The sequence below is a fragment of the Hippocampus bargibanti genome, linkage group LG14 (assembly GCF_051943395.1).
Source record: "Hippocampus bargibanti isolate YZ-2025 linkage group LG14, ASM5194339v1, whole genome shotgun sequence".
In the NCBI taxonomy this organism is placed as follows: domain Eukaryota; kingdom Metazoa; phylum Chordata; class Actinopteri; order Syngnathiformes; family Syngnathidae; genus Hippocampus; species Hippocampus bargibanti.
In genome coordinates, this window is record NC_142747.1 from 9,341,232 (window position 1) to 9,413,320 (window position 72,089).

Sequence of the window (72,089 nt, forward strand, 5' to 3'; positions counted from 1 at the left end):
AAAATAGTGTGGTGTGATTTACTACAAATCCACTGACTAGAGCAGGGGTCGGGAACCTTTTTGACGAAGAGAGCCATAAAAGTAAAATATTTAGAAATGTTTTTCAGCGAGAGCCACACGCATGCGCGCGCACATACAAACGCTCGCGTGCGCGCGCACATACACGCGCACGTGCGGCCACTTTTCAACAAAATATCAGAATGTATTATTTAAAATAACTTTGTAATAGTACTCACCGTTAACATGGATGGTTTTGCGTTCCTCGTGTTTGGTAAAAATCCAGGAAAATGATCGGAATGACATTCAATTTGCCGGTCCAGAGGCGAAGTTACTGCTAGCTAGCCTGCACACGGCTCATAAGCTTCCACACTTGCTATCTGCAATCTACTTCTCGCAGAAGTAGTTGATGCTAACGTTAACATGGGGCTTGTTAAAATGTCACTGACATTCGACTGTTTCATCGATGGTATTGTTTCATTGCAAATTAGAATCAGAACATTTTCTCTCCTCTAATGCTCCAGTGCATTCAGGCTGAAGTGCACAAGTTGGGCTCATTTAAAGGGGCGTTTACCTGCGTCAACATGACGGCCACTATCATCCAATCAACATGGCGCTTTCGGCCATTTTCAGTCAGTGTCATCCAATCAAAATTGCGCTTTCCGCCAACTGCAGCCCCAACGGGAAATGAACGACGAAAAAAACGACAATATGTATTATAATATGTAATATTTATCGGCGAGCCATAAGCAATCATCAAAAGAGCCATATATGGCTCGCAAGCCATAGGTTCCCGACCCCTGGACTAGAGGGTACCATTAGCCAGGAACATAACTGACCAACCTTTCTTAATGATGTGCATCTTTTCTTGAAAAGTCTGTCTTGAAAGTGGCTTTAACAGTAAATCTCTAACCAAATCCATTTCTTCTCCTTCAGCCATTGTGGGTTGACAAAATCATGATTAAAGCAACACAATATATTTGCTTATGCCGCTCACTACTGATACAGTGTGCGAGCTCTGACTAGTATGCTCTTGTCACTTGCGGCGAGTGATAATAGCAGTTTTCGCAAACTATGATTGGCTAGTGACGAGCCAATCATAGTTTTCAAAAATTCTGACGTGCGCTGGCAAGGTGTTGGAACCCAATTTGGGTTGCCAATTCAAAATCTTATTGGTTAAAGCAACAGTATGATCAACACATTTGATGTGACAGGGCCCGCAGAACTGATTGCAAAGGCGTCCAGGTCGATTTCTGACCCTGGTTACAAATGCTGGCTGAAATATGATTGGTTAAATGCTTAAATACCAAAAAAACACACATCTGGAAGCAGCACAACGGAGGAAAAGCAATGAAAGGAAACTGAAAGACAATTTGGAATTATTTAATAAGAATTCATGGACAAAATATAAATAACATCAGTCTGTGATTCAGATATTTGGAGGCCAGCAGAGAAGGCTTTTCAGGCCTTGACAATCCCTCACTGCTGAAAATATTTTCTGACATTGAAACGTCCGACACCTTCAAAGAAGTACAGATGACGGCTGCAGAAACCTTTTCATCGATGGATCACTCCTGTACGACTGAGCGCTTACACAGACATATTGAACCGGTCTGTGGGACAAAAAAGGTTGGGGCCTGAGTCTTGGCCTCTCCCAATCCTGCACATACTATATGTTACTCAATAGCTCTAGATGGCAGTAGAGTCGAGTCAAACACATGACTGACAGACGTGTGTGTGTGTGTGTGTGTGTGTGTGTGTGTGTGTGTGTGTGTGTGTGTGTGTGTGTGTGTGTGTGTGTGTGTGTGTGTGTGTGTGTGTGTGTGTGTGTGTGTGTGTGTGTGTGTGTGTGCGCGCGCGTGCGTGCGTGTGCGCGCGTGTGTGCATATGTGTGTTTTATTCCTTTCTCTCTCACACACATTCTTCAACAACCCTTAGAAAGAATATTGTTGTCTCCAAATCATATTTGTGCCACTATTTGTCTCCATTGCGCTCGGCAGAATAATATGGTGGTGTGATTACACAATTCCACATCTTGTCACTGTTATTGAATGTCATGATTGACCTGAATTCCAGCACATCTTTTCTGATTTATTCCCTTACTTGAAACCTGCAATTGCATGAGGTAAAAATAAAAATGTTCTCCCAATCGGTGCCAGTCTAAATTAGAATTTTATGGCTTGCTTAATTTCTCACTTGTTGGTTTTTGTTCCTGTTCTATCATGAAGTCGCTGATCTTTTATTTTTGTCATGAGGCTATGTCAAGTTTGTTGCGTCACGCAATGAATAATATTCCAGATTTTATATCGTCATCAGACACAGTAATAATCGTAATTGCTTTCGACGGATGAGTGTGTCTTTGCGGGTCACGCGGGCCACCAGCTTGCACGCTGATGAGCGCTTCATGTAGCGTTGCTGCTGCTGCTGCCTTTCTTTTCTTTTGCCTGTCTTTTCCTCTTTGACTTCTTGTACTCTTTGATCCACCTCCACAGCCACTCTTCACCCACACACACAGGCCCTTCATTTTCACTTGGCCTTTTTCAATGATCCCCGCTTTCACCCATATCCAGACCTTCTGATTACATGGCCATTCTTTTACTCAGACGACTAGTGCTCAGATCATGACACTACACCATTTGTCACATTTCATTTCACTTGATTTTCAGTCGACTTGCATTTTTCATCACATATTTCCTCCCATAGTATATTATTAAATGAATTAGAGGAGGGGTGGGCATTTCCAGTCATGGATGTTTTCCATCTCTCTTTGTTGTAACACACCTTATTCAAATGAACAGGTTCAATATCACTGCCACACTCACTGAACTGAGTACACGCTACACCGGGGGTGTCCAAAGTCGGTCCTCAAGGGCCGCCGTCCTGCCTGTTTTCCAGCTCTCCCAGAAGCAACGCACCTGATTCAAATCATCAGGACCATTTTGATGCTGCTTCAGAGCTGGCTGATGAGCTGACCAACTGTCGAGGACCGACTTTGGACACCCCTGCGCTACACACTGTACTATCATCCTGAACTCTATTTTATCTTTTCATTTTTCTCTTCTTCACAACCTCACTTCAACCTTTTTTATTTTTTTGCATGACAACACTACCTCACTTTACATACTTCACTACCTCACTTTATATTTATAGTTGACATGTACTGTCTGTTGTCAATTGTGTGACTTTTTAGCCACATTTCAGTGCCTTGCATGCTGGGTCTGAGAGGACAGTAATTTCATCTGTGCTGTATGTCATGCATATTAGCATATTTGACAATAAAGCTGACTTTGACTTTTGACTTTGATATTAGGCTTCTGCAAAGCTTCCTGATGATCACTAAATACTCTGTCTGTCTGTCTGTCTGTCTGTCTGTCTATCTGTCTGTCGGTCTGTCGGTCTGTCAGTCTGTCAGTCTGTCAGTCTGTCAGTCTGTCAGTCTGTCGGTCTGTCGGTCTGTCGGTCTGTCGGTCGTTCGGTCTGTCTGTCTGTCTGTCTGTCTGTCTATCTGTCTGTCGGTCGGTCCCGACGGGTCCGTCCGTCCGTCCGTCCGTCCGTCCGTCCGCCCGTCCGTCCGTCCGTCCGCCTGTCCAGCCCGCCCAGCCCGCCCACCCTAGTGCTATCGCCCACATAATAACCGTTAAATAAATACATAAAAAGCAAGCCTAAGCCCATATTTTTATGTATAAATTAATCATCAAATATCACCATAGCTGTAACCACATGTGACATTTGCTCACTGACTTTTCACTATTTGAGAACACGCTGTCCTTCAGCTCAAGGCATCGTTCTGGCAGTTTAATTAGTTTTTAAAATGTTGCATACCATGACACTTGATCATCATTATCATAAAATAAAACTGCTGCAAATGGTTGTTGGAGCAGCCACTTTACAAGCTTGTCTTAGAGCAACATGAGAGAATACTGCTGAATTTATCCCAGAGGTGGCAGTTATGCGTTTCTCGTCACTGTCCTTGAAACATTCGTCAAGTCACACTAAATGAAAACACCTTTTGTGAAATCAGCCACACTCTCTTTGTGACTTCAAGTCTGAAGTGTTCTTGCCTGTGGCTAACCAAGACATATTGGAACACTTTTTAACTTCTCATCTACAGTCGCCCTTGTCTGTTTTGATGCCTTTTGCCAGCATGAACATCTTCATGACTTTTTTTGCAGTATTTTTGCGAAATGAAATGCCATTATTTTCAAATAAAAAGGGCTGTGATTCATGTGGTGGTACGCAGTGGGAGTTAATTTAGAAACGGCTATTCGCATTATTTTGTAATATAGGAATCGTTCACTCCAGGGGTTCAATTTGTTGCAATGATAAGAAATGTTACATTGCAAAAACAGATCAGCCAGCATTTTGAAATAGTTAAAACAATTCACATCCAGTCAAAACCATGGGTATCAAACGGATAATCCATAGGCCAGAACTGGATCTAACCCGACTTATAAGGGAAAGAGACCGAGTCAACTACAGGCAGGTAACTGTTGAGCACTTTTTGTCCATGCGGTCGTTGCAGCGATTACCACTTTAATGGCCCGCTAAATTGACATTTGTAAATTACTGTATTTTTTTCCTGTATAAGGCACACCCAAAAGCCTTCATTTTCTTCAAAAGAAGGCCATGTGTATATCTTATACGCTGGTGTCCCCTATAAGTGAAATAATATTGAGCTGCAACTGGTCTCACAATTTCACCCTGTAGAAGAAGTAGTGGGCCCCAGCTTCTACTGTAGCGCCATATAATGTGGTTTGCCTTATATTTGGAAAACTTTTAGATATTTATATACAGTGATACCTCAGCTTACAAACTTAATTGGTTACCAGAAAGTTTGTGTAAGACGAAAAGTTTGTCTCCCAAACATTTATTCCATTAAATCCATTAAAAATGAGAATAATCCGTTCCCAGGTCCCCTTAAAACATAATTTTCTTCCGACTAAGCCTTAAACAACACCGACGTCTCCGGACAAGTTGTGTCCATAATTTGTAAAATCGCTTCAAATGACTTCTACTGAGCGTATTTTACAAAGATTCCACCGCATATAGCTATATTTTAAGACTCGCGCTGAATATTCCGGAAGTCTTGTTTTTAAGTTGGTGACGAGTCCTCACCCTACGTCACTGAAGGAACGACCCTCACCGAGAAAGGACATACCTTGCCTCACCTCAATGCATTTTTCGGTACTTTGTTTGGTCTGAAAACTTGTTGATCCGTGTTGATGGCGAAATTAGAAGGAAAACACATAAATAACGCGATGGTGAATCATCATGTGTTGCGCCAAGACTTCTACAGTGTATTTAGTGTTCGCTTACAAAACATCCCAGGAGACAATTTACACGGAGCTTTGTCGCCCTCTTCTGCCTTTTTTTGGGTACTGTGAGTACTAAAGAGTTTGTCACTCCAGATGCATCAAAATGACCGGAATAAATTCTTTAATAGATTGCAAACATGTATGCTTTCCTTTTCAGAACTATTTGAATCATATTCATAACTAGATGAGTAACAAGAAAGCATCTTTTCTGATTCTGAAGCCATTGTTTTGATTCTCCAGCAAGACAAGACGTCTTGGGTTGACACCACGAACAAGGGGGCGGGACCTTCTGAAACTGGCCATTTCCGCGTTCAATTTGAAGTAGTTTTTGGAAACTAAGTCATTTTTATTGGTCTTTTGCATTTGACTAAAAATATCATACTGCATGTTTTGGGTGTTTTAGATGCTATTAAACGTTCTTCTGATGTAAGTTAGGAAACAAAAAAGTGATGTCGGTTGTCCGACACGACACAAAATATACCTTATTTTATGTATAATAAATGTGCTATTGTATTGTAATTAAATAAACTATACTATATAATAAAGTCGCTATATATACCTTTGTCCGTCTTTCTGCTAGCCCGTCTGGCTTAACTCATTCGCAGCCATTCCCGAATTTATTTGGGAATTGAAAAGTGTGACGCGGAGCGCCATTCCCAAATGTGTTCGGGTTTTGGTTTTTCTTGTGGGTGCTGGTCAGTCCTCTGACAATGATTTTTTTGCCTTTTGTCCATTTTAGCGCTTTGTTACATCTTCAGCTCTTGTTAAAGCGCTATATAAACCAATATATATGTATTGCATTATATTTTGGACAGCCGCCCTCATTTCAAGCTCAGACAACCCCAGACCCATACACCTTGGGAATTAACTCTTTTTTCTGATGAAAGAAGGGAGTTTCAGGTTTCTTACGCTGAATTCAATGTTTATCTAGTCCTAAAACTCAATACAGTGGGACCTTGGCTTACGCACTTAATTGGTTCCCAGACAGGGTGTGTAAGGCGAAAAGTGTGCATCTCAAAAATTAATTTCCCATTGGAAACCATTAAAATGAGAATAATCCATTCCCAGGTCTCCATAAAATATAATTTTCCACCAAATAAGCCTTAAAACTACAAACAATACACCTTATTCTATAATAAATGTGTTATTGTATTGTAATAAAAGAAATGCACTATATAATAAAGGCGTTTTATTTACCTATGTGATGGTCGTTGATGGCTTGATGGAATGGAGTGGCAGGTCGGAGAGAATTGCTGTTTGAAAGGAGTCACATTCCATAAGGACTGTAATTAAAGAAATAAACTGTACTGTAAAATCGGGAATTTAATGTTCGTAATTCAAAAAGTTGGTGAGTTAAAGTGTTCGTAAGCCGACATATCACTGTATTATATTAAAAAAACTTTTTTCATTCATTGAAGGTGCGTTTTTTATTCCGTTGCGCCTTATATATGGAAAAGGTTTGAAAATACACCATTGGGGGTGTGCCCGATACTCCGGTGCGCCTTATACACCGGAAAATACGGTTTATGCACACACTCACAATAAAGGAAGCACTACCCGAGACAGATGAAACTACTCAGTATCCAATGTGTTTCAGTCAATCACAGGATGAACAGCAGGCAAACATATTGAAGTGGGCACTCTGGCAATCCTTCACCTGAAATGACCTCCATGTTTTTGGACCGTTTGGAGAAAATGAAAGCATGTGGAGGAATACATAGGGATCATTACAGATTACAGCCGGCGCACACCACAAATCATGTCGGAATTGTTCATACCATCACGCTTTATATTGACAGGTAGATTTTTGGGGGTAATTAAATGTTAAGTATACAGTATAGTCGGACAAAGGACTGTTGTCTGATCTTTCCATGTAATTTTGCCTCGCTAAATTACATGACTCTGACGGGAGACACACGCGCACATGCACATACCTCTCTATGCGAGACTTGTATCCTCAGTGCGTGTCATGGGCCCAATGCTATTTGACCAACCATATATAATGTGTGAGATTGCATGTCGCATCAAGAGCACAAAAGAGGTTAAGCTCAGCAGATCACATTAATTACCACACCGTCGTCACTGCCGCCTAATGACATAAATAGCCTTGACATTTCAAAGCAGATTTATATGTCCTTTTATGGCAACCGCTCCGCTGTTGGAGGCTTATGAAGCATTCTTCTTCATACTTGTAAACCTTCTCTCTAGCATGTTGTTATTTGGTTTGTCCTCTGGTCAATCATACCCACTTTTCCCCAACCATGCATCCTTGATTTTAGTCGCCCACTATCTCTTGTTTCTCCATTCTTTTACCTCTGCCTCTCATTGGTATGCCCGTGCATGCGTGTCATCCTTACCAGGCCGGTCTGAGAGTAAGAGGGAGCGGAAGCGAACGGCGGAGAGTCACTACTTAGCAATGGAAAGAAAATCCAGCAGAGGGGTTACAACCCTAAATGACCATCCATCCGGAGCTTCGCTCAATAAGTCACACATGCACACTTCCATTGTGGCATGGGCAAGAGTATTGACTCGAGCATGTAGAGCCATCGAAAGGTATAAATGGGAAGATTTACAAAGGGTGGCAAAGAGCAGGGTTTAGTAACGAAGTGAAAGTACTTGCGATTCATGCATTATTTTCACAACAGCAACCGCATAAGCCTTGATCCAATTTTCATCATGTTTTGGTTGCTGTAAACAGCATGAGCCTTGATCCAATTTTCATCACGTTTGTTGCTGTAAAGATAACTCCATTTTATTGATGTTGCACTTTGACACCAACAGCAGCTGTATCGAAGTGTTACATATCACACACAAGCTTATATTAATTCAAAAAACATTTTCGAAATGTACTAAAGTTTCATTTGCGATCAGAAAACATGAACCACATAGTTGTACACCCTCTTTTTTGTTGCATGTGTCATGAAACAAAGAGGAAAAAGTTTAATTCTCCACAGCATAGATCGATCTATCTATCCATCAATCGATCGATCGATCGATCTATCTATCTATCTATCTATCTATCTATCTATCTATCTATCTATCTATCTATCTATCTATCTATCTATCTATCTATCTATCTATCTATCTATCTATCTATCTATCTATCTATCTATCTATCTATCTATCTATCCGTCTATCCGTCTGTCTGTCTGTCTGTCTGTCTGCCTGTCTGTCTGTCTGTCTGTCCGTCAGTCCGTCTGTCCATCAGTCCGTCTGTCCATCCGTCTATCTCTATCTGTCTATCTGACCGTCCGTCCGCCCGTCCATCCGTGTGTATTTTATGAGTGCAAACGAAAGGCGAGCTGGGATCTCTTGCCTCGGTTGTCACGGAAACAAAAAACAACACAGCTGAACGCACATGAACGCACACGTGCTTCTGCTAAACAACGACCACGACCACGTTTTTACCCTAACTTGAATGAAACGTTTTAAGATTCTTTTCAGTCATGTAACAGCCGGCCTCGCACCCACTATTTTTAAATAACACGTCAGGTGAGTTTAATCTATGTCGCTACTTGATTGTTTTCAATCGTCACAGGCACGAACATTTTTTGTGCTTGCCGTTATGTTACATGATATGTTAGAGTGACTCAATATAATTACACATAATCACGTGTTAGTGATGCAATATAATTGCTTTGTTGACTTGACTGCTTTGGGTGTGGCTGTTTTAAATTAAACAGTCGTTTTAAATTATATACATAGTAGTGCTTGTTTGTTTTTTTGTTGCCTTTTTTCTGCTCATCTCACGCTAATAGCTGATTTTATTTCAGCATATTTGATTTTAACAGTTTTAAGTTTACAGTTTGAGCCCATTCGTGGACAATTACCGATGTGAATATCCCAACAAAGATCCTCAGGTATTTTTTGTGCCGTTTTTTATTGTCTATTCTTTTATATGGTGAATATAGAGACACAACTTAAGAACTAATGACTTTTATTGCAAACATACCCAGAAATTCAATGAGCAAGGAGCACATGTTCGAGTCTTTGTTTTGTTATCGGCTTGGACTTATCTACGTTTCTAACACATTTGCACCCGTTTTTTTCTCAAAGACTAAATATAGTTATGTGTCAACATTTGTAAATACTTGTTTGTCGATCCGTATCTGCCCTGTGATTGGCTGGTGACCAGTGTAGATTTTTGGGGGTAATTAAATGTTAAGTATACAGTATAGTCGGACAAAGGACTGTTGTCTGATCTTTCCATGTAATTTTGCCTCGCTAAATTACATGACTCTGACGGGAGACACACGCGCACATGCACATACCTCTCTATGCGAGACTTGTATCCTCAGTGCGTGTCATGGGCCCAATGCTATTTGACCAACCATATATAATGTGTGAGATTGCATGTCGCATCAAGAGCACAAAAGAGGTTAAGCTCAGCAGATCACATTAATTACCACACCGTCGTCACTGCCGCCTAATGACATAAATAGCCTTGACATTTCAAAGCAGATTTATATGTCCTTTTATGGCAACCGCTCCGCTGTTGGAGGCTTATGAAGCATTCTTCTTCATACTTGTAAACCTTCTCTCTAGCATGTTGTTATTTGGTTTGTCCTCTGGTCAATCATACCCACTTTTCCCCAACCATGCATCCTTGATTTTAGTCGCCCACTATCTCTTGTTTCTCCATTCTTTTACCTCTGCCTCTCATTGGTATGCCCGTGCATGCGTGTCATCCTTACCAGGCCGGTCTGAGAGTAAGAGGGAGCGGAAGCGAACGGCGGAGAGTCACTGCTTAGCAATGGAAAGAAAATCCAGCAGAGGGGTTACAACCCTAAATGACCATCCATCCGGAGCTTCGCTCAATAAGTCACACATGCACACTTCCATTGTGGCATGGGCAAGAGTATTGACTCGAGCATGTAGAGCCATCGAAAGGTAGAAATGGGAAGATTTACAAAGGGTGGCAAAGAGCAGGGTTTAGTAACGAAGTGAAAGTACTTGCGATTCATGCATTATTTTCACAACAGCAACCGCATAAGCCTTGATCCAATTTTCATCATGTTTTGGTTGCTGCAAACAGCATGAGCCTTGATCCAATTTTCATCACGTTTGTTGCTGTAAAGATAACTCCATTTTATTGATGTTGCACTTTGACACCAACAGCAGCTGTATCGAAGTGTTACATATCACACACAAGCTTATATTAATTCAAAAAACATTTTCGAAATGTACTAAAGTTTCATTTGCGATCAGAAAACATGAACCACATAGTTGTACACCCTCTTTTTTGTTGCATGTGTCATGAAACAAAGAGGAAAAAGTTGAATTCTCCACAGCATAGATCGATCTATCTATCTATCTATCTATCTATCTATCTATCTATCTATCTATCTATCTATCTATCTATCTATCTATCTATCTATCTATCTATCTATCTATCTATCTATCTATCTATCTATCTATCTATCTATCTGTCTATCTGTCTGTCTGTCTGTCTGTCTGTCTGTCTGTCTGTCTGTCTGTCTGTCTGTCTGTCTGTCTGTCTGTCTGTCTGTCCGTCAGTCCGTCTGTACATCCGTCTATCTCTATCTGTCTATCTGACCGTCCGTCCGCCCGTCCATCCGTGTGTATTTTATGAGTGCAAACGAAAGGCGAGCTGGGATCTCTTGCCTCGGTTGTCACGGAAACAAAAAACAACACAGCTGAACGCACATGAACGCACACGTGCTTCTGCTAAACAACGACCACGACCACGTTTTTACCCTAACTTGAATGAAACGTTTTAAGATTCTTTTCAGTCATGTAACAGCCGGCCTCGCACCCACTATTTTTAAATAACACGTCAGGTGAGTTTAATCTATGTCGCTACTTGATTGTTTTCAATCGTCACAGGCACGAACATTTTTTGTGCTTGCCGTTATGTTACATGATATGTTAGAGTGACTCAATATAATTAAACATAATCGCGTGTTAGTGATGCAATATAATTGCTTTGTTGACTTGGCTGCTTTGGGTGTGGCTGTTTTAAATTAAACAGTCGTTTTAAATTATATACATAGTAGTGCTTGTTTGTTTTTTTGTTGCCTTTTTCTGCTCATCTCACGCTAATAGCTGATTTTATTTCAGCATATTTGATTTTAACAGTTTTAAGTTTACTGTTTGAGCCCATTCGTGGACAATTACCGATGTGAATATCCCAACAAACATAGTAACAGATCCTCAGGTATTTTTTGTGCCGTTTTTTATTGTCTATTCTTTTATATGGTGAATATAGAGACACAACTTAAGAACTAATGACTTTTATTGCAAACATACCCAGAAATTCAATGAGCAAGGAGCACATGTTCGAGTCTTTGTTTTGTTATCGGCTTGGACTTATCTACGTTTCTAACACATTTGCACCCGTTTTTTTCTCAAAGACTAAATATAGTTATGTGTCAACATTTGTAAATACTTGTTTGTCGATCCGTATCTGCCCTGTGATTGGCTGGTGACCAGTCCGGGGTTTACCTTTCCTCTTGCACAAACATAGCAATACAATACAATACATATTGATTTATATCCCAGGAATAGTCTAATGAAAAGTGGCAGACAATTACATTTCTAAATTAAAACATTATATGTTACTTTATTGATAGAGTGATGTTTATCCACTGTCATGACAATATTAACTATTTATCACCTTTGCTATACTCTACTCTGATCTCAATAATTGATGAGTACCATATTTTCCGGTGTATAAGGCACACTCGTAAGCCTTCATTTTCAAGATGCGCCTTACACTCCAGTGCGCCTTTATATGTGAGAAATATTGAGCCGAACAGGTCTTGCAACTAATGTCAGCAGCCAGGACTCCATTTCACTAGCCCCTACTATAGCGCCTTATAATGTGGTGTGCCGAGTATTTGGAAACATTTTATATATTTATACATTATATTTGGAAAACTGTTTTTATTCATTGAAGGTGTGCCTTGTAGTCTGGTGCCTAATATATGGACATAGTCAGAAAATACACCATTCATCGGGGGTGGGCCTTTAACTCCGGTGCGCCATATACACCGGAAAAGACGTATTTTGTCAATTGAGGCAGCGTAGTGTACGAGTGGTTGTAGTATTTGACAATCTATTGATGTGCTTCATTGTTCAGAGGTTTTGGATTAAAATCTCAGATTTGACCTCTGTTTGTTTTCCTTGATCTTGATTGGGTTTTCTTCTCTTGTTATTACGGCGTGTTCCCCTTTTGAGTGAAACTTAACAACCAGCATTCCAAAGCCTATATCCTTTCATCTGTGCTTCTGGCTCCTCCTCTGCTCTCGTTATCACAATCCACCCAATATGTCTCACTTAACTAATTTCTCAATAGAACTTTAAACAATTACTGCCAGTTGTTTTAACTACTCAGCATAGCCATTGGCAACTGTCTGCACTGTTCGTGGTTTCTCAGCAACATCCATTTTGTGGTCATTGACAACAATCCTGTACTGTGTTTATATTACGTCAGTGTGAGCATTCTCTTAATGGCATCACGATTGGATCTGATTGCAGAAGTAATCTCATCGTATTAAAGACGCAGGCCACTGAACCCAAAAGGAGACATGAATTTAAACAACTTTGTGGTGCTTCCCAAAGCAAAATCTTTCCAGTTCAGTGCCAGGTAAGCAAACTGCCAATGATGTGATAGAAACAAGAACCGTTGTGTAATGAATTGATTACTTTCCATATTTATGTATTGATTTATTCATTTATTTATTTGTTTGATTATTTATAGATATATATTTACTTAATTGGTTAGACATACGATTTCAGGGACGCATCTGGGCCAGGCCCTTGTACTATTGCGCTTTGTAACTCCACCGCCTCAGCACCGGCGCACGTCTATTATGATTAGCGCATATTGCTACATGATCTGACATACGTCTGTTACAATAGTTAAAGAAACACATTTAGTTAAACAACAATTGAAAACTTCGTTTTCCTTCAGAGGTTTTGACTTTCATCGTCTGCCATCATGCCTTACCGATATCTAGCCATAATCACCTTACATTTGTTTCGCTGCGTTCCATAGTCGTGGTCGAGGATATTTCGGGCTTTTCCATGAATGATCATATTCATTCATCCATAGTTCTTTGCGTTATTTACATTGAACATGGTGGATGGTTGCAATATGGAGCATAAGAACATGAGTAAAACTCTAAAATACATTATAAACAGGCAGCAAATAAACATATTCTCATTTTTTTAAGAAACGATCAAATAAGTCTGCGGAGGATAGTGACAATTCGTTGCAGCAAACCTGTTAATAGTGTTTTTCAACCTTTTTTGAACCAGGGCACGTTTTTTTTACATTGGATTTTTTTGCGGCACACCACGAACCATCTCGCAGGAAAGAGGCAATCAGTGACGTGTTGCTAGACGTACGAATATTGAATTATCCTCCTAGTCTTTTCAGCACGGACACAGGACAATGACATAATTTTGGCAGAAAATTATTAATAAAATTTCTAAAATTTTAAATGAATGAAAAAGGGGCATTGGATAGTTTCTCACGGCACACCTGACAATCTCTCACGGCACACTGCCTTAGAATATATAAAGAGCACAGGATTGATTGTGTAGTAATTAAAGAAAATTGAAAATGTTTATTTTATGTGTGAATAAATTGTTTGACTTAAATTAAAATTATTTGTTGATATATTAGAAAAATCGATTTTACTCAAATAATGGTTGTCTTTTGCAATTTAGAACTATCATGCTCCAATGAAGGCATTTTGGTTGATTTCAAACAGTTTTGTACACTTTGGGAATCTAGTTAAATCGGGCCCTGTCACATTTAGAATTTGGCCCCCTTTTCAAACATAAGGGGCCAGTTCACATATGCATCCCTGCAATTTATTTTGTAACCACAGTTAAAACAGTTTACACTTCAGCATGTTTAGTCACTCAACTGCACTGTCAGTGTGAATTAACTGATGAATATATTGACCAGCCACGGCGACAGGGATCTAGGCAGCGGATGGATTGAACATGTTGATGACAGCCTTTTGTATGAATGACTCTCATTAACCAGAATCATACAAATGAGTGTGCGCGGGCATGTGTTTGTGTGTTACCCGATAGGAACCCACAAAGCCAGCAGTTAGAGACATTGACTCTGGCCCAGCAGGGCAATGAACTGGAAGAGAAACTGCAAAAGCTGAAAGAGAGTATGAGAAGAGAGAAAGGCGAGAGAGGGTGAGTATCAATGTTGTGGGGAGAGAGGAGACAAGAAGTGGGAATGGACATTTGAAAGTGTAGCGGAAGACAAATAGCAGAAACTAGCAGAAAAAATAAGTAGACATTTTTTTTCATGTCATTTTCCTATGGCAAATATTCTGAAAGTTATTTGTTTTTCAAACTACTATAACAGACACAATTAAAAGCCACTTTTATGTGTGAGCTTTATTTTAATGTTTATTATTTAAATAGTTTTGGTTGATCCCATTATCTGGATTTGTTTGGGTTTTGTTTCCCCAGGAAATGTTCTCAGAATCTTATGGGAGGTACGTGTAAATGTTCTTTTGCAAAGTTTAAATGTTCTGATTAAAAGTCGTTACGTGTTCTGTGTCATGAGTAGTGGTGTCAAACACAAACGCAATTAAAACCAGAAACAGCAATTCCACCGCCACTCAAGTTGCTCATGTAGCACATTCAACAATAAAGTTGACATAAACATGAACAAAATGCTGTCAGGGAGAAATACACGGTTTTATAGTATCTAATCACATGAGTGTGCTCACATTCATTATTTGAACTTTTACTTTTTGAAAAAGAATGAATTATAGGTGTACGGAGGAGAATTTCAGTGGCATCATGGAAATACATAAACACAGAAATATAGACTTTTGGACACAATGTTAACATTTTGTGTTGCCAATGCATAAGACAACTGCACAAATTCAATTGTGTCATGTTCTGGTTGGCGACCAACGGGTGGCGCTGTCGGCCCCGCCTGCACCTGCACAGGTGCTGGTCGTCCCGATCAGTGGCAGACTGCCACGTTCGGATTGGCGACCAACTAGTAGCGCTGTCAGCCCTGCCTGCAGCCTCACGGGTGCTGGTCGTTCCAATCAGTGGCAGTCAAAAGTACTCCCGCACGACCAATCGGCGTCGGGTCATTGTATGTAATTGTATGTATTGTGCATTGTGTATGCTGTCCATGTGTTTGTTTCACCTTGGCGGACTTTTACTCTTGGTTTTCTTTTGATAATTTGTATTTTCTGTTCAGATGATTTTGATGTTTTAGATTTTGTTCCTGCTGACTTTATTTTAATACAATTTGTCAAACACAACCTCCTGCTCCCTCCTGCCTGCTTTTTGGGATCCACATCCGCCATCACCACCTTGCCAAACCGTGACAAATTGGAGGGGACAGAAAATTTACAATTTTACAACTGTGCACTAATTCCATTGAAGTACTTTTTTTCAGTCTGCTAATACATTCATCCCTCCATCCATTTTCAAATCCGTTTATCCTCACGAGGGTGGCGGGCTTGTTGGATCTTATCCCTGCTGTCTTTGGGCGGTGGGCGGTGTACTCCCTGAAGTCGTTGCCAGGCAATCGCAGGGCACATAGAGACCAACAACCATCTGCGCTCACACTCACACCTACGCAAAATTTAGAGCGATCAATCAGCCTGACATATGTGTTTTTGGAATGTGGGAAGAAACCAAAATACCCGGGGAAAACCCACGCAGGCTCGGGGAGAACATGCAAGTTCTACACAAAAAGGCCAGTCAAACCCTGCACCGGCACTGTAGGGCCGGCATGCTAACCAGTCTACTGCCGCAATGTACTCACTTTTGTGAATTTCTACATATAGATTAGGACTAAGTGAAAGATTATGATGACCTGTTGATACTTTTATTGTCACAAGAAAATAACAACGAAAAACATCGACCGAATGTGACATGTTGGTGGGTTGTAATTAGAAGGGCTAAAGAGAGAGGGATCAGACAGTTAAGAGGCTTATGCTAAAGTCCGGAGAAAGTGCCCATTTCACCATTTGTTGGGCAAAAAAAAACAAGTGATGGTTAGAGACAAAAAAAATAATCAGGGAGAGGAGGAGCAGGTTGAAGAAGACCCAGCAACCAAACAATCTGAGACACTAAGAGATCCCATTTTTATGTCGTAGTTCCAGGGTGCAAGTTCATACTGACGTCGCATTATCTCAGTAGAATAGTCCAGATACATGTTTGAATGTATATATTTTTTCAACCCACCCGAAAAAAAACTAATACGTACTGTAATAATTTTCAATTTTAACTCATTAGCTGCCAGTGCCCGGGTTTTTGACATTTTCACTCAAATAGCAGTACCCACAGAATATCGAGTTTTAGGACTACATCAACATTCAATGCAGCATAAGAAACCTTGGACTCTCTTCTTGCTTTATTAAAAAAAAAAAAAAAAAAAAAAAATCGTTTATTGCGAGCTTACTTTGTTGTAGAGTTATCGTGCCTCTGGGATTTGCTTCATTTTTTTCAGAAATCAAAAATACTTTGTTACAGTTTTGGGAGAATTGTAATACCACAAAATTACAGCGAACACCCATTACAGAACAAAACTGCATGTAACTGACTTACATTTCCTAAGGATTGCAGCTATCTATAGGTGCCACAAGATGGCAATCTTTATATCACACAAATCCACCCATGATGCGTGTTGCGGGCGCAGCTGCCTGTGTGATTTTGATACAGCAATTCGAAAATCAAAGCATTTTATTTTTGCACCACTTTTAACCAAGAGTTCTTCAAATGTAATGCTTGTCTTCTGTTTGCCACGCAGTGACCGGCTAACACACTAATTTAATAAGAATAAAACCTTTATTCGTCTCACAATGGAGATATTCCCAATTTATAACATTTGCATTTGACTAAAATATTATACTGCGTGTTTTGGGTATTTTAGATGCTATACAACGTTTTTCTGATGTCAGTTAAGAAACAAAAAAGTGATGTCGGTTGTCCTTTAACTGAAATTTTATTTTGGATTTATCAGAAATTTTACAGTTAGGGGGGTGATTAGTCATTTCACCTTGCATATTTATTCTTCATGCGATGCATACCATTTTGAATTTCAACACTCACAAAAACAATTTTGTGCACATGAGATTGGAGACCAGATATTGTTTTGTTCCATGTTTTGCCAACAATTTCAGATTTGACATTGTAAACGTAACCATAGATGAGCGCATCTGCATTATTCCCCTTTCATATCATCAGTTGCTTTCCGATTGGCAAAGCACCCGTCTTTTAATGTTCCGCTTTCGGATATGCAGATTTCTCAAAATTAAATCCTCTCAGTATTCCCTCTTCTAAATGTTCCTCCGCAGTACAATGGTAGTGAATCTTTGACAAGCCTTCCCTGCAGCTCTTCAAGCTGTGATTTATACTCTGGATGTACGTGTTGTTGTGTTTCTTTATTATGCAGCACTTTGTTTTTCTCTTTGCTTGTCCCCAAGATCACACTGCTTCCAGAGTAGATGAATGGCTTATCCTTGTATTACAGACAGATTCTGATTTTTTGGGCCCCTGCCAACCCCCCCAGAAAATAGCTGGACAAATTTAGTTTACCGGGAAGAAATGGAGACTTGGAACAAATGGAGAACATCCCTATATGATCGGGTCTGCCTGACTGCTGTCTTTAATACTGCTTTGACTTTTGGGGCTTGAAAAATAGTAGACTCTGTAAGTGGTTGAAAATGCCTGAACAGAAGATAGATTGAGAAGAAAGAAAGGTTTTCCATCTATGATCTCTATGAACTTTATTTTTCAATCGGTGGAAGCAGACAGGATGTTTGAAATAAAATGATTACCATTTTATGCCAGTTGTAAATGTAAGTCTGTGCTTCTGATCGTTTTTGGAGGCTGCAAAGAAGGACTTGCAGGCCTTGTTGGCTCTCCACTGTAATTACGGCTTCATAAGTCACATAAAGAAGTGTGTTCTTTATGTCTTGTTGAATGTATAAGAGCAATGTTATTCTTATATTTGGAGCCGTGTCTAGATTAAAGTCAGTCTGGATTTGGATATTGCAATCACCTTCTCAGAGTCAATTAGTGGTCGCCCAACTCAACTGTTTTGGATGGGGAGAAATGCGCACCTTTCTCCCATCCAAAATCCATGAAACACAAAATTATTTAACATTTCTTTTAGCATCATGACATCATTCACCCCCTCTCCTCAGAGTTCAGACATTCTTGTCAAATAATCAGCAATAACATTTGTTGTCAGGGCAGAGAATGTCATATGTGACAGGTCCTATTCTCCTAGTCACAGCGTATGGGCCATGCCACTTTGCCAGTAGCTTACTTGATCCCATATGCAACAATATTAACACCTTCTGTCCAGGGTGCCAATCTCTCCCTGATAAATTCTTGCCGTTATTCTCGCTGGAGATCCTCTTCCAGCTCATGACGTTCTGCATCTTCCGTTTCTTTCTGGAATTCTGGGTTCAGAAACCATGGGAATTGCAGCTTGTCTTAGATGATGAAACTGTGGAGGTTGGGCATGTTAGGTAACCAGACTTGGGAGTTTCTTGTGCGGGAGGAAGGTTCGTTGGCCTGGATGTTCGAGAGTCAGCGCCCTGGGGCTGCGGTCCCAGAGGAGGATAATGTTGACTAGATCGACTGTCAAATGTCCATTCTTACTTCTTGGTGCATCTGATCTCTAGATCTGTTCAATCAACATCACCTCTTGTCTGAGTCTTAGGCTTCACCACTGGTTCCATCTCACTCTGCTCAGTTCCATCTTTGGCTTGGCAACTGTCAGACGCCTCATGGAAAAGAAGAACGGCATCTTCTTGGGGCAACTCAAGCTTCTGGTTTCCTTGATCCCCTTCAGAACTCTTCAGTCCAGTTTGATTGGCCCGTGCTACACAACTTCTTCCTCGTCCCACCTTCTCCATCTCGGCTTCCTTCTATCTTTTCCACTTCAGCAAGGCGTAACGATCCCACCTTCTTCATGCAGGGTGAAACGATCCCACCACTGCCACCAATTGTCGTGCGGCGAGACAGCAAGCAGGTGGAAAGAGTGACATATTTGCTAATTTAAAGTCCACAGAGATCGGGAGCATCTCCTGAAGGGACAACGTGTCACCCCTGCACCAGCCGAGGTGCGCCTGAATTGTCTCCCTTGGCGATCGTCAGTTGCCAGGGAGATGTCGCCGGGGCGATTACCAGACCCCCACCCTTAGTGTCAGCACAACGCACGAACAGAGTTCAGGCAGTTGGCAGCTCTGTTGTTCAAACTCACCTGCGACCCTAAACTCACATTCACATTTACACGCATATATTGTTTGACGTTCTGCGCCAGGTGTCCAGCTCAACCAAAAATAAACAGCCTTCACAATTGCATAAATAATTCAATGTGATGAGCGTGAATAACTCCCGTCTGAATGAAGAATGTGTTTTCCCCCCCGTCTTCACAAAACTCTTTAGTTAATTGAGCAGTCCTGTTGCTAGAGAAAACACTTCTACTACTTCTAATACTTTTCAGTGGTTTTAAACCGTTAGCGGTAATGCGTTATGACAGTTGCTCCTTCAGCTAATAATGTCTGTTGTTTGTAAATGTGTCAAATTGTACTTGATTAAAAAAAACTTGGTGGAGCAAAACTGCCATCGATCAACCATGTATCTGTCGGTCGGTCCGTCGCCGGTCCGTCCGCCGGTCCGTTCGTCCATCCATATGTCTGTCTCCGTCCATCCATTCATCCATCTAAAAGGCGCACTGGAGTATAAGGCTGACCCTCCCCATGAAGGGTGTTTTTTCAAACCTTTTCCTAATATAAGGCACATCATCAATGAAAGAAAACAACCTTTCCAAATATAAGACACACCACATTATAAAGCGCTAAGGTGGACGCCATTACTATATATATATATATATATATATATATATATATATATATATATATATATATATATATATATATATATATACACACATACACACACACTATTGGCGTTGTTCCCCTTTTTTTCAGTCCGATCTACACGTTCTGCAAGATATTTCATTTGTTCGATTGGATCTAAGAATGCAAAGGTGTATCTTTCAATCCAACATCTTTGGAAATATGACTTTGTCCTGAAATGAGCTGCTCTGAAGTGGATGCTTCCTCTTTTCATTGCGTAGCCTCTAGTTACCTGTGCCTTCAGTAACATCAATGATCCTCTTTATTTTACTGGAGGCAAGCGGATCAAAACAAAGTATGTGAGAAATCAAAAGAACAACCAAGATTTAGTGGTAACATACATTTCTTCCATGGTATGTCCAACTTTGTATGTTATCTATGAGTAAAAATGATACAACATGGCTGTGAATGAGACCTCAACTACAGAACAACACTGAGCCAGAGATAGGCAATGGCAGGTTTCCACTTTGAAAAGCTTATAAGGTGCCGGTTACATGAGGGAATGTTTCAAAAAGAACGTATTTTGGACTTAATGAGTGGTACAGCTGTGATACATTTCTTGCACATTCATGAATGTTTGTAGAACTGATGGATCACACTAAAGTTGACCCAATACGTACTCCTTGTCTCTCTCTGTTTAGGCAATCGGGAATGTTTCATTGGAAATCTGATCAATTAGTGTCAATAAACAGCAACAGTGTGACACAAGGCAACAGGAAAATGCAAAAGGTAGAAATTATTAACTTTTTATGCTTCTTCAACCAATCCGATCCCCACCTGTTTAAAAGTGAACTAAATTTGAAGCTGTGGTGACATCCATTGGATAGTATTTGATCAATGCACCCATTCAAGCATGTATCCTCAGTTTCTAAATAAATGGCCCCATCTTGAAAGCAAATGTGACACCCCGGGATTTTGCAGACAAACCCGTTGAATGAAAGCCTGTTGTTTGTTCCCTGTTCTCAGCAACTGTCAGCAGGCAAAGTGAAGATCCGAGTGCTGAAGGATGAACCTGTAACAGGTAAGTCATCAGTCGTTGATTTATGCCGGCTTCCAAAATTTCCCGGGAGTCAAACTCGCGATTTTCCACGTGAATGTTCATATTTAAGAAGCTAACAACAAATAAACATTTGCGGAAGAGATAAGCAAAATAAGATGTTTCAACTCTGCCCAGAAATACATATACAGTACAACATCGTGCTGTTAGCAAGCTAGAAAGCAATCACGAGATGGCTAATAAAAGAAACCCCAACAATCAACTGGATTCAGGTGGTAGGTGAAATTTATGAAACGGAAAATCTTACATTTATTGTCCGAGGCCAGCGAGAGAAATTTGAGACTATGGGATACCTGGAAAAAAAATACTGCAACCTAAGGAAATGCTTGTAAAGATAGTTAAGTTAACCTATTGACCAAAATCCACTCAAATTGGTTTAATTTTTTAAAATTGTATTATGTCTTTTTTTGTTTTTTTCCCCCATTATTTTTCTTCTCATATGTCACATTGAACATGACATTGCATGTGCGGTAGTGCAAGAATTGTAACACGATTTATCGAGTTGGTTATGTGATGTATGTTCTGTTTCGGTGTCTGGAACAGATAATGTTCAATGTACAGTACTTAAACTTATGTCCTGTGAAGGAGTTGACCAGTTACAAAATCAGTACAAGGCCAGATCTCCTACATGAAGATGACAGGATAACAGGCTGTGTCTGTTCACCTCAGATTGACCCCAGGTTTCTCTGCTTCTACTATGGGCTTTGGGTTTCCTAACCTTGAAACTTTTAAATCTGATCACTTCTATTCTGTCTATTCTCTATCACCATGTTCCCCCTTTTCAACCTGTTTAAAAAATCATTAAAAAGTTGCTAAATGCTAAATGTGTCATCATAGGAACATGACAACATTTTCCAAAAATGTCTGTTAAGATACAGAATGTGGACGGAATGACCACTTCATGCTCATGAAAACACTGATAAAACATGATACACTTGTCACATCCTCCTTAACGCCAGGAGCGCGCCCCTCCCCTCCCTGCTCTCCGGACTCACTCACCTGTTGCTCATTTCCTTGATTGTGCCTTCTGGCTATAAAAGCTACCCGTTCCGGCTCGGTCTGCACCGGTGTATTTACTATTGTTACCCTGTGACCCAGCAGTACGCAGGTTGGTCCCGCTCATCTATTCGGTTGCTTCACCTTCTGTTTTACCCTGCGTGTCTCTAAGACCTTTCTTGAACTTATTGTCCCCATCGTGTATTTCGGATCCAACCCCTTCCCTTTTTTTCGTCGTCCATAGACTTCTGTCGCCACACCTCGAGCCGACGTGACAACACTGAGGGAAAAAAATGATGTGCTACTCCCATTTTATTTTGTCAAGTGGTTGAAAGAAATAAAATCATCTGCATGAAAATACTGCGCCATGGATTTAACGTATTTCCCGCATTATAAGGTCCTTATTATCCAGTGCGCCTTATATATAGAATTGTTTTAACTTATTCACTGCCACACACATTTATTCAGGGATTGAAAAGTGACATGGAGCGCCATTCCCAAATTTGTTCGGGTTTTGTTTTTTCTTGCGGTGGGTGCCGATAAAGCGCTGGTCAGACCTCTGGCAATGTTTAAAGGGGGCAGAATTCGCCTTTTTCCCATGTTAGTGCTTTGTTCCAGCTTCAGCTGTTTTTGAAGATGATATACTGTAGCCACAAAGGGACATATGTCTTCTTGTGCCGGTCCGAAGCCATGCCGGATAAATACAGAGGGTTGTGTCAGGAAGGGCATCCGATGTAAAAGCTTGGCCAAAACAAACATGCGGATCAAACCTCTAAAGATGGAGGCCACTGATTTGCTGTGGCGACCCCTTGAAGGGAAAAGCCGAAAGGAAAAGAAGATATAAACCAATATGTATCTATTGCATTGTATTTTGGACAGCCACCCTCATTTCAAGTTAATATAACTCCAGACCCATATAATTTCGGAATTAACTTTTTTTTTCTGAGAAGAAGAGAGTAATGTTTCTTATGCTTCATTGAATGTTTATATAGTTCTGGAATTCGAGTGACAATGACAAAAAACTCTGGCACTGGAGTGGACACATTTTTGCACGTCGGACAGTGAATGAGTTCAAATAAGTCATTAAGGAAAACACGGTACCTTAATAAAAAAATCTGATGATTCTAACATGTGCTCCCACTCGACAAAATAAAACAGAAACTACAACACACTCTAAATTTCAGCATATTCCACGTTCAATATGCCAGACACAAATATCAGCAACGAGTCAACCACTCAAGGCTCAGGTGATGCACTCACTATGTGCTATGTTTTGACGCCGATGTTTTCATCACTGTCTCTCTGCCTCTTTAGCTCCACCTCATCTCCCTCTGTGCGAAAGTTGTTGTTGTCCCCAGACGACAACCAGACAAAGCAAAATGAAGGCATCAATTTGTGGACAGGGAGACAGCAGGATATATCAGCAGGTATGCGTAAATCCACGGTGTCCGTTGATGGGATGTAAATAGAGTTGTGCTGTCCATTACATATTGAAACCTTTCTTTGTGGGCCGGTTGAAAGAATTCGTGGGGTTTTATGGCCTCACAAGAATCCACGTGGAGCATGCTCCATCTTGTTTTTCTTCCCTTTCGAGACTTTCAGATGGCAAAAATTGGATGGTCGCTAAAATAACTTTGCACTTTACTTCCACAAAGCGTGAATATAATACGTGCTCCGTTTGGGAAACCCCGGATAGACAAAAATGGTCTCTTAGATCATGACACAGCCTTTTTAGGAGTTTTAGAGTTTTAGGAGAAAGGGGAGAAAATGTCCCCAATTTTCAAATAAATCCAGATTATGAATTTGCATTTTATATCTTCCATATACAGCACATCTGTGCCCATTTTCTGATTAGATTTTTTTATACCACTGTTCCATGTTATGACCTCTGCTGCTTTTAATTGTAGTTTTCTGTTCACTCCCAATTCTATATCAGATGTCCCTCCTGTCAAAAAAGGTCGCCTTTCTCTCACATCTTTTGATATACAGTACTCCACTCTGTCCCCGATATTTACACCTTTTTTCTCCTTTCCTCTGGGCCTTATTTGCCCCAATGAGAAATTGGATTCTCTCCCTCCCTCATGTCGCCCAGTGTTTTTCTTACTTTGATTCACGCTTATTATAAATTAAACTCCAATTTATTCCAATGATGTGTTTGTGGTCAATTTAACTTTTCATTTTAAGTTCTTACATATAAATAAGTTCATGCATAACACGCGCATATGGTCATCAATATCAAATGCATGCAGAGACGCTTCCAAGAGACTGAGCAGAATTTTCCATCTGTCACCTCTGAGAACATTTCAAGTGGTCGAAACGCATGAGTATAAAGCAAAAAGGCATGGTGCCGACTCACCCACCTGACTCACCCGCAGTGAGTTGGAATGTATTCTGGGACAGTGGGACCTTGGCTTACGCACACTGTAAAACCCAACAAGTTGAAAGTACTCAAATTTTTTATGGCAACTGATTACGTCAAAATTTTTTAGTACAGTTTACTCAAAAGTTTTGAGTAACCTGTACAGGTTACTCAAAACAGGTTACAGGTTACTCAAAACTTTTGAGTAAACTGTACTCAAAAATTTTGACGTAATCAGTTGCCATAAAAAAATTTGAGTACTTTCAACTTGTTGGGTTTTAGAGTGCACTTAATTGGTTCCCAGACAGAGTGTGTAAGGCAAAAAGTGTGTATCCCAAAAATTAATTTCCCATAGGAAACCATTAAAATGAGAATAATCCGTTCCCAGGTCTCCATAAAATATAATTTTCAACTAAATAAGCCTTAAAACTACAAACAATATACCTTATTCTATAATAAATGGAATAATATAAATACACTGCACTGTATAATAAAGTTATTTTATCCATCCATCCATCCATCCATCCATCCATCCATCTTCTGCCGCTTATCCGGGGTCGGGTCGCGGGGGCAGCAGCTTCAGTAGGTAAGCCCAGACTTCACTCTCCCCAGCCACTTCTTCTAACTCGTCCTGGCGGATCCTGAGTCGTTTTATTTACCTTTGTTATGGCCGTTGATGGCTTGTTGTAATGCGATTCTGACTTCTCTTCCTGTGTTATGAAAGTCCGGTTAGGCGTCTTTTTCCAAATCTGCATTAAATACTTGCTGAAGTTTATCAACCTCTTCTATTGCCCGAGACCGTTGCTTTGACCGTTGCTTTGACGGAAACACCTTTAGCAACACACGCATCTTTAATAGCTTCTTTGTTGCAAAGGATGGTAGCAATGGTGGACTTAGCATCTTGCTACTGGGCCGTGAAGTCAGACAAACGCACACCTCGTTCGTGTTTCTCAATGATCTCCTTCTTCTCCTCGACTGTAGTTTTGTTTTGTCTTCTTCAGCTGAACACGAGCCTATGGTGGGGTCTTTTTCGGTCCCATAACAGCAAAGGTATCCGTGATAAATCCTTGAAGCCGAACGACGTGTGCACTCAGAGAAAAGGGGTGTGGAATGATAGGCCGGCTGTGACGCAGTTCGGTCGTGTCGTTTGGTGTTCTGCCACCGATAATTACTCCGCCAGCCGTGGTGGGGCGCTCCATGTGTATCCCAAAATGTAGTGCATATGGCAAGGTTTAATTTTCATAAATTTAATGTTCGTAAACCAAAAAGTTTGTAAGCCAAGGTGTTTGTAAACCGAGGTCCCACTGTACTGAGTGATGCTAAATAGCGCATCTGTGGGCTATATATAATTGCAGTGAATTGCACCTTGTGATGGGCATAATTACAAATATTATAATCACCACGAAGAACATAGTGAATAAAATTATGCATAATGGAAAACTGCTCTTCAAATGGTACGCAACTTTACTTATGCACCTACGTTACATCCGTAAATACCAGAAGATGAGAATTTATTGGTGGTAGCATGGTTAACACATCTGCCTTACAATGCAGAGGTGCATTGTTTGATTCCGGCACCGGCCTCCCGGTGTAGATTTTGCATGGTAAAAGTCTCTAAACCTTTTCCGGGCACTCCTGTTTCCTCCTACATGCAGGGCGTGGTAACGGAACACTAAATTGTCTCGGGGAAACCCCACACAGGCACGCGGAGAATATGCAAACTCCACACAGAAAGGCCGCAGGAATCAAACCTTGCACCACTGTACTGCGAGGCGGACATGCTAACCAGTCGAAATCTTGCCAACCTAAAAATTAATTCACAAATTCAATATTTATTTATTGCATTACTCAGTATGCAGGATAGGGGAAAGTGAATCATCCAAGGATATCAAGGAGCTTGTTGCAACACAGTGAAATTATGATGAAAAAATAATGTATTTGTATAATGAAGACAACTATTTTAGAATGTCCAAAATTATGTGCCTGAGGTAACTGGCTCATTGTCATCACCACCATCAAGCAGCCGCCGCCGCTTCTCATTACTCCTGGACCCCACTTGAGATACATCAGACTCACGCACACACACACACACACACACACACACACACACACACACACACACACACACACACACACACACACACACACACACACACACACACACACACACACACACACACCTGGTCACACACCATGTTTAGCAGCGTGCAGTATTGCAGACCCATTCTGGCGAAAAATAAAGGAACTAATTTCCTCCTGCTGTCCACCGAAGAGTAGTGATAAGCTGCTTGTTGTCTAATAATTCTGTATGTTTGATCCTGGGAGAGTGGCTTTAATTTATCCCTTGGCAAAAGAAGGAAAATAAGGGCCAGCTTTATGGCACCATTAGAAAGCAATGTACCTTTGTGCCGTCCAATGTTGTACTTTCTTCAAAAAAAAAAAAAAAAAACAAAGCGAAACACACACAAATACAGACACGAGGTATGTAAGGTAGAATCCACCCATCGATCCAACCGTCCATTTTATCAACTGCTGGAGACTCTCACAGCTGTCTTTGGGGATTTGGCGGGGAGCACCCTGAACCGGTTGCCAGCCAATCGCAGACGTACAACCATCCACGCTCGCACTCACACCTCGGGACAATTTAGAGCATGGGTTCCGAAGTTAGTTAGCTAGTTCCGGGGGTCAGATCTTGCCAGCCACATTATTGTGTGTGCCATTAGTGAGATATGCTACAGCAGGGCTTTGGGCCCTTAAAAATAATCCCCTTCCTCTGTGTTTTCAGGCACCTGTTCATTCTCAGCCCCCGACTCTGACCTCTCTTTTGTGCATGCAGGATTGTACGACATACATTTGCAGTCAGTCACAGCAACATGCGAAAAATGCTTACCAGAGAAAAATATGGGTTTATTATGCTGGTCTTGATTGTCATGTGTCCTTGAGTGCTTTGAAAGGCGCTTATAAATAAAATGCTTTATCCTCCACACATTCCAAAAACATGCATGGAAGGTAGATTGCATGGAAGTTAAATTGAACACTCTAAATTGTCCCTAGGTGTGTGTGTGTGAGAGTGACTTGACTGTGTGACTGCGATTGGTTGGCAACCAATTCAGGGTGTCCCCACCTCGTGCCCGAAGACAGCTGGGATAGGCACCAGCATTCCCTGCCTGCGACCCTAATGAGGAATAAGTGGTACAGAAAATGGATGGATGGATGGATTATCATGATTATTATTGAGAACACAAAAGAAACATCCGTGTATATATATATATCTAAAAAATCCTCGTCTCACCCACCATGGGTGGTGTCTGTCCCCATTTAAGCTCGGGGCCTCTACCAGAGGCCAGGAAGCTTGAGGGTTCTGCGCAGTATCCGTGCTGTTCCCAGCACTGCGCTTTTCTGGACCGAGATATCCGATGTTGTTCCCGGGATCTGTTGCAACCACTCGTCGAGTTTGGGGGTCACTGCCCCAAGTGCTCCGACCACCACAGGCACGACTGTCACCTTTACCTTCCAGGCTCTCTCCAGCTCCTCTCTGAGCCCTTGGTATTTCTCGATTTTCTCATGTTCCTTCTTTCTGATGTTCCCATCACTTGGGACCGCTACATCCACGACAACGGCTTTCCTTTCCCCTTTATCTATGACCACGATATCTGGTTGGTTGGCCATTACCATCTTGTCAGTCTGTATCTGGAAGTCCCACAGGATTTTTGCTCGGTCATTCTCCACCACCTTGGGAGGTGTTTCCCATTTTGACCTTGGGGTTTCCAGTCCATACTCCGCACAGATGTTTCGGTAGACTATGCCAGCCACCTGGTTATGGCGCTCCATGTAGGCTTTCCCTGCCAGCATCTTACACCCTGCAGTTACGTGTTGGATTGTCTCAGGTGCCTCTTTGCACAACCTACACCTTGGGTCTTGTCTGGTGTGGTATATCCTTGCCTCTATGGCTCTGGTGTTCAGGGCCTGTTCTTGGGCAGCCAGGATGAGTGCCTCTGTGCTGTCCTTTAGGCCAGCCCTCTCTAGCCACTGATAGGACTTCTTGAGATCAGCCACTTCTGCTATGGTTCGGTGGTACATCCCGTGTAGGGGCTTTTCCTCCCATGATTGTCCCTCTTCCAGCACCTCATCCTCTGTTCCCCATTGACTGAGACATTCTCTGAGTACATCATCCGTTGGAGCCTTCTCTTTGATGTATTCATGGAGCTTGGATGTTTCATCCTGGACAGTGGCTCTCACACTCACTAGTCCCCGGCCTCCTTCCTTACGGCTTGTGTACAGTCTCAGGGTGCTGGACTTGGGATGGAACCCTCCGTGCATAGTGAGGAGTTTTCGGGTCTTAACATCTGTGGTCTGAATCTCTTCATTTGGCCACCTTATTATTCCTGCAGGGTATCTGATCACTGGCAGGGCATAGCTGTTTATTGCCCGGGTCTTGTTCTTGCCATTGAGCTGGCTTCTGAGGACTTGCCTCACCCGCTGGAGGTATTTGGTCGTAGCCGCTTTCCTTGTTGCTAATTCGAGGTTGCCATTGGCCTGTGGTATACCGAGGTACTTGTAGCTGTTTTCAATGTCTGCTATTGTTCCTTCAGGGAGTGAGACCCCTTCAGTGTGAACTACCTTGCCCCTCTTAGTCACCATCCGACTACATTTCTCCAGCCCGAATGACATTCCGATATCACTGCTGTAGATCCTGGTTGTGTGGATCAGGGAGTCTATGTCCCTTTCGCTCTTAGCATACAGCTTGATGTCATCCATGTAGAGGAGGTGACTGATCGTAGCTCCATTTCTGAGGCGGTATCCATAGCCTGTCTTGGCGATTATCTGGCTGAGGGAGATCAGTCCTATGCAGAACAGCAGTGGGGAGAGTGCATCACCTTGGTATATGCCACATTTGATGGACACTTGCGTTAGTGGCTTGCCATTGGCTTCAAGTGTGGTTTTCCACATCCTCATCGAGTTTGCAACGAAGGCTCTCAGGGTCCTGTTGACCTTATACAACTCCAAGCATTCATTGATCCATGTGTGTGGCATCGAGTCATATGCTTTATTGTAATCAATCCAGGCTGTGCACAGGTTGGTATGTCGGGACCTGCAGTCTTGAGCGACTGTTCTGTCAACCAGCAGCTGATGTTTGGCACCTCTAGTATCTCTACTAATGCCTTTCTGTGCTTTGCTCATGTATTGATCCATGTGTCCACTTATCTTAGCCGCAATGATGCCTGACATGAGCTTCCATGTTGTGGAGAGACAGGTTATTGGCCGATAGTTGGAAGGAACTGCACCCTTTGAGGAATCCTTCATGATCAGGATTGTTCGCCCTTCGGTTAGCCATCCTGGGTGAGTCCCATCCATCAGCAACTGGTTCATTTGTGCTGCTAGGCGCTCGTGGAGAGCTGTGAGTTTCTTTAGCCAGTAGGTGTGGACCACATCCGGGCCTGGTGCCGTCCAGTTTTTCATACCTGAGACTCTTCCTTGTATATCTGCCGCTGTGATGGTAACTGGTGGTATATATATATATATATATATATATATATATATATATATATATATATATATATAGCAGTGGCGGTCCGTGCATTTCACACCTAGGCCTTCAGTGAAGTCCGACTTGAACAAATATCCCTCGTAATACCATAATTTATGACACAACGGCTGGAGATATCATTTACAAAAGCACACGCACGCAGTACTGGGCGTGGCATCACCTTAATCGTCTACAACACAGGCAATTACACATCAATAAATCTGCATCAGCAATTAGAACTTGTCACGATATGTGATACTGCAAACACTTAAAAATAAAAGGCAATTTAAAATCATTTGTCCACAAAGTTTTATTAAGTCCACCAAGAATATGCAATCTTTAACAAGATTTTACGCAAATTACAAAATGTCAGTTTAATATAAGAAAAACAACAAGACGTTCACAAAACGAACTATTTGTTGAAAATACAGTAAAGTCTCGTTATATCGATATCGGTTATATCGATAGTACCGCTTATTACGATATTATTTTCGTTTCCCTTGCACATTTCTAGTCTTTTTATGTATAATTAGTACCGTTTAGTACGATACCCGGTTGTTACGATAATCCGGTTATTACGGTGCTCCTTTTCATCCCCCGCCAGCCATTTTTGTTGTTTACATCGATATATCCGTCGCGCCATTGGTCAACTTGGTCACGTGTCTTGGTTACGTGTCACGCCATCAGTCGCGCCATTGGTCGACTTGGTCAGGTGACTTGGTTACGTGCCCAGCACTCGTGTAGCAGAGCCATTTTCATTTTCAGACGCTAGCTCGTGTGTAGCAGACGAGATTGAAGTGTTTGTGTTAAAAGGTAAAAATGGGAAGCAGAAGAAGATTGATGACTTTTTTAAATTGTATACATAATACAGTAAAATGTAAGCGTTGCAGTTTCCCTGTTGTGTTATGTACATGCCCACTGTACTGTATATGAATGCAATCGTTTTTCGCAACAATGTTTCTTGTTTTGTCTGCTGAAGCGCGATGATTTTGAAAATTATTAACATTCCATACTGTGTATTAAAGGACAGCCGATGTCACTTTTTATTCAAATGCAAATAAAAATGACTTCACGCCAAGACGTCTTGCATTGCTTGTGAATCCAAACAATGGCTTCAGATTCGGATAATATGCTTTCTTGTTACACATCCAGTTATGAATATGTTTCAAATACACTGTAGTTCTGAAGATTAAAGCATACATGTTTACAATCATTAAAGAATTATATGTGCCATTTTGAGGCAACATTGGGGGAACAAAAAAGGGAGCTAATGGCCAGCTCCGTTTCTTATATGGCGCTTGGCTGCCCTCTTTTGGCGGCTTTTGTTTAATGCAGTTCGGCGCAGGAACGGATATATCGATAGTCCCGGTTATATCGAAATTTGTTCGGACTCCCTTGAGTATCGATATAACGAGACTTTACTGTAAAAGTAAACAAATCTTTTTCATTTGTTCTTGAGAATAGGCCTACATGCGACAGCGAGTTGTCCTCTCCTTCAGCCATTGTGGGTTAAAAAAGCGAGTAGATATACTTGGTTTTTTTGCTAAAGTTTCCGGGTCTGATCTGTTGTAGCTTGGTTGATTTGCATAGCGCTGCCTCCGCTGAGGGCTGAGGTAAAGTGAGTATCCAATCACAGGACGCGTACATGTCATGTTCAACGCGAGGCCCTCTAGCTGGCCTTACTGTGCCAACTCGTGATCTGATTGGCTATCGCAACTATATATCAACTACATGTGCCCGTTCATGTACAGCACATAGACGCCCTCACTGTTGATTCTGAAGGCGTCGGTCAGATTTCATACAGCCTGGCGACACAAGCTAGCTGAATTCTGATTGGATTAAAAACTCTGACCTAAAACTACAACACTGAAAGGAGCATAACCAAATGGGTATACTATAACATCAAGAAAACAGTATGTAGAATAATTATTTATATATATATATATATATATATATATATATTTTTTTTTAGAAAAAATACTTTTTTAATGAAATTGACTTTTATTATAATTATGATAATGATGTCTGATTATGTTAGGCCAGCAGAGAAGGCCTTGCTGGCTCTGACGGCCCACCACTGATATATAGACAGATTCTGTGTGAGGCTGAGATTTTAACCCTCAAACCACATTATTTTGAGCAAAACACTATACCCTGTGCACATACCGTTCATACCAATGATTCTTGAATTTGTTCAAGGCTGATCTTTTACTTTTTTCATAGTGTTAGTTTTTAACTCTTTCACTGCCATTCCCAAATTTATTAGGGAATTGAAAAGCATGATGTCGAGCCCCATTCCCGAATTTGGGGGGATGCCGATAAAGCACTGGTCAGATCTCTGGCAATGTTTTTCCCAGCATTTGCCTTTTGTACAGCCCCATTTCCACCCCATTTTAAGCTCAGTTAACTCCAGATCCATCTAACTTTGGACAAAATGGATTATTATTGTTACTTAACTCTTTTTCCTGATTAAAGAAGAGAGTCTAAGGTTTGTTACACTTCTTTGAATGTTTATGTAGTCCTAAAACTCAATATTCTGTGGGTGCTGCAATTTGAGTGAAAATGACTTTTGGGTGCAACACGAGGTCCCTATACAAAAAAACAAGTACAGCAAAATACATTGACCGCTACTATGCGTCTTTTTTACGGTAAAGGGCGGTCCTTTAGTGACGTCACGTACGTCACCAACTCAAAAACAAGACTTCCTGAATATTCAGCGCAAGTCTTAAAACGTAAAATATAGCTATATGCGATGGAATCTTTGTAAAATACGCTCAGTAGAAGTCATTTGAAGCCATTTTACAAATTATGGACACAACTTATCCAGAGACGTCGGTTGTCCTTTAAGAGACTAATGTATTTGGTGGCGGCTAAACCGGGGAAAAAAATGATAAACCAAGCCAATATTGTTGAGATATTTTATTCATGCTACTAAAATCTAATATTTGTTTTAATGAACAGCGGTGCAATGCACTTTGTGACATGGATAAAATGAATTTCAAGCAGGCTGTGCGATTAATACAATTCAAATACATACTACACCGTATAGTAGGTCTTATATTTAGCAAGTGAGCGCACAGTTGATATTAATATGGCACCCTGCGCTTATTTCCGCTTCAATGAGGAGCTGGCCAATTAGTTTTTGATTACGCTATTGTCACCAAGCATCTACATTGAGCTTTCATATGAAATGGCAAGGGGCATTTTTACTTGTTTTTGCCCGCACAAATTGGCAATTACATATGCATGGGTTCCAATAATCTCATTAACTGTCCCTTCCATTTTGTCCCTTTGATTTCCTTGGCAATGCAAGAGCAGTAGACAGTATACCGATTACAATTGGTGATCCTTCATCAGGAAATGTGGTTTTTGTGAATAATTTAATTTCTGTTCATGTTTTACAGTGCGGTTGTAGTAGTAGATTAGCGGAGATTAGTCTGAATCACATTTTGGCATGCATTCTAATTCAGTGCATTTCCCTTTCTTTTTTTTAATTGCAGATGTTGATTAGGCATCATGACGAAAAGAGAGCGGAACTGACTAAAAAGGAGCACAATAAGGATGTTGAAAAGGATTCTCTTCTCGGTGGAGAGTATGATGAGGAGGAATCAGCTAGATCTTTCCAGGCGGCTCTCAAGGAGTGGAGAAACCAAAAGTGGGATAATGCCAGTTCATCAGGAACTATCTATACTCAAACAGGTGAGAAATAATATAAGATGATCCTTGTTTCATTTCGAGCGAAGCGAGCATCACACCTTCCAGATTTTTGAGCATTTTTCCTTTTAAATAGCAAATGATAATGAAATGAGTTTCACGGCAATCCCATTGTCTCCATCTCCTTTGAAACTATGGAAAAAGTCCTATCGTGCCCATGTTCATGCGACATCTCAACTTTTTTTCTTCCTCTGTGCTATTTTCACAAAGTCTCAATTGGTCCCACCGCCCGCTTTACTTTCCCTCGACGCTGATGTGTTCAGGGCTTCCAGAAAGTGCTTGCCACTGCAGTCAGAAAAATAATCCACTGCAGTTGCATATTGCGATAATGAGAGAAGTGCAATGGGTGGCTGCACGCCACTCCACCAACCTGATTCCCTTCAGTCGTGTGCATGTTGATGTGTATTTGTACAACCTGCCTTCCATCTCATAGTAGTGGGTCTACATGTGCAGCATATTTCTGCATATTTATGTCTGTGCTTCTAGTGGTGTTATGCTAGTTTTTGTGTGTCTGTTGTGCTTCCCTACTTTCTCTGCCTTACAATTCGGACAGATTTTTCCCCCTTCTCCCTGTGTTCTGTACTCTGCAAATGACTGCCAACCCCTTCAGCTCTAATTATTTCTGTCAAGCCACTGGCACACGGGTCAACTTTAAAACTGCCACTGTGGACTTCTTAAGTGTTGAGAGCAATCATAACGTTTTTCTTTATTTCCGCACTCTGCATTTCCCCCCCTGATGTGGGGATGTTGTGTTTCCTACATCCCTTTGTTAGTCTATATGAGCCTTACTTATTACTCGCCTGTGTTTGTCACTGACTGTAGGTAGCAATGAAAAGATGTTTTCCCCCCTTTTTTAGAGAATATTCTACTTTCGTCTGACATATTCGCGGACTGTGTTTTCTCTCTCTTCTTTCTCTCTCACTCCCTGTAGCCCAATTTTATTTTTGTATATTATCCCCCAGTATCAATGTCAGGTCGAGCAGCGCAAACTGACTTCCCTCTAGAGAGAGGCCGCAATGAAGGCAACAACGCACTCGTCAAGGTGCCATTCCCCGAAAGAAGTCTTACCTATATGGATAGGTTGCTACTCAAGAAGTGCCGCAGGTAAAGAAGGAAAGAATGTTTACATGCATACAAGAGTGTTGTTTAGCATTTCAGTCTCTGTATTTTATTAGGTTTCACAAATTTACTTCCATGATTAATATAATGCCAATGTCGTAGTGGTGTGTATCTCTCCCCCTTCTTAAAAAAATCCATTCAATATATATATATTGCGATAAAAGGAGTGTGATTTGAGTTATCTGGTTCATTTTAGTCGAATGGTTCATTTTGGTTTGATTCAGTGAGATTCAACTGTACATGATCTGACTCAGATTAAGAGGATATGACATGCTGATTTTAGTTTTTTTGTCATTTTGTAGAAATGACCTTGTCAGTATGATAAAAATGGCTTTGCAAAATATATTCATTTGGTCAAATCAGCAGTCAAAACCAATATTTACAAAACAAAGACCACTGAAGCCAATGCTATCTATCTATCTATCTATCTATCTATCTATCTATCTATCTATCTATCTATCTATCTATCTATCTATCTATCTATCTATCTATCTATCTATCTATCTATCTATATATATATATATATATATATATATATATACACAGTGGGACCTCGGTTTACGAACCCCTTGTCTGACGAACTTTACTTTTCGGTTTACGAACGTTACATTTCTGAAAATTTTACCCTGGCATACAAACTATTTTTCAGGATACACACAGAGCTGCCACAATGAGTGATGTGTCGTTCGTGAATGAGCCCGTTCTCCAAACAAGGAAATGGCAGCGGACATTTTTTGTCCTCTATTCCCCGCCCCCAGTCGTTGGTTAAAGCCACGTGATTGGTCAATAACGCAGCAGTGGGGGATGGGGTATAGACAGAGAGCGAGTGAGGCCGTTCTCCAAAAAACAAAATGGCGTCTTCGGTTAAAGCCACATGATTGGTCAATAACCCAACAGTGTGGGGTGCGTGGGGAGGGGTTAAACATTAAAGAGGCAGGCAGACAGAGAGAGAGAGAAAACACACACACACGAAAGGGAGAGGACGGAGCTTGAAACAAAAAAAAAAAAGAAAAGGGGGAAAACAGGCAAAATGGTGAAAAAAAACAGTGAAATTTGGACCAATTTCAACTTTGATAGTTCAAAAGCAGAGTGTAGACTGGAAGGTTAAATATCCCATCAATCAGGCTCCACAAATAACCCGCACAAGTCATCTGTACACTTGATGCAAAAAGCTATTAACCCAGCTAAACAGATCACAATTGATGAACAAGGGACCATTCCTCAAGATGGTGAAAGAAGCCTATGTTCCTCATCAAGTGTTTAATGCTCAGGAAACCGGACACTCCATTTCATCAAGTCATTAACGACCATCACAAAGGTAAATAAAATAACTATTGTACAGTACAGTTTATTTCTTTAATCATAATACTATAGCACATTTATTATACATAAAATATTTTGTGTAGTTTTAAGGCTTAGAAAATTAGAAAGTAAAAAAAATATGTTTTATGGGGACCTGGGAATGGATTATTCTCATTTTAATGGTTTCCTATGGGAAATTAATTTTTGGGATACACACTTGTCGCCTTACACACTCTGTCTGGGAACCAATTAAGTTCGTAAGCCAAGGTCCCACTGTATACTCACAGACTTGATCATACTATTGAAGAAGAGACTTTGATTGGCAGTAAATATTCTACGCAAGTGTCGTTGGAAAACGTTCGTTGAAAATTTAGTTGTGCTACTGTAAACAGATAAACTGCAAAAACAGTGAAAGTCCAACATCAGTGAATGTGCAAGAACATATAACAATATAACGTGATGAATGTTGTGTCACAGAAAAAAGGGGATTGTTGGATTGAACACTTATTTACAATAAATCTTACAGCAATTGAATTCTCAAATACCTGTGCTTTTACTTGATTCTCCTGCACTTTTTTTGCATATATATTTGTTATATGTTCAAGTTACTGCATATGTCTCCTTTAAAAATGAGTCCATATCCGAAAACCCATATCCGCCTTGATGACACTTTTAAATTTGAGGTGTTTACGGACTTTTGGGGGATGCTGTTTTATTTACTATTGTACTCATGCGATCACATTTTCATTTTTTTTTTTTTGTACATGAACATTCTGTTTTGCCACTGTCTCTCTTTCTACCTCTCAATTGACTCACGCCATTGTTTCGCAAGGCAGTCACTCAGTGTGCTGTTGACTTTAGGAGAGCTCGGCTTCCGCAGAGCCCTGTAATTACAGCACTTTATTTAAGCGGCACCTCTCTCACTGAGTAGCCTGCCGGAAACTGGGCTGGAGGGGATGCACGCTACAGTGCACTTTTTGGGCCCACTGACCACCTGAGCGAGACTGCGTTCAATCCCTCGCTGCAGCAGCCTTTGAGTGAGGAACAGAGCAGGGAGCCGATCTAAGTGCAATAAGCCTGCAGCCATGTCGGTGGCAGAGCTTAATGAAGAGTCAGAGGGACTGACTGGCTGACTAGCTGGCGGAACGAAGGAGTGAGACACTGAATTTCAACACGTATCTAAGAGTGAAGGTTGGGGTATGGACTTTTTTTATCGAACTCACTGAGGAAAGAAGTGTACCGGAGTCGTAAACATCCCAGAGTCTGTGACTCGAGGGGTTGTCAGGCCGATGACCTGAATTCTTCGGGTAGGGTGATTGAGCACATCCTTCCATCAATGCCAAAGTATATGTGATAAAGGCGCTGAGCCCTTTGAGAAAATCTGTACGCCGAAAAATTGATGACTTGCCCAGCTCATATGAGCATTTTCACCCTCACATTCAACCAACTTCATTACATGACAATTTCTCCAATGTGAAACGAAGAAAGGTTTTCTTATTGTTAAATTTTAATATCAAAGGTGTTCACTGGGTTGTACTTAGGACATTGTATTTCGCTACTCCTTACCCGGTCAAGTGTGTATCAACTACTCTTGCTATGGCATATATATACTTATACTTTACTTATACTTATCTACTATATATATATATATATATATACTATATATATATATATATATATATATATATATATATATATATATATATATATATATATATATATATATATATATATATATATATATATATATATATATATATACACTAATATACTTTACGGAACCAGAGCATTTATGGATAGTAAAAAAAATGTAACCTTTAAATATCAGCTTTGATTCCCAGCACATTATTCAAAACTGCACCACTGTTAACGTCAATGTTGCATTTTGGATAAAAACATTTAGTTTGTTGTGAGAGATTGAGTGGAAAAAAATGATTACATGTACAGTCAATATGTGCAGTCAATGAAGAATTCCACTAACCTTGAAGGCATTAAATGTTCCCCTATTAGTGTTTATTACATTTGAAATGAGCTGCAGTCAATGAGCAGAAGTCATTATAAACACTCCTCTGGGAAATTTTGCTGTAAACAAACAGAACGTGCGGCCAAACACATTTTGAATGTCAAATGAGCAACGTTCAGTGTGGAAAACATAAACAAAACAAAAAAAATGACATCACCCTGACCTCCATCACGTGTTGACCATGGGTGTTATTCTTGATGAAAACAAAAGAAAAAACAAAGCTGAAAAGAAAAACAACATTTTAATGAAAGTGCTTCGAAAAAAAAATACATTACCGAAACTACATTGTACATTTGCAAGACTAATGAAAACAATAATTATGTGTAATATTACCTGTTTTCTGAATGTGAGCCAGACACAGACGCGCACGCACACGCACACACACACACACACGCACACACACACACGCACGCACACACACTCACACACACGCACACACACACACACACACACACACACACACACACACACACACACACACACACACACACAAACACACACAAACACACACACACAACTAAAGCTAACACTTAAAGGACAACTGACGCCTCCGGACAAGTTGTGTCCATAATTTGTAAAATCACTTAAAATGACTTCTACCGAGCGTATTTTACAAAGATTCCACGGCATATAGCTATATTTTACGTTTTAAGACTCATGCTGAATGTTCAGGAATTCTTGTTTTCGAGTTGATGACGATGCCTGACATGACGTCACGTTTGGAGCCCCTGATCGAGAAAGCGACACAATGCATTTCGGGTACTTTGTTTGGTCTGAAAACTTCGTGTTGATCCGTGTTGATGGTGAAATTAGAAGGAAAACACATAAATACACGATGGTGAATCATTGTGTGTTGCACCAAGACTACTATTTGATTTTAGTTGACACAAATTCGCAGCAGACAAATCAGCCAATTTCCAACGGAGCTTGGGCCATCTTGTGCATTTTCTGGGACGCTACATTGGAGTCCTGATGGCTCAAATTGATATGCAAGTACTTCTTTAATTGACTGCAAACATTGATGATTTCCTCTTCAGAACTATTTGAATCTTATTCATAACTGGATGAGTCAAAAGAAAGCATCTCCGAATCTGAAGCCATTGTTTTGATTCTAGAGCAAGGCGAAGACGTCCTGGCGTGACGTCACGAACAATGGGGCGGGACCTTCTGAAACTCGCAATTTCCGTAGTCATTTTGAAGTAGTTTTTTCACACTTTAACTCATTTTTATTGGTGTTTTGCATTTAAATAAAAATATCAGCCTGCATGTTTTGGGTATTTTAGATGCTATAAAACATTTTTCTGATGTCAGGAAACAAAAGAAATTGTGTCGCTTTCTCGGTCAGGGGCGTTCCAAACGTGACGTCACGTGGGGATCGTCATCAACTCGAAAACAAGACTTCCTGAATATTCAGCGTGAGTCCTAAAATGTAAAATATAGCTATATGCGGTAGAATCTTTGTAAAATACGCTCAGTAGAAGTCATTTGAAGTGATTTTACAAATTCTGGACACAACTTGTGTGGAGGCGTCGGTTGTCCTTTAAGCGAATAAAAATTTTGACTCAAAATCAAGGCTGGTTTTTTTCTTTTTTTTCTCAGCGAATGTTCTGAACGTACAGTGTTGTCTCTTACCAAACACTTTCCAAACAATGGGTCTGATTTCTCTGCCGTCGGTAATCATTGATACGACATCCGAAGACTTAGGGAAATGCAAAATGATGTAGATGCTGATAAGCTATTCCATCCAACAGTTATAAGTTATAATGCATAATAATCACAATGTGTACACCAGTGTCTCATCTCCTGTGTTTGATTTTTGAGAGTGTGTAGCCATAAATAATTAATTGTGTTGGCATGACATCCTGTGTGTAACACCTTTTTTTTTCTTCCCTCAGTCATTTTACTGAGCTGTCAGGTAGTCAGTCCCACACGGTGATATGATGGGATGATTGTTCGCGGCAGTCTTTCGTCAATGTCAGCAATGAGGGCCATGGGGCAGATGGAGAAACTTGCAGTGACTGAAAAATATATGTCAAACGCTGTTTGATTTTTACTTTTCGTAGATAGTTTGACGCCAGGGTTGTCGTGACCATTTGCAATTTCGGAGAACTGCATTCTGGAAAAAGCTTTCGGTTTATGTCGGCCATGAATGTTGGTACACCATGTCGATGATTTATTTGCAATTCAAACAATTTAAATACCTTTTTTAAAAATTTCTTAAGTCATTCACTGCCAGACATGCAAAAAAATTGTCCTTTCCGGTGCCAGTGTTTTTGTCATTGTCACTTGAATTCCAGGACCCACAGAATATTGACTTTTAGGACTACATAAAGATTTAATGATTTAACAGCGTTACAAACCTTAGACTCTCTTCTTTCATCACAAAAAAGGTAATTCCTAAATTATATGGGTCTGGAGTTATATGAGCTTGAAATTGGGGTGACTGTCCAAAATACATTGCAATCAATACATATTGGTTTATATCGCTTTAACAACAGCTGAAGCTGGAACAAAATGCTAACACGGAAAAAAGGCAAATGCTGCATCTTTGTGGAAGAGAAAAAAACATTGCCAGAGGACATGGCCAAAGCTTTATCGGCACCCGAGCATGAAAAAACAAAACCCAAACAATTTTAATTTAAAACAGATTCTTTTCTTCCAGACAGTGTATTGTAGGTGTTCAAATACCTGACATGTTTTGGCGTTTTTAGCTGAAAAAAGGCGTCACAACAACATCCGTGACACTCGAAGGCAGAAGTATACGCCGAAACATGTCAGGTATTTGAACACCTACAATACACTGTGGAAGAAAATAATCTCTTTTAAATTAGATATCAAGTGGACAGGATGAACTTAATACAACTAAAACCCAAACAAAATTCGGGAATGGCGCTCTACGTCATATTTTCAATCCCAAATAAATTTGTGAATGGCTGTGAATAAGTTAACATGTTTCAAGAAAACATTTTCTGTAATTTCATGTATGCCGTTCTTGTGTTCAACTGAAAATCATCTGATCAGAAAAGCAACAAGCATATGTTCTTTCCCTTGCAGTGTTTGCCAATCAGAGTAAGTCATCACACACCACGTCAGCCACAAAGCCACACAGTTTTTTTTCTCTTCCCTCGCCCACGATCCACACATCAGAGCCCCACTGTGATTCCCCACAAATTTTGCACTTGCCATCAATTCAACATCATCAAACCGACATCGCAAACATTTCCCAACTCCTCTTTCATCTTACCTTGATCCCTCTATTTATGCTACTGTTAGATCCTCAATCCCAGATGTGCATTTCTCCCTCTTTCCACCATCCTCCTCCTTCAGGTCGACTTTCACAGGTTCAACAAGTTCAGCCTCACTCCCCCCTAAGATTGCCAATCAAATCCACGTCTCCTATTAGAACAGTTACAATCATCCCAGTTGTTCCCAGAACCTCATCTCATCACAGAGGCTTTCAATTTCCCAATCACCTAACAATTTCCAATCCCCAAATCAATCCTCCCAACAGTCTGCTAGTCAATAGATGACTTCAATCTTCTTTATCACCACTTTCTTGCGACACAAATCCACCTACAGGAACCTGAAAACCGTTACGGTCCTGTGCACCTCTTTATAGCAGGGTGTCAAATAAATCCACGTGGATCAAGCTCATCTTTCAAATATGAGTGTAATACAGGTGTGATGTTATCCACGCCTACGAAAAGTGTTCAGTCACTTCCATGACATCTCATGGATGGTTTGAAAGAGAAACTTATTTGGCACGGTTTAAATTTGAATAATCGCAGGCAAGGACACTCAGGAGCAAAGGGGTGTTTCAGCGCAGCTAGGGTATCAGTGTCTTGCTGAAAGACACCACAGCATTGTGGACCTTGGTGGTTTTGAATCATGTAAGACAATTGTGATCTTATATACCAGTTCAATGATGTAACATTTTTTGTCACCCCCCCAAACATCTGTTTTGTTATTAACCACATCCAAAATATGCCTTTGGTGTTTTTGTGCTGCAAGTGATTCGATTTTGAAAAATTGCCTTCCGTGTCCAACTTTTGCCTGAAGATGCTTTCCAATTTGCAAGCTTTTCTCATATCACAAAGGCCTCTTAATAGGATTTAGAACAAATATGTAAGAACGTAGAGCTTACAATAGAGATGAAAAATGAGTTTTAAACCCAGAGGAGGGTTGCTTGTGTGCTCAAAAATGGGAGAAGAGAGACAATGCTTCTCGATCAAAGGGGAGATTTCCTGAGATGTCTACTTTATTTTCAACATCCATTCTTCTGAACTGCCGATACTATTTCTGTGTGTGTTGAACACTGCATTTAAACCTTTTCAAATGGTGGTTGGATGCAAATATACATAGACCGACTAGTTAGGGTATTGCAGATCCAATCTACAAATACAAGTCACAATAGATCGGGTCCAGATTCACATTGACAGTGTTCCATACTTTAAATTTATAGGTGTCATATTAGCAACACATTATGAATGTGTCGTGCTTGGTTTACATGTGTTTTTGTTTCAAAATGCCAAGAAAGAGGTAAACAATGATTTCTTGGTCATTTGCATCTCACCAAGGCAGACCTCCCAACCTCGAGTTGTGAGGTTAAAAGTGTATCCATGCCTGTGACATCTTTTGGTCACCCCTTCATAAGTCATTGTGTCACCTTTGCTATACCACTGAAAAATTATCTCCCCCGATGGACCATTGCATGCCTGGCATCTGAAAACCTGTCTGTCGAGTGAATTATTGCAGATTTCCATGCAAGTGACATTTTTTTCCCTTGTTTCTTTGTGAATTGTATTTTTTCAAACACCAATTGACCCTGTGCTTCAAATTGTGGCAATTATACCAATGTTTGCTATTGATGGGCCAACCCGATCTCTCTCCGCTAATGGTCTATATATATTTTACTGCTGGAAATGAGGTTCCTCGGTGCACTTTAAATAAATAAATACATAAATACACCAATCCATAAATAAAAAGATTACCACCATCAAAAATAGTAATTGCTAGAGGAAATGGGTATATCTATCCATCTATCTATCGATGAGAAGGTTTCTTCAGCCGTCATCTGTACTTCTTTGACGGTGTCGGATGTTTCGCTTTGTCACTGACGAAGCCTCTTGGATAAGAGCCTCTTGGATAAGAGCCGATACCTTCAAAGAAGTACAGATGACGGCTGAAGAAACCTTCTCATCGATGGACCACTCCTGTACGACTGAGATCTGACAGACGTATCTATCTATCTACCTACAGTATCTACCTATATGTATCTCACTTTCTTTCTGTCTCTATTGAGTTATCTATGTACCTATCTACCTATCTCCCGATCGATTATACCTAGCCACCTCGCCACCTATCCACCTACCCACCTATCCATCCACCCACCCACACCTACACAATCACAGTTGTGCATGTTTTGTTTAGGTTGGGCAAGACTGGTGTTATTTGTAAATCACAACCGGCCTCATAATAGTCATTTTTAAGCAGATCACACATTAACATTCATTGAGCCACATGATGCTCATTGTGGTTTACTCGCCTGCTCAAGGCTGTGATATTCCCAGCATTCTCGAAATGCACATACACTTGCTATTCAATCTGATTCATGTATTTATTTTTTCCTTTAAAATGTCCTATGTTTCCATAGCTAACGTGGGGAGGGGTGAAGTTGTTCCGATCAACTTTCTGGTTCATCAATCCTTTCCTATCAGTGTGTCCGTGTCAAGCGTGTGAAGTTGACAACGAGTTATTCCACAAGTCTCCTTGTCTCAGCGGGCAGTCAGCACTTAAGCAAATACAGGACAGTCCATACCACAATTGTTAAAGCTACTTTACTGAGAGGAAGATGGATCAAGATGGGTAGAAGTGGAGTTTGTGAGGGAGCAGGAGGTTGAACAGAGGATCACCTTGACAACACCTCACACACATTTAGGTCCCTCAATCCCTCCATCAGCCCCTTCTGTCATTTATTTTCATGGCAAGGCTGTAATCCAACCGTGTTTATCCACAAAGCAGTCATTCAGAAAATTAGGTTGTTAGTCTGTAATCTGTGATTCACACAGACACAAAACATCACTTTAATTGGTTCAGATTCCATTGTGTGATTAATTTTAACAGGCAATTGATTTGAACGAATTATTCACCTCTACCTCAGTGTTGTGGGCTCCGGCCTCCCCTTGTGGCATGTGCGTGCTGTCCCGGTGCCTGGATGGGTTTTCTCCTCGTACTCTGGTTTCGTCCCACATTCTAAAAACATACATGGTAGGTTCATGGAAGGGTCCAAATTATCCATTGGCGTGACTGTGAGTATGAATGGGTGGTTGAAAGTGACAAAATACAGAAAGAAAAAAAAAAATCAAGTTGCATATGTTTGATATATGCTCTGATATATGCTGTCTATACCCTCAACTCTTCTCTGTTCACATCCCTCAGGGTTTTCCTCTTTTCGCTCTACTCAATTCAGACAACTCTGTATAAATAAGCCATGGCTCTCTGTAGTTTTCTTTTGAACCTAACGGTTATTCCCACGTTGGAAATTTATGTTCATGTTCCAAAACACACAGGGATGTGTGGAGGTGCATATTGATGCAGGAGTGCCTGACTCAGTTAGGCGATGATAAATTGTGCCAGGAGGGGGTTGCAGAAAGCACGTTTTGCCTCCCCGAGTGGCATTTCGTGAGCCCCCCAGCAGGCTGTCAGCTCACTGATATCTATTTAAAAAGTGGGCTATTTTTGAAGGAATAAGATTCGTATCTGGTTTTGCACTCCAAATATGTCACTAAGCTAAATTATTGGCTAATCTTTAGCTCACCATGTCTGTAACATTGAACCTATCTGTATGTGCCAGTGCATACCCCCACATCTTGTGCTTTGCTTAACTCATTTACTGCCAGACGATGTGCAAGACTATCTACTCCAGTGCCAGGGTTTTTGTCATTTTCACTCAAATTGTAGAATATTGAGTTTTAGGACTACATAAACATCTAATGCAGTGTAAGAAACCTTAGAATCTCTTCTTTCATCAGAAAAAAAGTTAATTCCTCAGTTATATCGGTCTGGAGTTATCTAAGCTTGAAATGGAGGTGGCTGTACAAAATACAATATAGACATTGATTTATATAGTGCTGAACAAAGCGCTAAAATGGACAAAAGGCAAATGCTGACCTCTCGTGGAAGGGAAAAACATTGCCAGAGGTCTGACCAGCGCTTTATCGTCACCCCCCCCCCCACAAGAAAAAAACAAAACCGGTCATTGTCACTCAGATTTCAGGAACCACGTAATATTGAGTTTCAGGACTACATAGACATTCAATGCAGCATAAGAAACCTTAGCCTCTCTTCTTTCATCTGAGAAAAGGGGTTATTTCCTAAATTATATGAGTCTGGAGTTATATGATCTTAAAACGAGGGTGGTTCTCTAAAATACAAAGCAATACATACATATTGGTATATAGGGCTTCAACAACAGCTAAAGCAGGAACAAAGTGCTAACATGGAAAAAGAAAATGCCTCCTGGTGGAAGGGAAAAAACATTGCCAGTGTCACAGTTTGCGAGGTGGTGATGGCGGTGGTGGTTCCCAAAAAAAGCAGGCAGGAGGGAGCAGCAGGTTGTGTTTGACAAATTGTATTAACATAAAGTCAGCAGGAACAAAATCTAAAACATCAAAATCATCTGAACAGAAAAATACAAAGTATCAAAGAAAACCAAGAGTAAAAATCTGCCAAGATGAAACAAACCTGACTGGATGCAGCAAACACATAAACACTACTAATGACCTGACACTGAATGGTGGTGCCGGGAGTCCTTTTAACTGCCACTGATGAAGACGACCAGTACCTGTGCAACTGAGGGCGGGGGCGACAGCGCTACCCGTTGGTCGCCAACCAGAACGTGACAGTCTGCCACTGATCGGAACGACCAGCACCTGTGCAGGTGCAGGCGGGGCCGATAGCGCCATCCGTCGGTCGCCAACCATATTGTGACAGCCAGAGGTCTGGCCAGCGCTTTATCTGCATCCATGCAAGAAAAAACAACATCAAAGTAATTTGAAAATGCACTCTATGTCATACTTTCAATTCCCGAATAAATTAGTACATGGCAGTGAATGAGTTAAATGCTGTTTCTGTTTGGTGTACACCATTCCGAGATGTGATTGCATGTTCATTGTTGACGTGAGTATTCTGTAAAAAGGATGTATAAGTACGCCCCTTCAGCACCCAAATGGGGAAGCATTTACTTTGCTGTGATAGTTTTTTGTTATCAGCTTTCTTGTTCCAGTTATTCTCACCCCGAGTGGTGTGTCATCCATTACATCGTCACCCTAACCAATTTGAACACTTCTTTACCATTACAGAAATCAAGTTTGCGAGGGGCTGGAAGTGGGATGGGGGCAAACTTGCTTTGTTGTGCTTCATCAATCTCGCTCTTGGTCTGTACTGTTGACTGTGTAATGGATCATTAGCCACTTGAAGGACTTGCTGTTGACGAGGAGGCCTTAATATGATGCTTAATGTTTGTGTGTGTGCGTGTGTATGCATGTGCACGTGTGTGTGTGTGTGTGTGTGTGTGTGTGTGTGTGTGTGTGTGTGTGTGTGTGCGTGTGTGTGTGTGTGTGTGTGTGTGTGTGCGTGTGTTTGTGTGTGTGTGTGCGCGCGTGTGTTTGTGTGTGTGTGTGTGTCTGGCAGTTGTTGCTGTTTTGTGTGGATGCATGTAGCAGGCATAATCGGTGCTGGAGGCCTGAAATTGAGCAGAGTGCTGTGAATATCACACTGAGACGTGTAATGCCAGATTAACACATACCATACTGATGGTTTCCTAAATAGCTCCTGACATCTTTTGTGCACGCACACAACTGCACACACACTCGCGCGCGCGCACACACACACACACACATACACACACGCACGCTCACGCATACACACACACACACACACACACACACACACACACACACACACACACACACACACACACACACACACACACACACACAGGATGATAATACTGCACAGATTTGATCTGAGTTGTTCCTGTTTCAGTATTTTTGGTTGGGGGGCAGAGAGAGGAATTAAGCCTCTAATTTTCTGTACCTAGTCAACAAAGCATATGGTTTTAAAGTCCCATAATCATCCAATTCAATTTTTTTCCTGGAAAAATATGTCACGAAGAAACAACAGAATGATTACCGTATGTTGCTGGTGTATAAGGCACGCCCAAAAGCCTTTATTTTCTTCAAAAGATGACCCTGCGTCTTGTAGGCGGGTGCGCCTTATATGTAATATTGAGCCATAATCTCACAACTATAGTCAACAGCCACCGACTCCATTTCCCCCTCTAGAAGAAGTAGTGTGTAGCGGCTACACACTACTTCTTCTAGAGGTTGGGGCTACACTGTAGCCCCAACCTCTACTGTCACGCTTTATAATGTGGTGTGCCTGATATTATTCTTTGAAAGTTTGTCTTATAGTCCCCAGTGCACCTTATATGGTAAAAAAATGGAAAATACACCACACACAATACAATGACTCCATTTCCCCCTCTGGAAGAAGTAGTGCATAACTTCAGTCTCTTGTGTAGCGCCTTATACTGTGGTGTGCCTTATATATGGAAAACATTTTTAAATATGTCATTCATTGATGGTGCGCCTTATTGTCCGGTGAGCCTTAGACACCGGAAAACACGGTAGGTTGATTTCTGGAAGGGCAAGTTTTGAAATTGGAACTGTAAGATTGTGTTCAACCTCCATTGTTATTTCATCATTTGATTGAGTTTGGTTTGAACGACAGCTCTTACGCATTTTCTTTTTTTTTGTATTTATTTTAAATGCCCAGTGCAGTGTTGGATATGGTTTTATGAAAATGTATCTTATTTTTTCTAAACATGGTCATTAGACACACACTGCATACACCGCGTTCGGGAGACTGACATTTAGCCAGCATTTGTTGAGGTCCCAGCACTGAGGTTACCTTTGAAGGTGATAAATTAGTTTAGGGAATGGTGCCCGTGCCAATGGCAGCTGCTGCCCCCTCTGTGCAGGTACTTGCGGGAGTGCAGAACGATAAACGCCAGGAACTAAAGCCAGTTTATCATTTCAGTCGCAAATTATTCAGGTACTCTCTCTCTCTCTCTCTCTCTCTCTCTCTCTCTCTCTCTCTCTCTCTCTCTCTCTCTCTCTCTCTCTCTCTCTCTCTCTCTTTTTTGATCTTCGTGTGCGTGTGCGTGTGCGTGTGCGTGTGCGTGTGCGTGTGTGTGTGTGTGTGTGTGTGTGTGTGTGTGTGTGCGTGCGCGTGAGTACGTGTCTGGGTATGTGTGCGCCTGCTTGTTGCTGTTGCTTGTTAGTCCGACAAGCCATTGCTTTTCAGATGTTGGCTATTCGTGTCCTCACCTGCCCCACATCGTCTCTAAACAATGTGTAGTTTAGGATCCGACAAACCAATGGCCAATTCAATCAATAGTACCTGCATTTACATTCACATTTACAGCCAAAAACGGATTGATTTTAAATATATTATGAAACGCTTCCCGAAAACAAAAGCGGGTTGGTTTTATTGCCGGTTTTAATCACTGACGGCTGGTGGGAGTCTGGTAAATCAGCTGCCATTATCACAAATCTGACTGAAAATGCAGAAAAAAGGGAGGGAATTAAAATATTTGTCAGTGTCTAGTGAGTTCATTTTCAGAATCAGAAAGCCTTGCATTGTCTCACAATGGGGAAATTTGGACATGGTTCCACTGGGGGTCGAACCCACTTTGAGAAAAGTGTGGTGGTATTTACTACAAGTTGATACTGACCTAAGGTGGCCGTTGATGTTCAAATAGCAATTTTGATTGGATGAAACAAGTTCATGTTGAAACAGGTAAACAGCCCATTTAAATAAGCCAGACGAGTAAAAAAACATTGTATCATACACTTCAGGTTGAATGGACCGAATGATTCGCCTTTGTGGAGAGAAAAGGTTCTTTTTCTAATTTGCAATAAAACAATACCATCGATGAAACAGTCAAATGTCAGTGGCACTTTGACAAGCCCCGTGCTAACGTTAGCATCTATATACTTCTAACGGAGACAGCAGAAGGCATGTGTGGAAGCTAATGAGCCGTGTGCAGGCTATCTAGCAGTAATAGTTGTGTTAAGTTCCGGATCCGTGACACTCTGACGAAGGCGGAAGTATACGCCGAAACATGTAAGCTAATTGAACACCTAAAAAACGCCACTGTCTGTAAGAAAGCTGGGTGCGTTGAGGTGCAGTAGTTCGTGTAGAGAGAGAAGAGCAATGGAGAGAGGATGCAGCCCTGCGGGGTTCCAGTGCTCGTGGTTCGTGTTGAGGATGATATTTTTCCCAGTCTGACCTGTTGTGTCCGTCCTGATGTGGTGCAGTCCGATGTTGACTGCATCCTCCACAGACCTGTTTGCTCGGTAGGCAAACTGAAGAGGATCTAGCAGAGGTCCGGTGATGTTCTTTAGGTGGTTCAGCACGAGGCGTTCAAAGAACTTCATGACCACAGCCAGAGCAACAGGTCTATAGTCGTTCAATCCCAAGGGTGCTGGTTTCTTTGGAACTGGGACGATAGTAGACTGCTTGAAGCAGGATGGGACTTCACACTGCTCCAGGGATCTGTTGAAGATTCGTGTGAAGACCGGAGCCCGCTGGTCAGCGCAGACTTTCAGGCAGAAGGGGGACACTCTGTCAGGTCCCGCAGCTTTCTTGATCTTCTGCTGCTTGAAGAGCCGTCTCACGTCCAGTTCGTGGATCTGTAGGGCAGAGGGCGGAGATACGGTAGTTTCTGGTAATGCTGGGCATCTGATGGCTGAAATGTGATTGGTTAAATTGTAGGTGGTTCAGCACGAGGCGTTCAAAGAACTTCATTGGAAAATTGGAAATAACATTTTGTAGCAGCGCAATTGGGGAAAAGTAGTGAAAGGAAGCTCAAAGACAATTTGTAATTATTTAAAAAGAATTTATGGACAAAATAGAATTAATTAGTCAGTGATTTAGATATTTTTAGGCCAGTATACAAGGCCTTGCAGGCCCTGACGGCCCGCCACTGTTATTTCCCCTTTTGCTTTCCCGATCCTCGTACGCTTCTCTCACTCTCCATGACGTTCCATTTTTGCGGCATTTCCTGCACTGATATGCAACTTCCTAGTCACATTTCTTTCTTCCTCCTTAGTAATACTGAGTAATTTTGTTTTATATTTATTTGTAGTCACACGTCATGGTCTCCCCAGTGTTCCACACATTTCTCATTCAATCCCTCTTCGTCCAGTCCAGTTTCACGGCTCGTACCAGTGCCCTGTGTAAGCAACACTGGACCGACTGACGAATCAATACATCACTGTAATCAATTCTGTCGGGTGCTTCGGTGTTTAATGAAATCCCCTCCTCCCTCTTTCTCACTTTTGTACTTGGGCTGTAGCAAAATCCAGTTTAATGCGAATGGAGCAAAGGCAATCGTGTGCTACCAAGCGTTACTTTCGGATGTGGTTGACCAGTGGGGTAGATGTGATGGGTGACAGGGCTTTCTGGGGTCATGAGTGGCAGGTTTAGGTGTTTAGGGTGCACCAGCACAGTTCCCATGGTGATGGATGGCTCAGTCGGTTAATTTGATACTGTTAAACTTTTAGTGTAAAAATGTTTAACCTTGGGAGAAAAGCACACAGTGGCAGATGTGACTGAAAAAGTGTGTTTGTGTATGTTTGCACTCACAGCTTCTCTTTGACAGCATTGGTCTAGTCCTGCTGTTTGCAGTTTGATCAATTGCAAGATGTTGCGGCTTTGACCTACTCCCGCTGTTGAAAAGAGGACTTCACGAAGGACATCAAGAAAAAGTCTACCATGAGTGACAGACAATGGCTGTCAACAAAAAGCATCCCCCAATGGAGAGTTATCGTACAAGTTATTCCGCAGCTAGTGTTTTAATAATCATTTGAAAGTTTATACCAGTACTCAGCATTATGTCACCAATCCATCTATTCGTCCATTATTTGAACGTCTTATCCTCACCAGGTTCATCATTTTATGTAAAAAACATGTTATCTTTGTAAACATTGGAGATATGTCTTTATTTGTTCTAAAATTACCGTTTTTCCAGTGTATAAGGCACACCAAGAAGCCACCTTCATTTTCTTCAAAAGATGACCTTGTGCCTTCTACGCAAGTGCTCCTTATATGCAAAGTAATATTGAGCCAAAACAAGTCTCGCAACTACTGTCAGCAGCAGCCACCGACTACATTCCCCCCCGTAGAAGTAGTGCATAACCCCAGTCACTGCTGTTGCGCTTTGTAAAACCACATTAAACATTAGACAGTGAGACATCAACTTACGAACTTAATTGGTTCCCAGACAGAGTGTGTAAGGCGAAAAGTGTATCTAAAAAAAATCCCCTAGGAAACCATTAAAATGGGAATAATCCGTTGCCGGGTTTCCATAAAATATGCTTTTCAACTAAATAAGCCTTAAAATTACACACAACATACCTTATTCTATGTATAATAAATGTGCTATTGTATTGTAATTAAAGAAATACATTGCATTGTATCATAAAGTCACTTTATTTACATTTGTGATGGTCATTGATGGCTTGATGGAATGGCGTTGGACGTCAAAGGGAATTGCTGTTTGGAAAGAGGCACATTACATGAGGACTGTAATAAAGAAATAAACTGTGCTGTAAAATAAAGTTTTATTTACCTTTTTGATGGTCGTTGATGGCTTATGGAAGGAGAGTCACCTTCCATAAGGACTGTTGGTAACTTAACCTCTGGTGTGGCTTCTCTTCTTTTTTCTTTGGAGACTCCTCATCATTTTTGCGGATTAAAAACCTCTTAATTGACACCTGTTGCTTTCTGACTTGTAAGGTCTTACAAAGCTGAGGCATCACGTTATTGTTCATCATGTTGATGATTGTCATAGCCATAGTCTTTTCTGAATGGAACTCTTCGGCCTGCACATCATTCCACTTTGCCAACATTGCCTTTATGAGCTCACTTGATTTCTGCAGCCATCTCCTCCTCAGATGTTCTCGAACCATCCGTTACTGGCTTTAAAATCCTAAATAAGCGCCGAATTTCCAGGTTGTCGCATGGCGATATCACCGTGAATTAGCCATGCTTTCTCGCATAAGCTTACTCACGCTGTCGCCGGATAGCTGCTTTTCGTTAATCCAAATTAACAGAAGTTTTTCAACTTCTTCGATTGCCTGAGACCGTCGCTTTGAGATCACGGGAAACACCTTTTGCAACAGGCGCACCTTTGATGGCTTTTCTGTTCCGGAGAATGGTAGCAATGGTTTACTTAGCATAGCCGTGCTCGGCCACTAAACACAAACGCACACCTCGTTCGGCTTTTTCAATTATCTCCTTCTTCTCAGCGACGGTGATTTTATTTTGTGTCTTCTTGGGCTGAACACGAGCCTGTGGTGTTTTTTTTTCGGTCCCATCATAGTAAAATTATCAGCAAAAAGCTCCAAGTAGGCGATCGACGTGTGCATTCAATGAGAGGGAGTGTGCCCACACGCCCGCACGCGACAACAGTTGGTCACGGAGAGAGCGATACACCCGTGCGCCGCTCAGCTCCCCACCCTCGCTCAGCTCCCCACCCTCGTGTACGCACTCACGCGTCGTATCGGCGTTCGAACACCGAAGCAAGAATATCTCTAATATTTTGTTCGAACACCGATTTGTTCGAACAGTGAGGCGTTCGAGAACCGAGGTACCACTGTATTTGGAACACTTTTTTTCATTCATTGAAGGTGCACCTTACTCAGTAATTCGGTGTGCCTTATGCAGTGTATATGTAAAAAAAAAAGGAAAATACACCATTCATTGGGTGTGCGCCTTATACTCCAGTGTGCTTTATACACCGGAAAATACCGTACTTAACATTGTGCTTTGTCTGTATGGGTGTCACATCATAGTTACTTTGGGTTCAATTTATCGCATTTGTTTTTCTCACATGAATAAGTAAAAGAACGGCTTTAAAAAAAAAAAACATCACTGGAAATGCATTGGAAATGTAGCATACGTGAACTCACGTATGCTACATTTCCAATGCATTTCCAGTGAGCAATCCTCAAAATATAATTCAATATGGTTTTATTTCATGTCAAACTCCGATAACAACCCTAATGGCTTAAAAATGGATTGAGGGGAAAAATGCAAGACATTTGTCACATTTACTGAACAAGCATTAAAGTAATGCAAAATACTCGGTGAATCATTATTTCCAGCAGCCTGCAAAACATTAACGAATAACACGGGAATATTTAAGCTCTTCCCTTTCCTCCCCTTCATTCTTCACACTTTGTGCTCTCTTTTCACAAGATTTGCTTTGTCCACTTTAATGAGAAACACCTGTTTGGAGCTCCTCATTAGGCATTCCTTGTCAGTCCCCTTCAGATTTGCCGTGCGCTTCACCTGCATTAAGTGCGTGCTTGTTTGCACCGGTTCGGTAATGAGCGTACAGGGGAAAAAATAAATTTGGCAACTGGAGGTGGTTGTGGGTGCTGTTAAATGTTTCATGACTGGATTAGGTGTTCTGCATATCCTCTGGAGGATCGCTGAAGTGGAATCCAGCCTCCAAGCATCACCGGTAATTCGGAATCGCGTTGTATTTAAACCCGAAATGGACGGCCAAAGATAATGAGGATGCGTTCTATGGGTCCCCTTATCGCTGTTTGTGAGAAGGTGTAAAACAGGGGTCGAGAACCTATGGCTCGCGAGCCATATATGGCTCTTTTGATCATTGCATATGGCTCACCGATAAAACTAAATACATATTTTCGCTTTTTTTGGCGTTCATTTCCTGTTGGGGCTGCAGTTGGCGGAAAGCGCAATTTTGATTGGATAACACTGACCTAGGTTGGGGGAAAGCGCAGGTTTGATTGGATGATACTGGCCGTCAGTTGAAACAGGTAAACGCCCCTTTAAATCAGCCCGACAGTAAAAAAAAAGACGAGTACGCTCCAGCTTGAATGCATCAGAGGATTCGCGATTCTAATTTGCAATGAAACAATACCATCGATGAAACAGTCGAATGTCAGTGATATTTTAACAAGCCCCATGTTAACGTTTAGCATCTATATACTTCTGCGAGAAGTATATTGCAGATAGCAAATGTGGAAGCTAATGAGCCGTGTGCAGGCTAGCGAGCAGTAACTTTGCCTATGGACCCGGCAAGTTGACTTTCATTCCGATTGTTTGGGTGGATGTTTACCAATCATGAGGAACGGTAAACCATTCATGTTAACAGTGAGTAATATCACAAAGTTATTTTAAATAGTACATTCTGACATTTTGTTGAAAAGTGGCCGCGCGTGCGTGCGTGTTTTCGTGCGCGCTGGTGTGTGTGTGTGTGTGTGCGCGCGCGCGCACGCTCGCGTGTGTGTGGCTCCACTGAAAAACATTTCTATATATTTTACTTTTATGGCTCTCTTAGTCAAAAAGGTTCCCGACCCCTGGTGTAAAATGTAATCCGTTATTTGACAAAAATATTCCAAGAAGTTTAACTCAAATTATGAACTCATTCACTGCCATTCTTGAATTTAATGACGTGAAACGTCATTCCTGAATTTGTTCAGGTTTTGGTTTTTCTTGTGAGTGGGTGCCAATAATGCGCTGGTCAGACCTCTGGCAATGTTTTCCCTCCAGACGAAGGGGCATCAATTTCTTTTTGTACAGCCGCCCCCATCTCAAGCTCTGATCACTCCAAATAATTAACTCCTATCTAATTTATGAATGAACTCTTTTTCTGATGAAAGAAGAGGTCAAAGTCAAAGGGTTCTTAAGCTGCATTGAATGTTTAAAACTCAATATTCTGTGGGTCGTGCAATTTGAATGTAATTGACAAAAAATGTTGGCACTGGAGTGAACACATCTTGCACATTGGCTGGCCGTGAATGAGTTAAATGAGAATGAGTGTCAGAACTTAAATAAAGGAAAGCAAGAAATCCCAATTTGCACGCTAAATGCACCGTCTTCTGTTCTGTGTTTGACCTTTTAACACAAATGTGAAAAATGTCCTCCCGTATCGAGGTTATTAATCATTCACATTTATTCACTTTGAGTGCCTCAGTACCTTTTTTTTTAATGTCACTGGAAATTCCAAATTATATTTGGGAATGATTTAAAGAATCATATGACTAAAAAAATAATACAAACAACACTACTACTACGAATAATAATAATAATTATTCTGATAATATAAAGAAGAAGGTCATACTTTCGTCTCTGAAGCCTTATATTAACGACAGGTTGTCGCTGGTGACGTGAGGTTCACTTAACTGACCCTGTGCATGCATGACATTAATTCCCACTATGTGACATCGTGAATTTGACTCAGAGGGGAGCAATATTGTGTCAATTATTTGGTGGCCCTCCTCACAGAGAGGCTAGCTAACTTACATTACTTCCGTTTGATTCATTGTTCGGGTCACGATTCATGTTTATTATGTGATGACAATACCACGGTTTTCATGCGGGTGATTTATTATTATGTTGTATTGAAAATATCGCATGACTTTAAACCACAAAAACGGTTGGGGGCCGCTGTGTTAAGGGGCTTTTGAGTGTATTTTGATACTTCAATTGTTGTGGCTCAACACACTGCTCGACAGTTAGTGCCTCAAGTTTTATTCCAGCTGTTGTTAAAGGGCAATATAAACCAATATGTATTGCATTGTATTTTTGACAGCCGCCCTAATTTCAAGATCATATAACTCCAGACCCATATAATTTAGGAATTAACTCTTTTTTTCTGATGAAAGAAGAGAGGTCTGAATGTGTGAATATGTAGTCCTAAAACTCTATAATATGTGGGTCCTGGAATTCAAGTGACAATGACAAAAACCTTAGCACTGGACTGGACACATTTTTCGACGTGTGGCAACGAATGAGTTAATTATATCGCTGATGTCATTGATGTCAATCTATGCCACGAATGACTGACAGTTTTAATGTATGCTCCGTTACTCAATGTTATGGTCATGAAAATTGAATTTTGGAGCTGTTAGCTGTCGCAAAGTGAAATCATTTGGTGAAAAAAATTAAGATCAATATTTTTTATTGTCTTTATTCAAGGTCCAATGCAAAAAAAACAGGTGCAGCTGGATCATGCAGTCACACGGCTTGCCACGATGTAACATACAACTTTGGTTGTTAGGATTCAACTTTGGTTGTTAGGATTCAACTTTGGTTGTTACGCATTCACAAGTGAAGTCGTCATATTTCACAAGCGCTGGTGTTCGTTTTGTCTACATTTTCTTTCATTTTCTTTGCCTGCAACTGGAAATTGAGTTATTTGTTCTCAGGATATGTTTGTCTCCATGTTACGAGTTTACCCCTGTTGAGACCCCCCACAATATAAAAAAGGTAAACTGGATACCTCACAAAATTAAGAAAAACAGGATTCATGTTACTGCTGACATTTTTATCATGCCAACAGTCATTTCAGTGGGAGTTCTGTTTGTATTTTTGTATTTTTGTTATTTTTTCTTCCTCCTTATCCCCACGTGAGGCAGAAAAAAAAACAGAAGAAGCCGCACTCACAAGCAACAGAACAAAATAGCATCTTCTGGTCACAGTGGGTGTTGTATTTTGTGTGGGGGGTGTAGCTATACGCATGCTTGTTCTATGTGTGCAAGCCAGCATGGAAACCTGTTGTTCCACCAAGTCTGCGGCAGACCTGAGGGAAACCACATGACTGCTAATTAGCGGCACAGAGGGAAGTCACCCCGGCGGCCAATCAAATCGGCTTTTGAAACTGTTCCCCACCCCCCGAGATGTCTTAGGAACGGGGCAGCTGAACTATCAAGGCGATGGGATATGATGTTCCAGCCGATCTCCAAATTAGAAGGAAACGCTACGGGAAATGTCCGACTGTGCTACTTGCTGTGTTTTTCTTTGTTCTGCTTAGTCTCCGTAGTGCAGTTGTCTTGTTTTGCCATGTTGCCTTTTCCGAGGGTAAATGATGAATCCATTCGGAGACAGAGTTCATTCAGAGTACATGCACGAGAAGCTTTGTTGACGTCACACAGCATTGAAATCCACATACAGTACCGCTGTGCTGTGTGCATTTTTCCATTTGATCTGATGAGCACGAGTACAGTACTGTTTCGTCAAAGTTACTTTTCATCACAAGACGCAGAGATCATGAAATAAACACGGTAACTTTTGATGCACTAAGAAAATAAAAAGCATCGAGAGATAGGTAGACACGATGGCACGCATCCGGGAATAACAATATGACACATTGCACCGAATTCACAAGGAGTTCAGATAAAAGGGGCTCATAAAAAGGCAATAGAACAACGCAATGAATTGGATCAATGCGGCCTATAACTGAAGGGGATCTTATTCATCTCCAAAGCAAAAAAGCGAGACTGTACAACACGCATACATCTTGATAGCAAATTAGCATTTGCTTCATGACAAGAGGCAATAGTTTACTTTGAAACATGATTTGTAGTGCCCACTTTCATCAGCACCCCTGTTTATTATTCATCCCTCCCTTCCATCTGTCATGAGTCCCTCATCAAAACAAAGGTCAAACTGTCCTTTGAGCTGTGCTTGTGCTGACAAACATCCATACACTTAGATCAATAAGCTTGTATGGCTTGTGCCATTTATTTTGTCACGCCGATGTATGAACCCAACCAGGATTCCTTCGAATCCTAAAGGGCACAACATGTCCCCACCAGCAAGAACAGTTGCAGAGGACATTCCCAACACCGTTTGGGAGCCGGCACCGACAATTGTTCGATTGGATTGGACGGATTAGCATTTATTAGCATTAGTCTTGCAGTGGGCAGCCCGGTAGTCGAGTGGTTAGCACACCGGTTAGCACACCGGTTTATAGTGCAGAGGTCAGAATCAGAATCAGAATACCTTTATTCGTCCCACAATGGGGAAATTTGCAGTCCACAGCAGCAATTGAAAAGGGATGGGGTTGGGGTGGGGGTGAAAGGATAGAAAACAAGATATTCTAAGCATAACAAAATAAAAATGTCAACTGTATACTGTGTAAATGTAAATGTGCAAAACCGTTCCATAAAAAAAAAAAACCTTTACAGAGTGCAGAATCAAGAAATGCATTTTGATATATTGCAACAACCCATATTTACAGTGTCCAGTTTTTTTTTCTTCTTTTTTTCACATGTGATCATTGAGAATTGTGAAGCCTGACAGCATTCGGTAGGAACGAGCGGCGGTACCTCTCCTTCTTGCAGCGCGGGTGTAATAGTCTCTGGCTAAAGGAGCTACCCAGCGCTGTCAGGGTGGACAGGAGGGGGTGGGAGGGGCTGTCCATCATAGCTTTTAGTTTAGCTAGCGTCCGTCTGTTGCCCACCTCCTCCAGAGAGTCCAGCAAGCAGCCCACGACAGAAGTGGCCCGCTTGACAAGGCGCTCCAGTCTTTTTCTGTCCCGGGTGGTGATGCTGCCTGACCAGCAGACAATGCCATAGTGGATGGCTGATGCCACCACAGAGTCATAGAAAGTCTTTAGGAGTGACCCCTGAACTCCAAAAGACCTCAGTTTCCTGAGTAGGAAGAGGCGACTCTGTCCCTTTTTGATTAGGGCATCCATGTTTGTTGTCCAGTCCAGTTTATTGTTGAGAGTAACACCCAGGTACTTGTAGGAGGTCACCATCTCAATGTCTGAACCCTGGATGTTCAATGGTGCAGGTGAGGATTGTTTCCTGCAGAAGTCCACCACCAGCTCCTTGGTTTTCCCGGTGTTGATCTGGAGGTGATTCTGCTGGCACCAGTCCACAAAGTCCTTTGTCAGTCCCCTGTACTCCCTATCGTCTCCCTCTGTAATGAGGCCGACAATAGCTGAGTCGTCAGAGAACTTCTGAAGGTGGCAGGTTGGGGTGTTGTAGTTGAAGTCCGTGGTGTAGAGGGTGAAGAGGAATGGAGCCAGGACTGTTCCTTGCGGCGCTCCGGTGCTGCAGAGAAGCCTGTCCGACTCACAGTTCTTTACCCTCACGTATTGTGGCCTGTTTGTGAGGTAATCTGTAATCCAGGATGTGAGGTGATGGTCGACTCCGGCATGCCGCAGCTTGTCCCCCAGTAGATTTGGCTGGATGGTGTTGAAGGCACTCGAGAAATTGAAGAACGTGATCCTCACCGTGCTCCCAGCATTCTCCAGGTGCAGCAACGCCGTATGGAGGAGGTAGATGATGGCATCCTCCACACCGATGCTGGGCTGGTAGGCAAACTGTAGCGGGTCCAGCGATGAGCTTGCCAGCGGTCGCAGGTGGGCGAGGATGAGTCTTTTCAGCGTCGGTCGTCGGTTCGCGTCCCGGCCCGGCCTCCCTGCGTGGAGCTCCGGTTTCCTCCCACACTCCAAAAACATGCATGGCAGGCAGATTGACCTCTCCAAATTGTCCCTAGGTATGAGTGTGAGAGTGACTGTTGTACGTCTTTGTGTGCCCTGCGATTGGCTGGCAACCAATTCAGGGTGTCCCCCGCCTCGTGCCCGAAGACAGCTGAGATAGTCTCCAGCAACCGCCGCAACCCTAATGAGGAATAAGCGGTACGGAAAAAGGATGGATGGATGGATGGATAGTCTTGCAGTAGAGAAATTTACATTTCACAGCAGAAAAGCTATGAAAGCAAAAGTAGAATGTAGAATAACAAAATACAGGAGCTGCTGTAAAGGCAGCCACTTGTGGCGCCATCTTGAAGTCAAACAATAAAAAAATAACACTGTGACACAACACAAAAGACAGTGACAGTCATTCAATATTAAACACCTTCTGCTCCCTCTTTATTGTATGAAGCAGTTCTAGATGAAAGAGGAGAGGAGCAAAGTGTCCTTTTCAGCAGTGGATCAGCGACGTCATTGTGAAATGTGCACATCTGCTACAAGCTAAATGTTGAAAGCAAACACAAAGTTATAGCATTCATTGAAGAAAATACATTGTCTCACATTTCCTGTCCCACGTAAATCCACTTCAATTCCAAGCATCATCATACGCATCATTTTTGTGATTGCAAATGTATTCACAATCATGGGCCAATTTTAACATTCCTTAATTCCTAATAAATGAACCACCGGTCATGTAAAAGCAATCGAACTGAAATGTGTTTATAATATGATATACAGTGACACCTCATCTTACGAACTTAATTGGTTCCCAGATAGAGTCTGTGAGGCGAAAAGTGTGTACCTCAAAAAAAAATTCTCATAGGAAACCATTAAAATGGGAATAATCCATTCCCGGGTTTCCATAAAATATACTTTTCAACGAAATAAGCCTTAAAACTACACACAACATACCATATTCTATTTATAATAAATGTGCTATTGTATTGTAATGAAAGAAATACACTGCATTGTATCATACAGTCACTTTATTTACATTTGTGATGGTCATTTATGGCTTGATGGAATGGCGTTGGAGGTCGAAGGTCAAAGGGAATCGCTGTTTGGAAAGAGAAACGCATTACATGACGACTGTAATTAAAGAAATAAACTGTGCTGTAAAATAAAGTTTTATTTACCTTTTTGATGGTCGTTGATGGCTTATGGAAGGAGAGTCATAAGGACTGTTGGTAACTTAACCTCTGGTGCTGTTCGGCGGTGTGCTTCCGCCGAAGATCACTCTGCCAGCCGTGGTGGGTGTGTATTATGAAAATAGTGCTTATTAAAAGGTTTAATTTTCATAAATTTGATGTTTGTAAGACAAAAAGTTTGTCAGTTGAGGTGTTTGTAAGTTGAGGTTTCACTGTATATGTTATATAAAAAGTCAACGAAAAGAGAAATACTCGGTCTCCGGACAAGTTGTGTCCATAAATTGTAAAATGGCTTCAAATGACTTCTACTGAGCGTATTTTACAAAGATTCCACCGCATATAGCTATATTTTCCGTTTTAAGACTCGCGTTGAATATTCAGGAAGTCTTGTTTTTGAGTTGGTGACGAGTCCGTACGTGACGTCACTAAAGGAACGCCCCTGACAGAAAAAAAGACGCATTGTAGCGGTCCTTCCATCACGTCAATGTATTTTGCTGTACTTGTTTGGTCTGGGGACCTTGTGTTGCACCCAAAAGGCACCAGAAGAGGGCGTCCAAGCTCCATATAAGGAATTTATGAGCCTGTGGAAACGGAGGTGGCCACAGGAGGTCGCCATTTTGTGCCTCTTTTTCGTGAGACATTTCCCCTCAATGTTGCCTCATAATGGCAAGAAATAAATTCTTTAATCGATTGCAAACATGTATGCTTTCCTCTTCAGAACTATTTGAATCATATTCATAACTGGATGAGTAACAAGAAAGCATATTCTCCGAATCTGAAGCCATTGTTTTGATTCTCCAGCTAGGCAAGACGTCTTGGCGTGACATCACGAACTGGGGGCGGGACTTTCTGAAAATTCCCAATTCGCAGCTCAATTTTTTGCAGATATTGGACACTTTAAGTCATTTTTATTGGTGTTTTGCATTTGAATAAAAATATACTGTGTGTTTTGGGTATTTTAGATGCTATGAAACGTTTTTCTGATGTCAGTTAAGAAACCAAAAAGTGATGTCGGTTGTCCTTTAAGCCTGTGGAATACGAGGTCATACATGATGTGAGTGTTAAGAAGCTTATTGTTCCCTTTACATTGTTTGATTTGTTGGACCTGGAGTGGAGGGAAGTAGATCATCGCAAGCAAAGCTTTGAATCACCACAGGCATAACTACATTGCTTGAAGCAAAAACTAAGCAGGGAGAACAATAAACTGTATTTCCAATAACAAAGGTACAAAAAACACCTTTATGGTCATTGTGATGGGCAGACACCGTGGAAGAAAAGGTGAGGGGTGATTGATTGACCATTGGTACATTTTATTGGCTGACAGAAGGAACGGCCGGCTTATGAGATGGAATGAAAGCAGTGATCGACCGTGATTGCCGTGTCTCTCAATGTTGTCATCATGGCAAAGGTTTATAGGGTTGCAAACACAAAAGTTGTACAACCACTAAAACTATCATTGAAATGTAGACACTTTATCATTGAACACTTTTGTTATCAGTCTTTGTGACCTTGAAGTGACTGCAGGCGGTGCTGTCTCATCATCTCGCCCACTCCGTAGCAAATTGTTTTCCAATTTATTTCAACCTCGGACAGATGTGCACTTGCGCTCCCTTCTGTTTTATTAGTTTAAATGATCGAAGAAATCAGATTACACAATTTGCTGTCATTTCAAGTCTGTCCATCTTCTTCATTTTTCTGGAAGTCATGTTAGCTGGTAATGTCATATATAATATAAAACACCTGCATCAATATCAACCCTCCACCCCCTGTCAGATTAATACATCATTACAAGACATATTGCTATTAGTTTGTTGGCAAACGATTAAAATATAATAAAAAAGAACAAAAACGTATCAACATATCTTTATTTGTACAACGCTTTCACAACAGTTCCAGCTGTAACAAAGCACTCTACAGAACAATTAACATAAAACAACAAAATGAGATAATACATCATCTAACATTGGCTGGCAACCCGTTTTCTCATCCCATGTAAATCCGCTTCAATTCCAAGTGCTGATTCTCAGTTCTAAATACACATCCAAACTCCACACAAATGTGAGACCCATCATGAGACCCATTATTCAATGGATGCAGGAATGGATAATTTGATTCAGTTTTGGAACAAAAAATACTTCACTTCAATAAGGTTGGTGAGACAGACTAAGACCGAAACAACATTTTGGAATCACGACTGAATACAAGAAAGAATAATCATCGTAAAAGGTGTGTGAATGCTTTCAGTCTTCAGAGCACCAGTCTATAGCTGGGAAAATCTATGTGAGTTGATATGTAGGTAGGTAGGTGGGTGAGTGGATTTTGTGGGTTCGGTATGGAGGTAGGTAGGTAGGTAGGTAGGTGGGTTTGGTGGGTGAGTTAGGTAGGTAGATAGGTAGGTAGGTGGTGGGTGGGTGGGTGTTTTTGGTGGGTTAGGTAAGGAGGTAGGTAGGTAGGTAGGTAGGTAGGTAGGTAGGAGGGTACGTGGGTCAGGTCGATAGGTAGGTAGGTAGGTTGGTAGATGGGTAGGTAGGGAGGTAGGTAGGTAGATATCTAAATTCCCATTTGGGTCAAGTTCCATTCTTTAGGTGTACCTAAACATATGTTTGCTAAATGGGAATGACTGAGTAAAATGACAGTACGTTGCTCGCATAATGACTATTTTTTACTTTGTTTTGTAGTTTGATACACTAACAGTCAAACTTTCTGTGCCAACTTCCCAAGACTGTCCAGTTATTTTCTAAACGTTCGGTAAATGTCCCAGCGGGGAGCTTTAATCCTGCGCTTAATTTTAAGAGGCATTTCCTTGTTACTGACTGATGCACAATCCATGCATTTGTCGCCCTAATCCTTATTTATCCTGCTCTTTAATTTACATTTCGCCACCTGAAAGCCAAAGCAAGTCACTCGGGTTCAGCCCAGTCGCTACTTCACGAAACAAGGTAAATAACGACACAAACAACTGATGAAGATTTGGTGCAAGCACTGTGAAACGGTAATGGAATAGCCAATTGCAAGAATGAGACACGCTGTATCCTCTGTGGGTCCAAAAAGATGACAGGATGTTTGAACAATGCAGGACAAAAGGACCCACTTTAATTCTCATTTGAAAGATGCCGGGCTTTGTTTGAGCCACATTGATTTTATGAAGAAAAAAAAAAACGTTTGTGTGTTACAAAAGGAACCTTTCCTGCCAGAGTCAGTGGAGTTGCTCTATTTACCGTAGTTGTGTGAGCATCTGTGAATTTGTGCTGTTGTATAGAGTAAAAATGACTCACATTTGATGGGAGTCCATTATTTGGACAGAAGTCATGCTTTGTATTTAGGTGCCGGTACGGATAATCATCATTTGTAAGTGACCAGAAGCAGTCATTGTCATAAACTTTCAGCATGGAATTAGGCAGATTGTCTTTGAGTGGTTTAAACTGTTTGGTGCTGTGAAATATTTGATCAATGACAATTGTAGTATGTAAGGTAGCCGTAGCTACAATGATGCATACAGTAGTACTGTCCCACAGGGGCGTGTGCAAAAATGTAGAGAGCCACCCTAGGTACAGTATGACTCACCATTTACACGGCTTTACAAAAGGTGAATGCTGCCCCCTAAAACTCTGGGAGGGAAAAACTTTACCAGAAGTCTGACCAAAGCTTCAAATTAAAAACCAGAACAAATTTGGGAATGGCGCTCCACGTCATACTTTTCAATTCCCAAATAACTTTGGAAATGGCAGTGAATGAGTTAATTATAATGATCTTTGCCAAGTAATTTTTGCTACTCAATTTCTTATGTTGGATCGCTATGGGGAAAACGAGTTAATTCAGAATCACAATCAGAAAACCTTTATTCCTCCCAGAATGGGGAAATTTGAAGTCCACAGCAGTAATTTGAAAGGGGATGGCGTGGCGGGGGGGAAGGATAGAAAACGAGATATTCTAAGCACAACAAAATAAAAATGTCAACTGTATACTGTGCAAATGTAAATGTGCAAAACCGTTTCATAAAAAACTGTACATCGCGCAAGAAAGGCATATTTACAGTTTTTTTTTATTCACATGTGATCATTGAGAATTGCAAAGCCTGACAGCAGTCGGTAGGAATGAGCGTCGGTACCTCTCTTTCTTGCAGCGCGGGTGTAATCGTCTCTGACTGAAGGAGCTACCCAGTGCTGTCAGGGTAGGCAGGAGGGAGTGGGAGAGGCTGTCCATCATAGCTGTTAGTTTAGCTAGCGTCCGCCTGTTGCCCGCCTCCTCTAGAGAGTCCAGCGGGCAGCCCAGGACAGAACTGGCCCTCTTGACAAGGCGCTCCAGTCTTTTCCTGTCCTAATTCCTTGTCCTAATTCCTAAATTATATGGGTCTGGAGTTATTTGAGCTTGAAATGAGGGCGTCTGTCCAAAATACAATGCATGCATATACATACAGTACATATTGGTTAATATAGCGCTTTAACAACAGCTAAAGCTGGAACAAAGCACTAACATGGAAAAAAGAAAAATGCTGCTCTCTTGTGGAAAAGAAAAACATTGCCAGAGGCCATTGCCAGCTTTATCGGCAACCAACCAAGAAAAAACTAAACCCAAACGAATTCGAGAATGCCGCTCTCCGTCATATTTTCAATTCCTGAATACATTCGGAAATGGCAGTGAATGAGTTAATAATTTTTATGCAAGAGAGCATATTGTGATGGAAACAAAATAGGACAGTAGACACATGCATTGAAAATTATGATCTTTAGTGAAATATTTTCACAGCATGCATTTTGCACACATGCATCTATTTGGTCCATATTAAGAATCGTCTTTCTGTGTAGAATTATTCCTTTCTATACGCTCTAATCATAAGCAATCTGTGATTCTTTTTCATATTCAGTCAGTAGAGCGAATGCTCCATTGCATTTCAAAGTGCTGAAAAATGGCACCCCTCTTGCCTAATGAAGACGCTTTATGCGTGCACGCAACGCCAGAGATCGCTCAGATGGTTAAATGCATACGTTTCAACAATCTGATGGCATGTATATGCACGCATACAAACATGCACATTTGGTATCCTCTAAAAAGAAAAAATGGCAGTTCAATGAACCATCCAAGCAGAAGTCGAGGAGAGATTGAAAATTGTAAGGAGCAGTACATTGGGGAGACTCAACAAATTCTCAAAAAAAGTCTTTATCAAAATCGCAGGGATAATACGAGTGGGCCTCAATCGGCAGTACATTTGCACCTAAAAGCTAGCAACCACTCATTTGACGACAATGAGGTTAAAATCTTAGCGAAAGAACATAGATGGTTTGAAAGGGAAGTAAAAGAAGCGATTCTCATAAAACAACAAAATCCTTCATTAAACCGGTCTGGTGGGGTGAGGTTCAATTTGGATCATACATACAATAGCCTGCTTAGGCAAAACAGGTTACACAACATTCGTAATGCTGATGAGTGATACCGGAGGGAGGGGGGCAAACAGGCCAGTCGTTGGTCAGGAATGTAGGAACAATCAGTGGGGCCACAGGGAGTGGTCCTCTGCTCCCCCCAACCTGAGAGTAGGGACCTATCATAGCTGTGTCCGGCGCCGCCATTTCTGGACATTAGGGATATATAAATAGGGCCGATACGACCAGTAAAACTTTAGTTCGCTGACGAAGCTTCTTGGATAGGAGGCGAAACGTCCGACACCTTCAAAAAAGTACAGATGACGGCTGAAGAAAGCTTCTCAACCAAGATAGTTATGATTATCATATTTTCCGGTGTATAAAGCGCACCCAAAAGCCTTGATTTTCTTCCAAACGTGACCCTGTGCCTTATAAGCAGGCGCACCTTATATGTGAAGTAATAATAATGATAAGAAGAATAATAACAATAATAAGAATACATTTAATTTCTAAGCACCTTTCAAAACTCTCAAGGTCACTTTACAGTCACAGGATACATATTTTTCTGTGGGTGGCAGCCACACGCGCCAGCAGTCAACCCGGAATAACTCAAATAATGTTGAGCCACAACAGGTCTTGCAACTACTGTCAGCAGCCACCGACTCCATTTCCCCCTGTGGAAAAAGTTGTGTGTAACCACAGCCTCTACTCTAGCGCCTTATGTGGTGTGCCTTATATTTGAAAAAAACTTTTATATATTTATATTATATTTGGAATTTTTTTTCATTCATTGAAGTTGTGACTTATAGTCCGGTGCGCCGTATATATGGAAACAATTGAAAATAAACTATTCATTGTGGGTGTACCTTATACTCCGGTGCACCTTATACACCAGAAAATATGGTAACTAACTTGTTAGAGTGATAATAAGGTCATTATGGCAAATGCACACAGTGTATATGAAACATCTCATTAAAACATTAGTATTGTGCTAATAAACAGGTTCACTATGAAATATAACTTGCCAATTTTGGCACTTATGATATATCTTGGTGAAATTATATGAACAACGCAAGCCCCAGATAAACGCACAACTCGTAGAATATTTTAAATATGGTATTTTCCGCACGATAAGGTAAACCTAAAAGCATTACATTTTCTTAAAAAGCTGACAAGTGTGCCTTATAATCTGATGCGCCTTATATATGCTGCAATAAAGTCATTTTATATTCCCCATTGAGTTTTCCCCGTTTAGTGTTCCCTTGTCATCTCTTGGTGGTTATTAGCAAGAAAATTGTAATTTAAAGCAGTCCTGTCCATCACTGAATGACCTATTGCAGCTGTCTTCGGGCAGTAGGCGGTGCACATCCTGAACTGGTTGCCAGTCAATTGCAGGGAACACAACAACCATCCATGTTTTTGAAATGTGGGAGGAAACCGGAATAGCAAACCCACACAGGCACGGGCAGAACATGCAAACAAAAGAAGGCCTGAGCTGAAATCAAACCCTGCACCTCTGCACTGTGGGCCGTCTCTCAGTTTGACCAGTCAATGAAAACGTCAAAAAAATCACATAAGGAAATGACAAGGAATTGAGAGTAAGCCATGTGTGATTTCGGTCCAATGTTCAAGCTCGGTCTTCATTGTCCTGCTTGTAAAACAGCGGCTTGTGAATCCTGACGATTCTCTATTTAAACAACAGCTATCTCCGCTTGAATTAACTGCCGCCTGTCAGCCTTAATGTTCTCTGTAACTTACTGTGTGTGCTATTATCAGTCTAGATCACAGCTCACAACCTTTTCTACCACCATGACACACAATTACAACCCATTCAATCTACCCTAGTATAGAAACGACAGATAGCATACTAATGATATCCCTTGACACCCATTGGGACTCTTTACAGTCAGAAATTAAAATGACTAACTTGGCAAACCCATATACTGTCCTGAAGGCTGTCTGCATTTTGCTTTCAGTTAAAGAACCATATTTTCCAGTGTATAAGCAGTGTCTGAAATAGTGTCCGCCCGGACGCCCGGGGCGTGCAACTTTTCAGCCGGGCGTACAACTTACAAAATGACTCCGCCCGGGTGGCCGACAACTTCTTTAAGGAAAAAAAAATCAAAGCAAACATTTGAACGAAGATTTTGAAATCAGAATAAATTATTCCGATTTAGAACTCTTCGTTCGGTTTGGAAATTTCTGAATTTCAGTTTGTTTGGCAATTTGCATACTGGCATGGCAGCCAATCAGAAGCCTGCTTTGTGCTTCCATCTTTCCCAAGCGTTATAAGGTCATGCATTTGCATATCATTTTCCAAAGTAGATGCACAGAACCTCAGCCCCAGAAGAAAGATTCAAAACGTAAACGTACATTATCCCGTGACTGTGAAATGTACTTGAGAGTTTTTAAAGGCGCTTAGAAATTGAACGCACATTAAAAGCATTGTGGAAAGAAGAATTCACGTGGATTGTAGCAGACGACGCAACGCAAACATTGCATTGTGGAAAATGACGAAGAGTGTATGGACAAACGACCAACTGGAGCAAAATCATCAGCAAGGTATATTTACGATAAATAAAGCAAGGGAGCATTTGTGGTAGGTACCTCCTTAATAAAAACAATCCTTAATACAGTAAAATCTCGTTATATCGATATCGGTTATATCGATAGTACTGCTTATTACGATAGTATTTCTATGAACGCAAGGAGAAAATTTACATGCCGCAGGATCGGATATATCGATAGTCCGGTAATATCGATATAACAAGACTTTACTGTACTTTGCTACAATAGTTTTTTTTTGCGATTAGTCGTCTTATTGTGTTTCAAGTTGTAAAAAAAAGGGGCAGGCAACTTTTCAGAGGTGTCTGCTCTGGTGTCCGGTAACTATTTGTCATGAGTTTCAGATGCTGATATAAGGTGCATCGGAGTACAAAGCGCACCACCAATGAATGGTGTATTTTCAAACTTTTTCCATATATAAGGCGCTCCGGACTATACGTTGCACCTTCACTGAATGAAAAACTTTTTCCAAATATAATATATAAATATATAAAAGTTTTCCAAATATAAGGCACACCACATTATAAGGCGCTACAATCGAGGCTCGGGTTATGCACTATTTACCATTACAGGGGGAAATTGAGTCGTAGCTGCTGACAGTCGTGGTGAGACCTGTTGTGGCTCAAATAAGGTGCAGGGTCATCTTTTGAAGAAAATCAAGGCGTGTGCCTTATACACCAGAAAATACGGTACTCTGCAGGGCCTATGGACTAAAGTAAGCAAGGTCCACATTTTGATGTGGTGTTCATATAATAGGTTTTGATAAACCCAAAGATAGTTATGAATCTCATAAAAATGTGATTTCAAGATATTTTGTGATACTTCTCACAAAACCTCTTCCTTGAGGGTGATGGTCCCATGCCAGGTGGAGAGTATCTCAATGTAACAATGTAAGTTAAAATACATAACTTTGTTAATGTCATCATAATAATTATTATATTAATACTTATGATAATAATAAACACTAGGTAACAACAACCAGAAATTTCATTCCCAAAAATGACTCATCAAGTCAGACAACTATACTAAGTACTGGAATCTGCCGCATGTGTTTGTGTGTGTGATGAATATTTAATGTTTTGAGTCGAAGTACATCCTCATTTCTCAGATCAGAGTATAATGTTGGGACCAGTTTCTACATAATACATGAGGTCACGTGTTTGTGCCATCAAACAAATGCTAATTTTATTTATTTTTCATTGTGGGTTTTTTTTTTTTTTTTGGAGGGGCGGGAGAGCGGCTGCTTTTAATCATCGTTTATTGGCATGGTCTCGTTGTCAATTATTGATAGCCCACAAAACACCACCTCTAATTGTTTTCGGGCATTATAGATTATAGTGGTCACGGATTGTGGAGTGATTCTCATGCCCGTCTCAAGTCCCGTGTTAAAATGCGTGTTAATGTTTTGTCTCCGCAAATGTGCCATGATTGATTGATGACCAGTCCAAAGTGTAGTTGGCTTCCACCCAAAGTCTAAAGGGATCGACTCCAGATCCCAATTGATTTAGAAAATGGATGGATGAGTTTCATTCAGGAGATGGATCATAGTGTAATTTTTGATTGTGAAATCAACACGTTTACAATGATTGCCAAGCTTCAATAAATTCGGCTCTTCGTGAAAATTACATTTAATGTATATTTTGTAACATTTTCACCAGAAGGGTGAGTGGTGGATGCCCTACTGCTTAAACAGATCCCAATTGGGAGAGCTTTTCAAAATGGTCCCCTCTCGTCCACATCCACTCCCAACAATGTGCATACAAAGTGCAACAGAGCACGCAAGGCCGAGGAAAGAGAGAGTAGGGCGAGTAATCCAAAATGAGAGCGTGTGAGCATCAAACGGTTCATCATACTTGGCCCTAATTAGAACCGGAGGGAGCAAATGAGTTATTAGCTGTCATAAGCAAGTTTATCAGACCCATATAGGGTATACAGAACTCTGTGTTTGCTTGTTTATGTACAGTATGTGGGAGTGCTGGATGCATCTTCATGGGGTTTCATGTGAAAGAGATCCGCAATGACATGCACAACTAAGTAGAAATGTCTCTTTCTGTCAAAGTCGTGCATGAAATGGGCCGTCAGATTCTTGATTATTTCATTTATTTCTCACCCAGCCCCTCTTTTATGTAATTATTATATACAGTTCTTACTAACTCTGGGGAAATTACACTTTTTTTCTTGACAACAGCAGTTTTTTGTGATTCAATTAAAAAAAAGTAGATTGTGTGGCACCTCATAGCATTTATTTCTAAATTTCCATACGGTGATACTATTTACGAAATTAATTGGTTCTCGAAGAAATTCTTTCACTTGAAAAAAATTGTAAGTCAAGATGCGTTTTCCATGCAAATGCCCTAATTCGTTCCAAGCCTACATATTTTTCGTAAATGTTGGTATGAATAGTAAGTAAAGGTAATCGTTTTTGATTGATTTTTCATTTCAATCACAGTCTGCTGCTTCACTCTGTACGTTAGGCTTTCTTCGTTCTCTTCACAGCTCTTGTTGTATCATCCATTAGTGACACATTACGCCACAAAAGCCAAAATAGACAAAGACATACATAACTCACCTCTTTTTCTAAAAAAACAAAATGTTGGTTGACGTTCAAACGGAATGGCCAAAAGGCAAGTGTTACGCACCTTTGAGCATGTTCGTGTCCGAAGGTTAGATTCCCCGTTAGTTCATTTCCTATTCAGTACAAAAATGTTCCCATCACATCACCGTCCTTAATTGTCCAAATTTATTAATACTGTGTTGTATTTTATGGAAGTCTTGGATTAAAAAACATTATTACAAGTCTCGCTGGATATAAAGGTGGCTTAATATTATCACTTTAATTGATATATGCCATCAAACCTTCTGTACTTTGCACGCTAACTAAAATAAAGCTTTCTTTGCCCCCCTCCATGACATTTTTTTGTTATTTTCTTTATGTGTTACTCATTTTCATCTTACTGGAGAAAAATCCCAGTAGCGCTTCTTTTAAGCCTCAGAGGGGGGATGAAACGGTCTCACTAAGACAACATAATTATGCCAAAATCTTCCTAAATGCAGCGCTAATTTTCGGCACATCACTCCCACGGTGACTCCTTTCCAACATGCATGATTCACGATGCACCGTATTTGTGCTGTTTATGCTCTTTAACTTGTTTAATATTTCCTCTTTTCTCACATTCGCCCATGTGATTTTTTTTGTCTCTCTTCTAATACACATCTGTGCTTTACTTTCTCATACACCCCATATTGACTTTCTCTCGGGCTCTCAATGTTATTGATTAGAATACATGCTTGGGCATTAACACTGCGCAGAGTTAAAATTTCTACATGTGCATAT

The 72,089-nt window shown here is 41.0% G+C and overlaps 1 protein-coding gene across 1 annotated transcript; it reads left to right on the forward strand.

Annotated features, from left to right (window-relative positions):
- Positions 1-10,974: 10,974 nt before the first annotated feature.
- On the forward strand, positions 10,975-35,373 carry zbbx (zinc finger, B-box domain containing). The gene is made up of 8 exons (XM_089013819.1): positions 10,975-11,113; positions 12,813-12,921; positions 14,385-14,498; positions 20,857-20,944; positions 21,182-21,236; positions 23,583-23,695; positions 33,655-33,853; positions 34,831-35,373. The coding sequence occupies exons 2-8, from the start codon at positions 12,863-12,865 to the stop codon at positions 34,974-34,976; spliced, it is 774 nt and encodes a 257-aa protein (XP_088869945.1). The 5' UTR covers positions 10,975-11,113; positions 12,813-12,862; the 3' UTR covers positions 34,977-35,373.
- The last annotated feature ends 36,716 nt before the right edge of the window (positions 35,374-72,089 follow it).

Excerpts from the sequence above, each read along its gene's own strand:
- zbbx (XM_089013819.1), top strand. The coding sequence starts at position 12,863 with ATGAATTTAAACAACTTTGTGGTGCTTCCCAAAGCAAAATCTTTCCAG. Across the intron at positions 21,237-23,582 it reads GAAGGATGAACCTGTAACAG|CTCCACCTCATCTCCCTCTG; the intron begins GTAAGTCATCAG and ends CTGCCTCTTTAG. Across the intron at positions 23,696-33,654 it reads ACAGCAGGATATATCAGCAG|ATGTTGATTAGGCATCATGA; the intron begins GTATGCGTAAAT and ends TTTTAATTGCAG.